Below are 71,932 nucleotides of genomic sequence, written 5' to 3'. Positions count from 1 at the left end.
CCACCCCCAGGCCATGAAACGACGTAGTTTAACACCAAAGCTACGTCGTTTCGATGCCAACCCATCACAACCGTTTAAACCAAGCCGATCCAACGGTCCAAGATCAATCCCCATAACCCATCAACAAACCCGACCCGTTTACACCCGGACCAAACCCAAACCCTCAACACTTGAAACGACACCGTTTCACTTAAGACCATCAGATCCAAACCGTAGATCTAGATTGATCTAACGGTTGAGATCAACCCACCCACTAACTATATAAGCCCAAATCCTTACCCTACCCCCCCTATCCAATACCCCAGCCTCATCGTCTTCACCCAAACCCCCGAACCCTAGAGCCGCCCCTGCACACTCTCACCAGAAACCCGGCGGCCTGAACGCCGGTGACCTTCCCCTTAACACCCTAGAACCCCCTTGCCATCCTGAACATGGATCTGCTAACCATGTAGTCCGAACCATCCCCTAGGTCCTCGAATCTTCATTTGAAGATTCGAGTTAAAACTCGTTTTACACCAACCAACCCCAGCTTCACACCAGACACTCCCCAGACCCCCCTCGTGACCGAACCATACTTGGTTTGGTCCGAATCTGACCAGGGAAGCATGAATCCCAGATCTGAGTTCTGAGAACTTTGTAGTTCTTCATCGCTGGCCCATGCCAGTCCGAGCCAAAGAGATTAAGGTCTAATGGACCTTAATCGAAGTGTTTCTCATCTGAGAAACACTTCGATTAAAGTTCGTTCAGCCTTAAGAAAGGTCTGTCCAAATCCGGGTTCAAACTTTTTAACTTTTCAAGTTTAAGGTGAGTCTGCTTTCTTTCCTTTATTTGTTTTAGTCCGTGTGATTTGTTTTAAAAGACTGTTCATATTTGTTTTAATTTTATCAACTTTTGTTTGTCCACTTTGTTTGAACCTCTGTGTTTGTCTGAATCCCTCCCCTCCTATTCTGATAAGGCATGTGTATTGGTTGTATTCCAAATTTGTACTGACTAACTGATTCCTCAAAGTACAATTCTGTTTTAATCAGTATAAGTTGAGTCATGTGTCCCATACTTCTGAATGTCTGATTTTTGGCTACGATTGTGTATGTTAATGCTAATATAGTCGAGTCGACATGAGTCGTCAATTAGTTTCAACTGTCTGAGCATAGTAAATCGATTTGCTTCTGTTAAACATTTTTTGAATCAATTAAGAACCAATTTTGTTTATTTATAGCTGTTGAATTGATCAGTAATGCAAAAGGGATGTTTGTTTTAAATTCTGAATTGGAGTGCCCTGTGCACTCGTGCACAGCATGTGCATTGGTGCACCTCATGTGCTTTGTGCACAGCCTGTTTTCCTGCATAAAAGTGATTTTGAGTTAAAAATGGTTTGACAGCATATGCTGTCAGATATATTCTACTGCCCATACTTGCTTTTAGTTAATAAAATAGGAAAGATAAGTCTGCCAGGGAATATTGATGGGTTTAATACTTAATTAGCTAAAGTTGGAATTGAAAATGGAAGGCACATGGGAGGGGACTGGGGTATTCTGAAAAGAGGCTGTTAAAAGAGATAGTTTTGAGGTTTATAAAAGGAGGGGGGGGAGATATACAGAATAGATAATAGATAGAGACTGGACCTTGAGGGCTGTAAAAGAAAATAAACACACACAGTGAGGAATTTCTGGGGAAAGAGAGCTGAATAGATAAGGGAAAAGAATATAGACATACTGTGAGGAGTTTGAAAAGGAGAGCTGAAATACATACAAAATAGATACACATAGATAGAGGGAGATTAAGGGATAGAAGGGATACAACCAATAATCAGAAACTTTCTTCCTCCTATTGTTATTGGGTTTTCAGTTGTTTCAATTTGTTCAAACCAATTCTGATCCTCTGAAATCCCAGTTGTGTCTATTAGTTGAGTGCTTTCATTGGTTTACTACTGTTTTGATCTATCTGGAATTCTGATTCTACTCCACTGGGTGCTGTTGTTATTTGGCCATTTGTTCTCTATTGGCCATAGTTGCATCACTGCATTCGAGCTTGTTTCTTGCTGTATTGCTTTGTCTGCTGCTATTCTGCCCTGCTGCTACTGATAGTGCTGTGATTGCTGCTGCATTTTGTTGTCATCATACTCTGCTGACTTCCCCCTTTCCTCCAATTGTCAAATATTTCCAGGTACACAACCTCTGAAACTTTGTATGGTTGAAAGTTTGAAGTTGAAGCAGAAATAAAGAAAAGAACAGTTGTTCATGTTATAACATTGGTGTTAAAAAATAGGTCGAATGTTATTTGGGATTGTATATTTTACTGCAAACTGCAAACACTTTGTATAAACTAGCATACATTCTGTTTGAGATGGACTGTCAGATAGCATTGTTCAATAGTAATGACAGTATGACATAGACAACATGTTTTGATTTAGTATACATTCAGTTCAGTATAACACTTGTTTGGTTTAGTTATGACTGTATAACATAGAGTCATAGGCACTTGTATGTATTTTGCCTAGACCACTGAATCAACAAAATTGTGGTACTGGGTCCGGGATAAATGTATCCCAAACAAACTCCCATGCAGTCACATTAAGAGTCTGGCTATGAATGCCAGTTCTCCTGTCAGTTCATTCGCCCAATGCAGGTTCGATACTGAGTTTCGGTATAGATTGTTTGTCTCGAAATAATGTGATGATTGTTGAGAAAAACTAATAACCATTTTTTGAGTTCACTTAGTAGTAATTCCCCTGGTAAAACAGTCGATTTCGTTTATCAATTTCAAATAGGTTAAAGTGTTAAAAAATAGAACTTGGAGGTCATTAAACATAACTCAATATATGTTGTTAGTTTGTTTGCAATCTCATTTAACGAATTAATAAGTTATCCACTCGATGAAGACAAAGCATGCGGTAACCCCCACCTTATGAACAATCAATCAGGTAATCAAACAAGTTTAGTTTCGGCAAACATAATAAGGATTCAGTCCGTATTTGTCCAAACCCGCAAAATTCGGCATCATCCTTCTCTTTAAAGATAAATGTAGTAGAAATGTAGTCATTGTAGGGTACCCTTCTTAAATAATGAGACGAGCCTCGCCGAATAAAAATGCAAACTGCGGGGCCCTCAATAATTGATCACGATAAATACTTAGAATTTGGGAGGGACTGTTTAGAGAATTCCACTACCTTCCCCAAAGATAATAACGCGTTTAGACTCTTTAGGCGCGACTTTAAGTTAAAATATATTCTTAAATTCGGGTGCACATTGATGTGACCCAAATCCAAATCTCAGCGAAGTCAAAATGTGTTGACGATCACGGGTGCATTGATTGTGACGTGGTTCGAGACGCATCTTCACGACGTTGCAATTCTATAAAAATAAATGATAATGATAAAAGCGGTTTAAACTTAATGGGAGCACGCAAGTCATAACATGTATTTAAATCAGATATTTAGCCATTATAACAATTTAAGCGACCGTGCTAGAACCACGGGATTCGAGGGTGCCTAACACCTTCCCTCGGGTCAACAGAATTCCTTACTTAGAATTTCTGGTTCGCAGACTTCATTTGGAAAAGTCGAATATTTTCCTCGATTTGGGATTCAAGATAAACCGGTGACTTGGGACACCAAAAGCCAAACTTTTCCCAAGTGGCGACTCTGAATTAAATAAATAATCCCATTTCGAATATTGTCACTTAAATTGGAAAAACTCCACCCGCGCATCTAACCCCTCGGGGCGGGGCGCGCAAAAAGGAGGTGTGACACATAAGAACACAAACTATATTGTAAAGACCACAATGAAAATGATATGATACATCCTTACCTATATCATTCAAGCTGCTTTCTACAAGGTGAAACAAAATGCACAGTGAAGGGAAGAATGGTAACCATTTATCTATTAAGCTTTAATTAGCAAATCAGTTTCCAAGGTCAGTCATATTGTTTCTTTGGGTTGTAAATATTGAATTTACCTACGCACAAACATCAAATTTCTTGACCATAACACAGGAAGATGGCTATAAGATTTAACGAAATTGGCTGAAACATCAGCCAGCATAAAACAGAGCATTTTCTGCCTCTAGAAGCGAAGCAAAAAGATTGTCAACCTCTTCTTTGGAAAAAAACATCATCGTCTCATACCAATTCCTTTTCTTACCTTTACATTAGCAGCAACCAGACCATGGGCTTTGACAGCCAGCTCGATACATCCTCCCTTTCAACCACCATCAGGGGGAAATTAAAGAGGGAAAGAAGGAATGCAAAACCTATAGATGAAATCACCGTTTCTTTGAGCCTTTTCCTTTTTGCCGTTCAGACAATCTATTGTTGTCATTATCCTCCGTAGGAACTGTTTCAGCGACTGAGATATCCTTGGAGTACTTTTTCACCCTCAAAGATATGAGGATACTCGCTAAGATCCCAAGAAGAGGAAAGATGTATGACCGTAAATTGGATGCCTTAGATCCAGAGCCAGAGGATACAGCAGCACCAGCAAGACTGCCGATAGAAGTATTCTGCAAGATCATGGGAAGGCAGCCAATTGCTGTTGGAAGCAGGAAATCCAAGAAGAACCTAACTTTGGTGGCTGCCAAGGCATAGTTGATGACATAAGAAGGTATAGGTGAGAAACGGGCAAGAAGAACAAATTTCCATCCATCTCGTTCAACACCCCTTGAGAGTATATGAAAGTATTTGTTATTTTGCGCCCACCCAATAGCAGAGCTGGAACTCCGAAACACGAACCTGGGAAAGTACAATATCAGAACTGCAATCGAAAAAATCCAGAGAGGGAGAGAAATATCTACACCATTTAATAAATTAACATTCATAAACCGAACCAAAGGCTGCTTTGGATGAACAGCTTAAACATACACCTCCTGAGATACAATACACTTATTTCGCTTAAAAGAAGGGAAAGGGAACAGATAGACAATCTCGTCACCTGAATTTCTGAAATACAACCACTATAGTATATTTTCCTTTGTCCATAGGAGTGAGAGATGAAAGAAAAGGCTGAGCCTTCCAGTTTAAATTTGTACGTTGTGGTTTCAGTTAATGGAAACAAAGTAGTCAAATCAGAAATAAACTCTTCTCATACCAATACCACCTCCAACTCCTCCACGTCAGGTTGTTTATCTGCTTAAGAACAAATTAAGTTGTTATTGAGCTGATCCCACTTCTTGATTTAACACCCCCCACCCCCACCCCCCAAAAAAAATGATCGCACTTAAAACACCCCTCCCCACCTTTTTTTCTACAAGTCCCCCTCCCTACATCTTTTTTGATTAGTAAGTTAGTCTTTTCTTAACACAAACAGCCAAACACTTAGTAAGGTCCCCCTCCCCCATTTTTATTTGCTCTGTCCCATTGTTTACATCCTTACACGAATGTAGTTCATTTTCCGTCAGCAACATTTTTGCCTTCTTCACTTTCTTATTCCATGGTTTAATCTAGCATGCCAGTTAGAAGAATCTAGAGGATCACTCCTTTAGAGACCTATGAATAAGTTTTTCACCAACTATAAGAGCACTTTATGCAGACCTCTAGCATGTCACTGTGGCTCATCCTTGTATACCATGAGATACCTGAAAACACAGTAAGTTTAAAGCAACACATGGTCAAGCTACAGATCTGCCACTGCCACCAAATGAACTAGCTGAATACTTCTGAGGGCAAAACACTATAAAGGCACTTAATCCTATAGGAAATTGACATTTAAGTCCTTGAATATTCTTTTGTGATCACTTAAGCACTTGAATTCTTTTAAACTCGCGATCATTACGATCTTTTTCCCCCTCTCTTCTCACTAATCTTTCTTTTCTTGCTCTGTTACTTCTTTTTCTCTTTTTCTAGCCCCTACCCACTCTTCTTTTATTCCCTTATATTTCCTTTCCTCATCAAAAGCTACCTATTTACCCTAAGTTCTAGCAATCTCGAATGGAAATACCAAATGATGTTTCCAAATGAGTCCACATGAAAATTTTAAATGCTTAACCAATCAAAAGACCACTTGAGGACTTTATCTTATTCCCCTAAAAGTTCTTTTTACCTCCAAGCAGCTTTCTCTCAAATTCTTCCTTTTGATTTACTTATCTAAAGAGTGAAAATAATTGATATCATCACTCTGTTTTTAGTATTGGGTACATCCTTCAGGCTGCAGCTTTAAACAATACCTTCAAAATTTGGGAATTTCAATAAAAAAAAATCTTCCATAAATCAGAATTCGAATATTCCATGATTCAAACAGGAAAACAATTCTACTGTAGCAACTAACATATGTTATAATGACAGTTTACTGCCTTTCCTTCAACAAAAATGCTAAGACTTTTTCCGATTTTGTTTTCAAACAGCATAAATCAATTGGCACTGATGCTTGCATTAAGGTAGGCTGCAATATTACACCTCTTTGGGGTGCTACCCTCCCCACATCTTGCGTGAACGGGGGATGCTTTGTGCACCGGTTGCCTATAATCAACTAAAAAGGTCCAAGGGCGAAGCTAGAAGGCAACTTACAAGTTCAGCCGAATCCAGTATGTTTGTCCTAAACCCTGTAATTGTGTTATGAAGTTCACTAAATAAGTACAGATAGCACTACAAACAACTTTATGATGAAACCCCTTTTCACCATTCTTAACTTTATCTCCTCATTTTGACTCACGAGAAGGAAATGATATAATTTATTGTAGACAAAGCATACAATTCGGCAGTCAAATGAAATTGGGAAACCTAGATGGCTTGATGAATTTCGAAAACCAAGTTCATGAATATCTTGTCTCTTAAATCAATCAACCACCCAAATCACAAATCCCCTATGATTTCTAGTAGACAAAATACACAATTCAACTGGCAAATGGTATTCCAAACCCCAAACAATCTTTCTCAATTAAGCAAACAAATTCACGAGTATCTACTCTCGTTTTTCCTTGTTTTTAATAACAATGGTGTCAGGACCAGCTTGTGCGCCTTAAGGGGTCGTTTGGTATAATGGTGGAATATCTCACGATATCCCACGCCCATGGGATTAGTTAATACCCCACCATTTCAGTGTAATAATTGTCCTGGAATTAGCTAATACCCCAAACCAAACATGGGATAAAGTTAATCCCAAATTCTATCCCGGGATTATTATCCTTATCCATGTACCAAACGATCCCTAACTATTCCACCTGGTAACTTCTACCAGCACAGATACCAGATAACTTAATCCACCAAGGCTTACACATATGGGAAGAAATCACCTAGTATTCTTTACCTCTGCTGCGATTCCTCTATAATCAGTCAACTAAACCCCAACCCCAAATCAGTTAGCTCCACTATTTTAATCCTCTAACCCATTTTCATTCCCAAACCAAAGAATCTTCTTAAGGCAAATCAAGGATTATGTAAATCTCACACCTACCCCTACACATATAACAAGTTCTCAATATAATAGTATTTGTCTCAAGCTGAAAAATGAAAACACATAGGCCAACGAGAGAGAGAGAGTTACCTGCCGATCCAGAAAGAGAGAGAAGCGCCAAGGATTTTAGCACAAAAGACGCACAAAACAGCTGGGAAGAATCCAAATAGAAGAGAAGCGCCAGCTTCAAAGAAAACAGCGTAAGGCAAGCACAGGGCTAATGTAACTGTATGAAGACCCACATATGCAGGGATCGCCCAATTACCTAATCGATCTGACATTTGCTTTAACCATTCGATTGCTGCGTCTTTTTCGAAACCCAGTTGATTGCTTAATGCCTTTGTTATTGCTATTATCGCTACCACCACTGCTATCGTTACCCATTTCCCCTTCCCCATTTTTCACCTTCCTCTTTTATCAATCCTTCTTTCGCTATATATAGTAAGAAGTTGGCCAATTTGAAAGTGAACTCCGTTGAATTTGCCTCTCTCTTTTACAATTCTTACTTCTCCCTCCGTTGCAGCCGATCAGTAGACTTTTCTACTTGTTTTTTGTTGTGCGTTTTTCATATAAGTAGGTCGCTTGTACCAAAGGCGACCTACTTTAAAATATTTTATTACACTTTTTAAAAATATTTTTAATAGTAAGTTGCCTAAAATTATATTTAACTTCTTATTTTACTTTAAAAAGAAGTTTTTGTAGTGACACTAATATTATGACATGTTTAATGTACATAAATTTGAAAAGTATTATAGTCCTATGTTATTAGTACATATTTAAAATCACAAATTTTGAAAATTCTTGTTTCCTTTGTAATAAACTTTGTGCCTCTCTACCCCTTGGGTAGGGGTAAGGTATACGTACACACTACCCTCTCCAGATCTCACTAATAGAATTTCACTGGATTATTATTGTTGTTGTTTTGTAATAAACTTTACGGAAAAGGGTCTAATCTGTCCCTCTACTATCATCAATAGTTTAAATAGCCCTCCGTTATACTACTAGAGCAACCAAACCCCTGCCGTTATACTATTAAATACAAATACCTTTATTTTAACATATGGGCCACGTGTCAACACCAAATCATCTGGTTAGATTTAGCACAGATCCGGCCTAACCCATTACCCAATCCGACCCTAAAATATTAGACCCTTCACCCTTATTAATGTATGAACCCTAATTTGTTCACTCATATTTGCAGATGTCCCTCCCTCTCTCCCACAACTCAAATGCTATAACTTCTCATTCAAATTTCTTTGTTCTTCTTCGACCAACACATCAGATAGTCTTGGTTCAATGTCTAATTCTAGTGTTACATCGAGAAGAAGGTGCTACTGTGGGGAGATTGCGAACAACTTCACTTCGATGACTACAAACAAATCCGGAAGGAGATTCTACAAGTGTGCTTACCCTGAAGTAAGTGTGAATTTCGTTGTTGATTCATTACTCGTCGATACATTTAAAGTTTTATTTTTTCTGCTCTTTAACATAGTTATTGAATGTATGTGTAAGAACGAGTCATGTGGATATTGGGAATGGCACGACGAAGCCCTCCCGGACAAAGTGTTGATAGTAATCAACAATTTCAAGTCTTAATTAGATGCTGCCAATGTCAAAATCAGGACGCTGAATATGTTGTTGGATGCATGCAAGCTTAAAAGGGACAAATTGATGGAAAAAAGTTGATGTTTTGGAGGCTATAAATGATGTTAAAGTGAATAAAGCAATGGAGAGGGAAGTGAAAGTGATGCACATGAAGATGTTCATTATGGTTGCATTTGCATTGTTAGTCGGATTTATTGTGGCATTGTTGATGAAATGAATTTTGCATTTTCTGTAGTGCGGTAGGGTTTTGATGAAGTTAAATGTTGTAAAATCCAGATTTTCATGAATGCATTTTGTGTAGTGCATATGGCATTTTGTGTAGTGCAGTATACCTTTCATTTTCAGATTTATTGTGTTGGTCAGCTTGATTGTAATCACTAAATATAGTTCTTTATATGGTATGTTACGGTCCAGTTTAATAGAATAATGCAGAGTAAAACTAGGCAGTTCACTAACAGTAAAAATTTAGGCATCCATTTTAATGCAGTTAATTCAGTCTATGATGCAGTAAGTACATAACATGAAGTTCTGCATACAGAACAACTTAAGAACAAAATACTGACCCTAATGCAGTAAAAAAAACTAGGCAATTCACTAACAATAAAAATCTGGGCATCACTCTAATGCAGTAAATTTATTTTACATATCACAATGTAGTAAAATCTGGACAGTTATCACCAACGCAGTAATTACATATCAGAAGTACTGTCAATGCAGTAATTACATATCACCAAAAATAGTAAAGTTAGTAGGTGAAACTGATGATTGGATGTCAAACTATAATCCCAAAAACTAACACAACCTAAATCATACTATGACATCCAATTCAATTACCAATACCAATATTAACAGAATATTAAACAGGAGACTGTCATTAAGTTTGCAGTAATTACATCCCAAAGTAAACACAAAACTACATAGAACAACTTGATCATTTTCCTTTTCTTATCTTCAGCTTCTCAATCTTCTGTTGCCTTTGTATTTCTAACTGATTTGAAGTTATAGCTGCTTTACCCTTCCACATCAAGACTACTGGTGAATATGGAAGATTTGTGGGCTCACTAATACCAGTGTGATCACCAGTAAAGTTGATTGATCTTGTCCCAGCTAGTAAGTTTACTTGCTACCTCAGTTGAAGTCTTGTCTTGACTTCTAATATCACCATTGGCCTAACCACAATATCTTCATCATGTTCCATCTTTGGAAAATTTGGAACCATACTTGATTCAACAACTCTAGGTATAGGCATGAAGCTAAATCCATTTTCCTGACTTGATTGAGTCATTTGCAATGCTGAACAGTGTATTTCATCTTCTATTTCAGAATCTAACAAAGTTCTTGTTCTTTTGAAAGGTTGTTTTCCCTTGCTTAGTTTCTTTCCCTTTGGTTGCTATTAAAAAATAAAGTTATAAAACATAAATAGGTACAAGTTCAGTATATGTGCAAATTGTAGATAATCTGAGCACAAGTTCTTGCATTATGGTTTAATTGTCCACATTTATCATAAGTCGTGACTCTACCTTTTCTGGATTGTGACCACACTCCTTGCCTTTTAACTGCCTCATTCTTCTGTCTATCCCTTTTAACTTTTGGCCTGCCAGCCAACTTCACCAACTCTAGGGACTCCATTGCTTGTGATGGGTCAATTTTCCAAAAAAATTCTCCTCTAAAAGGTTGGAGATTGTGTCTATAAGTAAGTAGAAATGCCTCCTTACTGTACCACTGGTGCATCTCTGTCAAAGGGTCACCCCTGTTGTGAAGTATAGCTCTAATAGCATGGGGGCATGGGATTCATGTAAGGTCTCATGCCCTACAAATGCACTTCTTTATGCTTAAGTTGACACAATGCTTGTCAGACCCTTCACTAACTTCATATCCTCCTTCTCCATTGAAATTAACTTCATACACTTGAGCAATCTCCATGAATTCATTGTATAGTTCTAGGCTTTTTGGACTGAACTCATTGCTCCATATACTAGCTTCAGCTTCATGTTTTGTCATCATGTTCATAACTTTGAGTCTAATGTCTTCCAATATATTAATGATTGGCTTTTGCCTTGCTTCCAAAATTCATGAATTGAATGATTCAGTCAAATTGTTATCAACTGACTGATTCTTGCAAATTGTATCTAGATAATCTCTACACCAAGATGGTGGTGGGTACTTTAATAAACTCTCTGCTGCATCCTTGTTCAACTCTCCTAGCTTGCTTAGTTGGCCTTTGAACTCTTCTTCATAAGTGCACCATGAACACCACCAAAGCAGTTTTTTGCTTTCCCTAGTATTGTATGTCTTGCACCAGTTAGCCTCGATATGTCTAACACAAAACTTATGATGTGCTTGTGGTAGAATAATTTTAATTTTCTTAATTAATCCCTATAACAAATTCAAAAAACATGCAGAAAGAAAAAAAAACGTCAGAAACAAAAACTGGACAGAAGTAGATGACAACAGAAAGAAAACAAAATTCAAAAACAAAAACTGGACAGAAATAGATGACAACAGAAAGGAAAAAATCTAGAAACAAAAATTGGACAGAAGTAGATGATAACAGAAAGAAGAAAAATTCAGAAACATTACCTTTTGCATGTAGGACATGAAGGTGATTCCTTCTCCTTCCTTAAGGCCTATAGATCCCTGAAGCAATTGTAGGAACCAGTTCCAAGAATGCTTTCTCTCTTTATCAACGACATCCCATGCCAAAGGATAAAAGTGGTTTTGTGCATCCTGTCCAACAGCAACTAGCAATTGACCCTTGGCTTTCCCTTTTAAAAATGTGCCATCTACACTAATGAATGATCTTAACCCTAACTTGAAAACCATCTTCATAGCTTTGAATCAAACATGTATCCTCAAGAATCTTCTTTTCCCATTTTCAAGTGCATTTTTTGAAATGTTAATCACTATATCACTGCCTGGATTACTCTCCCTCAATTCAATGGCATAAGCATCAAGTTTGTTGTACTCATCTGCAAAACTCCCATCTAAGGTCTCCAATATCATTCTTTTTGCCCACTTGCACTTCCCATGACTCACATTTAACTCAAAAATCCTTTTCAAATCAAGTACCATCTCCCTTACCTTATACTTAGGATTATCCTGTAACTTTCCCTTAAAGTAATGTGCAATGGTATTGAAATCAACAGTACTATTATCATATGCATTGCCACAATTATGTTCTGACTCTAATGTCTTTACAGTAACCCTGCATTACCATCTTTGAATATTAAACAAACAAAGGGACAACCCACAATGCATCTATACCTAACCCTCATTGGGTCACTCTTCCTCAATTTTAAGACTTTCTTGTTGGCTAGAGCATACAACTTCATAAACTTCCTAGCTTCTGGTATGTCCTTAAAGGCCATGCATTTATATATCTCCTTGTAATCATTCAAATTCTCAATTATGTCTTTTTTGTGTGTGTTTGGAGTAAATGTAATTCTTCAGAATCACATCCCTCAGAATCAGAATTAGAGTCGGTTCTTAATTCACTTAAGCTACAGTCAGTACCAACCTCGTCTAAACAAGGATATGATTCACTATAATCAACAATACTGGGAATACACTCAATAGGGGTGTCACATTCATCCACAACATATAGGTTCACTACATTATATTCATTAGAAAGCAAGGATACCAGCTGTCTAATCCCCACATCCCCTTAAACCTCATACAATTTACCAGAAGGTCCGGCAACTATAAGTTGTTGAACCCCTACAAACCCTAGCTCAACTATAAATTCAGATTCTATATCTATATAAGAAAGCAAGTCTGAAACATACCCTGACAATGTGTGCAATTTATTCGTTGTGTACACAACTTCAGGATGTGTAACTCATTCACCTTCATAATTGAATATTAAATCAACTAAGACCATCTCCAATAATCTAGTAAATATGGCAAATAAGAATGGTTAGCAAATAGTAAATGAACCAATATAAGCTGAAAGTAGAAAAAAAGAGGAACAAATATAGGCAGAAAATGACATGTGAGACAGAGGGTCCCATGAATAAAGAAATACAATATGTACAAAAGAATCCACAAAAAGTTGGTCACCCCTTCATAAAAAATTGACAAAGAGAGCAAAGATGCACTAAAATCCAACCACCAGAATAGTTTAATAAAGCAGTTGCATTCAAGGGTCCTACATTTAGGACCACCTTAGCTAATAAACAAAGAAAAAGCACTAAAACTGTGTCAACATCATAGAAAATTCAGGCATTTTTCCCGGTAAGACAAAAACAAATCATAATACACTTAAGAAACCACCTCTGAGAAAAAATCCTAAACCAGAAGACAATAAATCCACCTTGATATATACCTATACGAATTTATTAGCATAACTGAAGCATGCAACCACTACAAATCGGGACCACCTTAAAACTGAAACATGCAACAACTACAAGAAAATAAATTATAAATTATAATAAAGCTTAGATGTTGTCCAAACCAAAACCTTAGACCACAAAAATGAGAATAATATAACAAGCAATCAGCAAAACCGTTCAACAAATACTAAAATCAAGCAATTTAATGAAGAAAAGACTGATTTTACACCAAGATCATATGAAATCGGCAGTTTGGAGTCACCACTACCGCTGGTCTCTTAGATCTTCGAGAGAGTGAAAAGAAAAAGGGGAAATTGACCAAATGGTCTGTCACAATCCATATTTTAGAGAAGGGTTGGATCGGTTTGGGTAATGGGTTGGGTCGGATCTGTGCTAAATCTAACTGGATGATTTTAGTGTTGCCACGTGGCCCATCTATTAAAATAAGGGTATTTGTGTTTAATAGTATAACGTCAGGGGCTTGGTTGCTCTAATAGTATAACGGAGGGCTTATTTAAACTATCGATGATAGTAGAGGGGCATATCAGACCCTTTGCCGTAAACTTTATTGAATTAAACTACATCATATAAATTGAAATGAATGGAGTGTTTTGTCGATTTAATCAGACATACCTTGCTAATGAAGGTTGCAAGGTTACAACTTACAACTTATATGTTAAATGGGATTTGTTTATGAGAATCTTTTGTTTTACGTTTTGGAATTTTTTTTTTCTTCTTATTTTGGAAAACATGCTTATGCTATTAGGATTTAGGACTGGAGAATTGGATTTGAAGCAAGATCTGGATAATTAAGTGGAGTTGAAATCCATATCTTATGCAGGAAACTGCCTTACCCTCATAATTAACATTCATTATATTACGTTTATTTTTAAAATTTAAGATGACATTGAGTAATTCAACTAGAAATTATAAAGGATCTGTCATACTGCCAAAAAGAACTTCATTTTACCAAATCAAATTGATTTCTCTTGATACAATTGAAACCAAAGAACACATTCTTGTGTAGACAACTGCCCACAAGGCTGCAACTAACTTCCATGTGTTGGGCGTTGTATGGAAAATTAAGTTAAATATCAGAGCTTAGTTTGTATACAATTCGAGAATACAATTAAATTAAACCACAGGATTAACCAGCCATGACTAAATCTGAAACACAGATATATCATGTATCTAATACAAATCTTGAAACACTGCAACATATACCACCATCATCAAGCTTTAAGACGATGCCCTTTTATGCCTTATTATACCTCGTTCCTTGTCCAACTCAAAGTTCGCTTTAGAAAAGTCATTGCTTGTGAAAAATGCTTTGAGATCAGTAATGCCATAATCAAGTGCCTGCGCGGATTTTAGTATGGAAATGGATTAGCAACCAGTTGCGCACTTTGGGAACTAACAGATAAAGATCATGCTTCAGTATCTTGGGAAGATAAGGCATTGCAAGTATAATTACCTTGCTTTGAAGCTCATCCACTTTGATATCAATATGGTCTAGATTGGCAGTAGAACCCGAAACAATTTCCTCAAATTGCATTGCGTCGTTTACAAGCCCACGTAGGAGGTGAAGAATGATAGCATTGAAATCTTTTTTGTATGTCATGTACTTTTTGAAGCTCTGCATGAAAATACAAAGCTATTTCAACTGACTCTACTGAGAACTATTACCAGGGCATATGAATGTATCACCAACACACACATCTAGTATCAGAACAGATGGAAAGTCTGACATGGTCAACTTAGGACAAGTTTCTTTATTTGACATGTAGAAAGTGGGTGTAAATTGTTGTCACTCAAAATTGATCAAATAAACAAAGAAAAAAAAGTGTATTAGTAAAGAACTCTGGGTCCTAAACTATTATATCTCAAATAATGGCCGTGGCAGAAGCTCAAAGTAAACCATTTAGTGGCTACATCTCTAATTGAACAACCACCTGACTAAATTTAGAGAGGAACCTAATTAATTCAGAGAAGCAACTGACTAAGACACCAGACATAAAAGAGGAATTAAAATTGAAAATATATGTAAAGTCTCTGATAAAATGTTGGAACTCAATTTTTTTAATAGCTAGCTCGACTACATTAGTTATTTCCTTTTATTTGGAATACCAAAATTTTGGGAGTTGCATCATTCATTTTTTCCTTACTGTGCAATAGAAAGACATTTTCTTTGTTTATTTTCTTTCATTTGGAACAATTGAGACCCCACCACATGTCCAAAGGTTTTGTGAGATAAAGTGTAAAATCTCTCGAGAACATATAGGTCCATTCTCAGTTATTTTGGTCAAAGAAACGTTCACTACGTTTAGAACACCGATAGTGCTTCAATTAGAGCACTGATACTACTTCAATCAGATGAATCTTTTCATGAAAGCAGGGAAACTTTAAATATTTGGTTCTAGGAGGGTTTTGCTGGAGGAGATTTTGTTATCCCGTCCTCCAAATTAAAATGATCAACAGATATATAAGCATTACCAAAAGTAAGGAATGCAGAAAAAAGAAACCTAAGCTGAACCTTTTGTGGTAAAGGGTAAAGCGATCATGTCTTATGTAGAGGTCTAACATGCGAGACAAGCAGTAAGAGTGCTGATTTATTACCTTTTGCAAAGCTTTTTGCACCCCGAATTTCTGAGTTGATATAAATGAATCTAGGAGGACACGAATTGCCATGTCCACATCTTCTTGAGTAACATGTTGTCTAAGATGCATTCTTGCATGGGCTTCAGACATCCTTATCATGGATTCAATGTGCCTCACTGCTATGGGAACTCCTTGTCCATGCTGTACATGCACATGGAATAATAGAATGCCTCATTAATAAAAAGTTTAAATTAGCATACTTTAAATAGTCCAAGAAAAAAGGTTCAACGAATGACAATCTCACCGAAGATTCTCTCCTTAATTCAGCATAAACCTGTGTGAGCTTGTCCAAGTCCCCATCGTGCAATTTCGGGAATACATTCAACTTTGCATAAGTTATGTACTTCTTTAGCAACTCTTGAGGAATTATCTGCGGGGGGAAAACTTGTACAGGTTTTAAAAAACCATAATGTTCAAACAAATAGTCAAAAAACGAGCTACAAGGACAACCTCAGGGTCAGTTGGGGCCATAGCAGCACGGGCATCATCCCGTGAATCAGTAAAGGATTTCTCATCTAAAGTAGCACCTTTTGCTTGTGACCTGAAATGACTATCAACTACAAATTTTGCAAGCATCTCGTCTATGACTGGATCAACCACATCCTGCACATAATCAATTCCCTTCAGGTCAAAAGTTGCTGATGGAAAAGCTACATCAGATGTGACATGGCTCCAACAGAATGAGGAATATAACCTTGACCACGCAGAGTACATCAAAGCGAGAAATGATTGGATCTGTTAATTCAACATTTTGCGTCAAAGTCTTCGAGGAATCATATCTACAAGAACGAAATTAAGAGAAAAAAGTCACTCAACCAAAACAGGAAAGAAATGTCAGAAAAAGACGAACTTTAGAGCATAAGTTGCTTTATACGATAAATAACGACTTCCAGAAAGCAGAATACTTGATTCTACCTAATTGTATCTGCACATTAGAACTTCAAAAGCATGGGTTGGGATTGGATTATGTGAATGTGAGGTAGCAAGGCTAAAGACAGGAAATGTTATGCACTTGCAGTACAGCAAAAGAAAATGGAAACCTAAAATTAATGCATAGATTAAGCAAATGTTAAGAAGGAAGCCAAGATCTGGCGATCAAAGATGTAGCGAAACCACAGCTATAATGCAGGGAGTAAGCTAGAGTTCCAAGGTGGTGCCTAATAGCTGGTATCTGACAAGTAGTAACATCAACTTAGAAGGAAATGTCTACAGTTAGGACTACACAATCATCCTATTTCTCAATCCATCAATATTCAGTTCTCATATACCTTCCTCCAATAGGATTTGCAGCAGCAATAACAGAACAGCGGGCCTGGAGAGATGTGACAATGCCAGCCTTCGATATGCTTATACTCTGTTGTTCCATTGCTTCATGAATACTCACTCTAAACCAAAAATACATAAATGATGAGAGGAATAAGAGAAGCAGGAGAATGTTATAACCAGAAAATGATGTACGGAAGAGCGGCTAAAAGTGCACAGCTATCAGATTTGCATACCTATCCTGATCATTCATCTTATCAAACTCGTCAATCAAACAGATTCCTCTATCGGCCAGAACTAGTGCTCCTCCTTCAAGGGTCCATTCCCGAGTGACAGGGTCCTTGTGTACTGCTGCCGTAAGCCCTACAGCAGAAGCTCCTTTTCCAGTTGTATAGACAGCCCGCTGTCCTGTCTTCTCTACGTACCTGAAAGGTGTGCATGGTGATTACAGTATTCATAGATTCAAAATCAGGTCATTCTAGATCTCTACTTACTTGAGGAACTGTGATTTTGCAGTGCCCGGATCACCTAGCAGGAGAATATTTATGTCTCCTCTCAGTCTGTGTTTTCCTTCAACATTTTTCTCTTGGCCCCCAAACATCGCAAGAGCTAAGGCGGTCTTTATATCTTCATGACCATAGATTGATGGAGCAATGGACTTAGATATCTGAGAGTGTTAAAGAAAAATACATGAGAAAAGAGATTGCTGGGATAGTCTACAAATTGAAAGGACAAATCAAACTTTCAATTGACACAAAGCACATGTGCGTACTCGTTCTCCAATTCGGGGGTCTTTTGCCAGCTTTTCAATTTCTTCCTTGTCCTCCTGAGTTAGCTTGTAAGCTGAAAAGAGGTCTTGCTTTTTTGTGACATAATTTGCTTCAATCACAGTAGCAAAGACAGGAAACCCATTCTTGGTATTCAAGGACAAGTCAAAGTTATTTGTGTAGACTCCTGTGACTTCCTGACATTAGAAAGAGACACTTCCTGTCTTTAGGAATAAAGTCTGGGAACACTTTTAAAGTACATAAGTTAAGGTAATGCTCAATAATGCACATGCCAAAATATTCGTTTAATTTGGATTAAGTTATCATAAACAAGCCAGAAAAGATGGAGCTTTACTATCTCTTCTCCTGGTCGGGCACAATCAATAAGATCATTCAACAGTATCACTTCCTTGTATCTAGGAAGCCGACCAGCTGGAACAATTCCTGGGCTTTCTTGTAGTGTCAGTTTCTGGTAGTTCCTGTATATTGTCTGCAAAACAATTAGGAAAGGGAATAAGATTACCGACTTTGTAGTTTTCTTTCTATAGGAATATATAAAACAAAGTTTACCTGCTCAACATTGACAGTGAATGGTCCTTTGGATTGGCACTCTGGGCAAGAACCAACCTTGACTTCTGAGTATGAGTTCTGGAAAAAAGGACCCAAAATTGCTCCACACTTGTTGCAATCATATTTCACTTGTTGCAGCTGGGGAAAGACACCAGAACGTCGGGTGACAACTCCACCAATACGAATCATTGTATTCAAATGGATCTGCCTGCGAAGAGTAACAAATTCAAGTACAGCTATGTTTATGCTAGAAGTAGTCAACAAAAGTAGACAAGTAAAGGATTTTACCTTATATTGCGAATCTGATCATAAACAGGTAAGTTGGTAATCCTGACATAGACTTTTTGATGAATTTGCTTGTAGTTGGGATGAAGATCAAAGACAACTTTGTTAGCAATTTCTTCCATCACTTCAAGGACGGATTGAGGTGCATCTGCCAGCCAGATGGCAATATTGGGATGGACATATATGAATTGTTTGTAATCAATCTCAAGGCTACACTTGTTAACTGCATATAAAAGATGAACAATTTAAAGAAGAGCTAAATTTATAAAAGATCTCCGTAGAACTCGTAAATGCTAAATTCAATCTAGACAAGGTCAGCAAATTTAGTCACTAATGACTTGACAAGTTATTAGCATAGTGTTTTTACCTGATACCATCTCATTAATCTGTCTAAGATATTCAAAGTCCCCATGCTCACTTTTCGGATTTACATATGTGAGTAAGAATTCCTTGAACTTCTTTGCAATGAAACGCCGGACTTCATCTCTAGTTACCCACTCCCTAAGTGTTCCCTGAACTCTGTACATCTCAAACTCTCCTTCATCATTTTCATCATCCTACAGGGAAAATCCAAAAAAAGTAACAGATATATTCAGGAAATTCTATTATTATTAGCCTAAGTAGAAAGGTTAAAACAACGAAAGCACAAACCTCATAGGCATCATCATCAGTTTGATCAGTCATTGGCACATCCTGGCTAGAATTTACTCGTTGTGATGCTCCTGGTGAACTCGGCATTGCATCAGTATCATCAAAGTTTCTTTGTGTGTTGGTGGGCCTGAAATCAGCTCTAGTCCTTTTCGATGGCCTATAGTTGTCATCATCAGTATCTGTAGCCAAATACATGAACGTTAGCTGTTGTGCTTTCAATCTGCTCTAAAGTCAAACAGATTAACATAAGGCAGTAATCCCATATAATTGTACCTCTAAACAAGTTAAAACTCACATATATTATCTCCTACCAGAAGCTGGTCAAACCTTAACGATCAGGAGTTCATGAAAATCAACCTCTGTTCAGTAGCAGAGACACCAAAATAATTCGAGGGGCTATGGCATAACACCTATTTCAAAATTTGGAAATAGTATTTGGCCCTTTCGTTTAAAACCCCTTAATTTTGTGCACCAAAACATTCATCAGATGTTAAAGGCTAGGTTACAGCTGCCCCACAATTTTTGTAGTGGGCCAGTATGAACTAACCATTATGTAACTGTACATTGTAACCCTATCATCTGTAAATATATGGATTACATGAGAAGAAAGGGGGCCCTTAATCATAAAATAAGAATCTAAACACACCACAAAGGTTCAAACTGGAGCCTCAGAAATAGAACAATATAGACATAGCAAACAACAAAAACTGGGGAATCTAATCATATCAAAACTCTAAAAAGGAAATCTTGAAGATCCCTTGTGATACCCTTTTCTTTTTAGTCTGTTCTATAAAGAATACTAACATCCCTCTATGGTTAGAAACAATTTAACTCTAAATATCCCATTTATAGCCACAGCAATTTCTACGACTTGTTTTAGACCAAAAGTTTCTTTCTTTCTTAAAGTACTAGTAATAACAAATAAGGAACATACACTAAATGTGATTATTATTTATTGGTAGCTTTGTAACAAGTAATCACTGAGAAAATTCAATAAATCGCATATAACATGCAAGTTACCACAATCCAACCATGAAATACATGTTAATGAGTTTCATAACCAGTGAAAATAAAACTTAAGATAGACAATACTTATAAAAAACACACCTTGATCGTGAAGAAGTTGGGGAAGCTTGCGGTTCGTGACCTGTACATCTCTAGTGTCAAGTTCCACTTCAGCAGCCCGACGATCCGCCATGATTTGATCCAAATCTCTTTCATCCTCCATCGAATCATCCAATCCCAACGATTCATACTGATCATGCTCTTCCATCCTCCGATAATCCCTGCAATTTCGTTGCCAAATCCAAAAAATCAATAACAACATCAACCTTAATAATTCATAATTACACTTTTATTTAATTTAACAGTAGAAGTACTAACTCGAGGTAATTATCGTTGAAAAGGTCCTCTCCGTCTTCTTCCTCTTCGATATCTTCTGGCTCGTCTCGAATGATATCGGGATCGACAGAGGCTTCATCTTCTTCGGAGTAATTTTGGCTAGTGTTGAAAGGGAGCTGATCAGTGTTGAATCCTACGGACGTCGGAGAATCGGGAGTTGACACCGGATTTCCATTTCTGTGATCTGACGATGACGGAGAACCCGCCGGAGGACGAGCACTATCGCCGTTAGAATCTTCGCCAGCCATTTTCTCTCTCTGTTTATCGCTTTCTACTAGGCGTGAAGTTTCTGTAGGGTTTTGGAAATGAAGTGAGATTGAGCGCCGTGAAGTTATATGTCTTGTTCGTTTTGGCGGGAGAAGTTGGCGCCAAAAACACGAATGGGCCCAAGCCCGTTGGGCGAAGGTCGGAAGCTGACCCAGTATTGCAGTAGAAATGATACTACGTGCCGCTCCAAAAGGCTACTATTTAGGAATTAAGCAAAGCGTCCTAAATTTTAGTTTTTCAGTTTAATTATTCGGGACAAAGATATTCCTAATTGTCCTGAAATTAAGATTTTTAGTCTAAAATTTCAGGACAAAATAAGTGTTGGCTAATCATTAAATAATATCCCTGAAAATGGCTATATGTGCACTTGCCCCTAATAACGATGGGGATAATCCATTGATTCAAAACCCATAATCTCAAATGTGTTATAATTGTTGCCTAATTGATTTTCTTTGCTAAACTATACTTACTACTAACATCAATTAAGTACACCTTAATTTCGAATTTGTTTAGTTGAGTATATTACTTATTTATATCGATGTTTTAACATTAAGGTCTATACTATTCAGAAATTTATAATATTGATTGCTTTTATGTTGATCGTTAATTAAACACTCTCCTTTTATATGGGTTTTTGTCACAAACTCAAAAAAATACACTTTCGTTTACTAACTACGCGGAAGAAAGTAAATGCATACTAATAGCTCGTTTGGCCAAGCTGTAAAAATCAGATTATTTTGAGAAGTGTTTTTTTCAAAAGTGTTTTTCTCAAAAGTATTTTTGCTGAGAAACGGTTTGTTTTTGACTAATTAGCTTGGAAAACACTTCTGAGCATCAATTATTGTTTAGCCAAACTTTAAAAAAACTGCTTCTAAATGTATTTTTTTCAAAAGTGCTTCTCAAAAAAATGTTTTTGGAGAGAAACTACATTTTCCTGCTTCTCCAAAACTGCTTCTGTTTCTCCTCAAAAACACTTTTTTTCTTCCAAAAGCTTGGCCAAACACCTCAATTTTTGGCCAAAAGTGTTTTTGGCAAAAAAAAGAAAAAACACTTTTGGCCAAAAAGAAACTTGACCAAACAGGCTATAATACTAGTTTTTCATTCGTCGTTACAAAAAATAAGAGAATGTAGTGTTACTTAAGTCCCGTATGTAATTAAGAAGAAATGAATGGGCAAGTGTTAATACTTTGGGGTCCAACCCATTGTTAAAACAAATATAAAGAATAAGTGAAATAGGCATATGCCTATAGATAGGTTTGCAGAGAGATTTGGAGCCAAAGAACAATTCTCGTGTAGCATTCTTGGAGGCTACGTATTTTCTCCTATAAAAGGAGAGCTCTTTCACTTCTTTCAACACATCAATAAAGAAAGAAAGAAAGAGTGAGGCAAGACATGATATAAGAAAATAGTTTGTGAGGAAAATAGAGAGTGTGAGCGATATTGTAGTGAGGTGGAATATCAAAAGAGGGTTATTTCTTTTGAGTGTTGTAGTGGTCTTTGTAGTATTTTATTCGGGCCTACAAAGTGTAAAATTCCTTACTATAGTGATATTAGTTGCTCCTCTCGGGGTCGTGATTTTTTCTCTTATTCAAAAGAGTTTTTCACGTAAAAATTTTGGTATCATTGTCACTCTTTTATTCTTGTTGATTACTGTATCTGACTGCTATATTATTATTCCGCTTTTAATACCATGAATATTATTATTGTGGGGATTTATTCCCAACAAATACTTATTCGCACTCGTTGTTTAATTCAAATTAATAATTTAACCACAATAACTAAAAATTAAATTAAGAATATATAACACTTAACTATGATTGAGCTATACAAACACCTATTAAGACATTTACCTTATATTTATTGATTTGGAGTAAACACTGAATATGAGTAAATTCGTATCCTAAGGATAGATTCATTCAGCGAGCTACTAAGCTAACATTCCCCCTCGATATCTCGGAAGACTAATTCTTTGGGAGTGGTTTGAGTAGGGGTGACAAATAAGAGGGTTGAGCCTGTCAAAATAAAATAAATTAATAAATCGATCATGATCCAACACTCCCAAAATTTGATTTTATCTGAATGAATTAGGTCAAGATGAATCAAATAATAGGTCATGACCAATCCATTTAATATGATTCAACATTCTCTCTTTTTATTGTAGTTTTTGAAGAAAAAAAGTAAAAATTACTGTATTTTTTAAAATTATTAGCCTAGATTATTTTTAGAAGGGGAGAGAGCAATGGTAAAATTGTTTCTGTGTGACTCATAGGTCATGAGTTCGAGTCATGGAATCAGCCACCGATACTTGTATCAGGGTGCACTGCTTATATCACACACCCTTGGAATACAGCAGTTCCCCTAACCTTGCGTAAACGCGGAATACTTGGTAGGAGGCAATCCTTTCTTTTGTTAGCTTAAATTCTTCCAATTTTACTATCCAAATTTGCATAGGATAACAACCTTGTGTGTATAAGAAAAAAAAGATGGTCAAAAATGTTGTGGTAGAAGAGAATAAGCTTAACGACCCTAGTGAGCGGTGGACCGTTAATTCAGTTAAGACTCTTGTGCTCCTCATATGGTTGGACTGGTTTTGCTTCATTTCTCATCATATTGCATTATCCATCTTCTAATTCTAACGCCCAAATGTAGTCATTTTCCCCCTTCTTTCTTCCTTTTTCTCGCCCTCTCTCTCCTTACAACAAAAAAAATTGAATAATCATAACAAATTCCCAAGTAATATTTACAGAGGGAGAGAGTCATATTACATTACATAACTATTTTCATTCATAAAAGAAAAAAGAGAATTTGGGTATTTAGTTTGATCAAAATATTGTGTGATTTCACAGGGAAAAAAAAAAGGCATTTATGGCAAGGTTGTTGATTGAGGCTGAAGCTATAAAGATTGGATAAAGACAGCAGATGCTTTATATTGAAATTGATTGGGGATCGGTGAGATCTCCGTCAGATTGTAAAGGAAAATGTATTCTCCTCCATTGTCTTCTTCGAGCCACGACCGATGCGATTCGAAAGCGCGAATCAACAACAATACTAATAGCTCACAATTGCGACTTTATCAAATTTGGCAAGGAAGAAATGTAACGTTGGCCCCTTTTTTCTTCTTTGTTCTATGTTCTTTGTGTTTCTCCTTATAATTATGTTTTTGTTTGCAAGCACCATGTTGTTCAATTATCATCTTTAACATTCAGTTTTATTCTACAAAAGTTACAAATTTAACCACCTTAGTGGGCGTTTGGACATAAGAATTGTAAAATTCCAAAAAAGGGTGAAAATAAATTTCAAGTGAAAATTGTATTTGAAATTTAGAGTTGTATTTGCACATGAATATAATTTTGGGTTGTTTTTGAAGTTTTGTGAGTGATTTGAGTGAAAATTTTGAAAAACAGCTTTTTGGAGTTTTTAAAAAATTTTCAAAATGCATCTTCAAGTGAAAATTAGAAATTTTATGAACAAACGCTAATTTCGAAAAAAGTGATTTTTTTTTGGAAAAAGGGGGAAAATTCTTATGTCCAAACAGGCTCTTAGTTTATTCAAAACAAAAAATCAGTTGGAGGGACATGGTCAGTGAGGATTCCTATAGCCAGACTCCAATTTGCTTGGGACTACGCCCTACTTAATTGTTTTTGTTGTTGTTATAGTCATCTAGGCAAAAAATGTGACGCCCATCATGGAGGGTGGGTCGAAGAAAAAGATTAGCAAGCTTCTAGGCTAGTAAACTTCCGAAGAAGGATTGCGTATGACATCTTAGGAAAATCCTACATAAAAAAATTAGAGAGATCATTGAGGTGATAAGTAAGACAGAGCACAAGTTCACATGGCATGCGTGCTTTTGGGCTCAATGATAGCGTAGCCCAAGCGATATATATATCCGTGAGGCTTGTTAGGCCAAAGTGGACAATACGTGCCACGGGTTTGAGTTGTGACCAAAAAAAAAAAAAACAATCATTCAACTATGCATTGTAGACTAATTGATGTAAGGGAAAAAATATGCATTGTAGGCTATCATGTACCAATAAATCCCTACCATCTGATTATAGTCTTTTATATTTTTGCAGAGATTCTACCTCGGAGGCAGACTTGTATTTGGTCCAGATATTAGAGCACTGTTTCTTACCTTGTTCTTAATCCTAGTTCCAGTAGCATTATTTTGTGCTTTTGTTTCAAGAGGACTCATCAATGCATTTCCCCACCGTTTAGGCTATCTTATTGTGGCCATATCTCTTCTCTTCTCAGTCTTTGTGAGTTTTCCTCTTCTTTTACTTGTCTATTACTGATTATCTGCTTCGAATCTATCTTTATCTGCTGTTACTTTTAACACCATCAACGTTACTTTTAGTGAAGGGGAGCCTTGGCGTAATTGGTAAAGTTGTTGTCATGTGACCAGGAGGTCACGGGTTTGAGCCGTAGAAACAGCCTCTAGCAGAAATGTAGGATAAGGCTGTGTACAATAGATCCTTGTGGTCCGGCCCTTCATCGGACCCCGTGCATAGCGGGAGCTTAGTGCACCGGGCTGCCCTAACGTTACTTTTAGTCCCTCGTCCACTTCTAGGTAAATGCCATTCAATCAAAGACATAAACTGGATCAAACTATGTTATAGAGTCTGCGTACACACGTAGATCTTAAACTCGTTACTGTTCTACCAGGATAAGGTATTGGATTGCCATGTTATTAGCACAGTTCATATGTTGCAATTGTCACAATCATTTACAAATCATGGTTCTTGTTGTTCTTTTGTTCAATTCATCCATATTAGCCTACGAATATTCTTCTCATAATCTCCAAGAAAAAAGAATTTACTGTAATTATGCGAAGTTTGGTAGCTACTTTATCACTCGATTTATTCTAAAAAGAGAACAGCAAAAATTTCCACTTCCCGTTTTGGTTCTGTCTTTATCTGTCAAAAATTATTTAGATATTGTGTATAACAGGTAATGTCTAACATATTGATATAAATTATTGCAGATTGTAGTTCTTCTATTGCTAACTTCAGGAACAGATCCTGGAATTGTTCCGCGGAATACCAATCCTCCAGAACCTGATGAAGAATTTGAAACCTCTAGCATCTCCACAAGTTGTTTAGGAAGCCAGATTGGTCCTCTCAGTTTACCGCCTATGAAAAATGTTACTGTCAATGGAATAGTTGTCAAAGTAAAATACTGCAAAACGTGTATGCTATATCGGCCACCACGCTGCTCTCATTGCTCCATATGCGACAATTGCATTGAACGCTTCGACCACCATTGCCCATGGGTGGGACAGTGCATTGGGAAGGTAGGTCTGAGCAATGCCTGCATTTCAAAAGGTTTTGTCATTTGGATAAATTGTGCTTTAGCATCTGCTTAATGTTGTCACTTCTGCCAAACATAGTCTTTCATGTTAACTTTTTACATTATTGGAGCCGATCGTCTACTCAAAACAACCTGTCTATCTTCATAAGATAGAGGTAAGGTTTGCGTGCACATTACCCTTCCAAGACTCCACTTGTGGGATTGCGCTTGGTTTGTTGTTGTTGTTGAAGCTCTTGTTAAAAGTTCTTGTAGATGATTTTATTATTTCTCATCGTTTGAGTTAGCTAAGGTTAAAGGTGTTGCATTTATACTGTGCATTCTTTCAGATTACGAACAGTGAAATCTGTTACTACAGTTTGGAATTTGCCTCTTTTAGACTCTGTTAAGAAATTAACTGAAGATACTTCACATATAGCTTCTTCTTCTTCTTCTTTTTTTTTTTTTTGTTCGCAAGTCGCAACCATCTCATTTGTGTATATGCTTTTTCAATTATCTCTGTTGAAGTGTGTGATCATCTCGTCTAAAAATTTAAGCTGTTAGAGAGAACACAATTTTATTTACTTAATTATGTCTTCAACACGTCCCCTCATGCGCGGGCTTGATTCTTGGTGATGAGCCAAGCACGTGGAAATTCTTTTTGATATTGGGTGGCGGTACGACTGGAATCCAGGACCTTTGTCTGCTCTGATACCATGTTAACTTGTGTGACCATCTTATCTAAAAGCTTAAGTTCTTACCTGGCTCTCTTTTTTACTCCTGGAATGTATTTCTTGTGTTCAATCCAAAGGCCTAATATATTTGCATTATTTCTTGCAGAGGAACTATCGTTACTTTTTCATGTTTGTTTCCTCTACGAACCTCCTGAGCCTCTATGTCTTCGCATTCTGCTGGGTAAATATAAAGAAGATAATGGAAGCGCGTGATTGTAACTTTTGGAGTGCATTTCTCAAGTCACCTGTTTCAGGCATCCTTATAATATATACATTTGTAGTTTCTTGGTTTCTTGGAGGTCTCACAGCATTTCACTTGTACTTGATACTCACAAATCAGGTCCCCCCCCCCCCAAACCCCTCTTCATTTTAGTCACTTTACTCGTTCCGCTTCTCATTATTCAGAATATTGTTTTCCATGCAGACCACATATGAAAATTACAGGTATCGATATGAGAGGAAGATGAATCCTTTTAATCTTGGATGTGCTCGGAATTTTAAGGAGATCTTTTGTACTAGTATGCCAAGTTCCAGGATCAATTTCCGGGCACAGGTGAAAGTTGATCGGTCTTCAAGCCTCAACGCATCATCTTACTTGGGTGGTACTACTAATCCAGATTTGCACAAAATGAATTTTGACGTGGAGGTTGGGAGAAGACAGTCTGTTAATGCCAATGAGTGTAAAGAAATAGACAGCCGGATAAGAAGCATAGGTGCTGGATTAGACCGATGAGGACTGAGACCATAAAGGCCGTTGGGAAATGACATCATCGATAGGGTGTACAGATATTGGCTGTTGAGTTTAGAACAGGACGTGGTATGAAGCACAGCGAGAAGTGGTCATCGTTGTAATCGATCCTTGAAGTTCTAACGTAACGCATTAGCCATATCCATCCTATATGGCTAATGCATTAAGTTCATTATTTCCGTCACAATATTGCCACAGCAATTGAAATTGTAGGATCGTTGTGGCCGGAAAGGTGGGGGCTCAATAGTTATTTTACTTGTGAATGATTAGCAGCTCAAAGAAATAGTAATTCAATTTTATTATTCTTTTGATGACATAACCATTCAATGAATCTTTTGCTGATGAAGTTGTAAGATGCTGCTGCTGCTTGTTTATATTTGTAAGACTGGAGTTTCATATGGCTAGAAATGAAATTGACTTTGCATATACAGGACAGTTGTTAGCTTTGTGCCATGACTCAATGAGTACAGGGGATTACAAGTAAATATGCATGATTTTGTGCCTAAAAAGAAGTTCTTCCTTCTATTTTTCGATTTTGCTTAAACAAATAGTATTATACGTAATTAAGTAGCATCATAGTTTTTAACAAGCACATAAAACACGGTACCTAGAGACTCCTTCGTGACCTGATCCGGTTTCCTAGTACCTTGCCCTTGTATCCCCGTCCTCCTAATTGTTCTTGACACGAGTTAAGATTTGATTCGTCCATGTGGTGAGTCCATTTTTTTACCAATATAGATATAGTACCCAAAAAAATTATAAATCAACAATAATAACGTTCAACAGGAACAGGTAACATCAGAATTAAAAATATGGTGCGATTAAAATTGAAGATAAATTATAAACATGTTATACATCTGTCAGATCACTTCAATACAAGTTATGTGTAAGGATAGTAAGACATATGAATGGAAGAAGAAATTGCTTTAGTAATTAGTAAGACCAAACAATTAAGAAGACAAACAAGCACAAGGAGAGTTAATCATTTAGTATTTTTTTATAACCATCCAGTAGAAATTCACTGGTCCGACCAATTCAAACTCCCGTGGAGTTCACTGGAAAGGAAGCTCTCCATAGCAGAAGACACATTGAAGTAAATGATACAACAACAACAACAATAACATACATAGTGTATTTCCACTGGGGTCTGTGGAGGATAGTGTGTATGTAGATCTTGATAGTAAAACTGTCTCCGGTAGACCCTCGACTCAAGAAACTGTAAGTAAACGATGATGAACAAAAAGAAAATCTTATGAGAACCAATAACCCAAAGTAGTATTGTTGGATTCATCTTGCATAATGTTACTGCTGCAATATTGCAGTGGCTGTAAACAATCATCAAACCCGAAATCGTTATAGCTCTCAGATGTTGTACCACTTGTTGTAGTGATAGTACTTCCTCCTCCTCCTGCTTCTCCACATGTCATGCCATACTGATATTCATTGTTTGTACCAAAACTCATAGCCTTCATTTCGTTCAAAAGGCTAGTACTATTACTACTGCTATATCCCATATGATCTGAAACTGATGATATTGCTGTTGTTGCTGGAAATTGAGTAGTTTGATGATTACTTTCCTCACTATAGTAGTAGCAGTTGCCGCTGCTTGTTATATCCTCTGGCAATGGTGGTAATTCTGTTGATGTTGCATTATTACTTTCGTACCTGTTGCAAAAAACATAATCAAATACTAGTTAAAATTGTACTATTCTTTTTAACAACGTAATTTTGTAGCACGAAGAGGTCTTGAGCTCCAGTTTTACTGTTATGTATCATCATAAAGAATTTTCACGCACTTGACCCCAAAGAAACAGGCTCGAACATGTTAAAAGTGTATCATCATTAAAAGTGTAGTTTTTCAACAACTTTAATTTTTAGATGAAATTGCCACTCAATTCAATACCTGTAATTGTCTTCCATATGCATGCCGTAATTGGAGTTATAGTATTGTTGTAATGCAAAATCTTCACCACCATTACTAGTATTGATGTTGCTGATGGAGAAGTGACTGAAGTCCGCGTAGTTGACAACAGGAACAGGAACATTCTCGGCCTGACCAAAAACCAATAATTGTTGTTGTTGTTGTAGTAGATGGTGTTGATATTCCTCGTCAGGGGAAATAAGACAAGTGACAGAAGAACCATGTGGCATGTCGGAATAGACAAAGTTAGTCCGAATGGGTTTGTTAGATTTGTTGTTGTTGCTGCGCATAGAACGTGCAGCTCTATCATAGGCCAAAGCAGCTTCCTCCGCAGTATCAAATGTTCCCAACCAATGCCTTTCTTTCGTATTCGGATCTCTTATCTCCGCAGCATATCTACCCCACGGCCTTCGCCTCACACCCAAATATCTGCAATTGTTCTGTTGCTCCTCTGCATTTTGTTTGCCATTACTACTCACATTGCTGCCAATATTCTTTCTTGGTTTTGTGCTCTTGTTAGTTGAAGAAGAAGTGGATGATTTGATGATATTCATCGTTAGTGTTCAAATTGTGGATCCGCCTCGTGTTGGCAAAGAGAGATAACAGAGATTTTCTGACCGGAAATTGAGATAGAGATACAGATTCTCTTGATTTAATACTGAGTACTGATGATTAGGATTTAGGATGTTTTTTTCTTGACAGAACAGTGGTTGTTTCATGTGAGTATTTATAGTGTGATGGTCAAAAAAAGATGTCATTATTTTAAAATATAAAGTACTTAGTAGAAATATGTCAATCATGAATAATCATTATCTCAAGTGAGGTTGAAGATATTAGGACTTACTGATGTTAATCATGTTGTGGGCTCAAATCAAGTTATTTTGTGCTCTAGCTTTATGTTAGATTCACTAATGATGCAAAATTTATTTGTATAATCAATTGAACTAAAAGTTAATAGCAAGTTCACATTATGGATCACGATCTGGCAACATAGAAATAGAGCGGGTAACCTGTCGTAATCGGTTAAATTATAGGCTCGTTTGGTATGAGTGATAAGAGATAATTAATATGGGGATTAAATTTGAGATGAGTTTATCCCACATTTGGTAGTGATAAAATCGCGGTATAACTAATATCAAGATTAGTTATTCCGGGATTGTAGGGCTCGTTTGGTATGAGGGATAATTAATCCCGGGATTAAATTTGAGATGAGTTTATCCCATGTATAGTAGGGATAAAATCGTGGTATAACTAATTTCAGGATTAGTTGTCGAGGGATTGAAGTATTTTTTAATCCCTATAGGAGGATGAAATAACTAATTCCGGAATAAAATACAATAGTATATTTATCTTCCCAAAAATTAAGTTGGCTGTCCTAAATCCAAATGGGTTCCACAAACTTTGCTCAAGTACTCATTTGATCATCATGTTTATTACTCATATATATCATACACCTATACTAAGAACTATGATTGTATAATACCTCCACATCATTATATCATGTGCATTCTCGTGTTCTATGCATGCCAACAAATAATTGCCATTCAACTAGCGCCGCCCCTCACAAGAAAAAAAATATTAATTAGAAGGAAAGTTTGAAATAATATTATGTAATCAATGAGAAGCTTCTTTAATAATCCAAACTTTTCTTAATTCACTGCATAGGTGCAAAGCAAAATTAAGAATTAATCTTGTCAAATAATTTTCATTCTGTCACAGCATAACAAATTGCGCAGCTAGGGGTGGCAATTTGAGCCCAAACTCATTTGACCCGTCCAAAGTTAGCTGGTAACTGACCCGCTCATTTGTTGTACTCAATCCATCTTGATCCAACTAACACATCTAAAGTAGGGCCGATTTTTAGCCCAAATTGATCCATGAGTAACTTTGTTAAAATATCATAAAACTCATGTAGTTGTTTGATATATATATATATATATATATATATATATATATATATATATATATATATATATATATATATATATATATATATATATATATATGACCATAACAAAATAAAAAATTCTTATTTGATAATTAAACAATTCATAATTCATAAGATAATAATACACATTAATTAAGCTTGGTAGGAATTGGACGGGTTGCATTATGACCTAAATTTTAGCCTAACTTGACCTAGCTCATCTAAGCCCAAGTTACTTTTGGGCGAGTCATATGACCTGCTCATTTATTGACTCATCCTGTTTTAACCCGTCCCAAATCAACCCAATCCGCCCACTTGAGACCTCTACGCGCAGCCAATGAAGTTATGGTACAATATTTGCAAAGTAATTAGAAAAATAACGGGTAGTCCTCGTGTTTCAATTTATGCGACACTATTTTTTAATAAGTCGCTCGAAAAAGAATGACACGTTTTGTAGAGAAATTTTGATGGTCATACAAATGTTATAACATATTTATGCCGAGTCAAAACTCTATCTTGTTTCCTTAAAATTTATGTCAAGTCAAATTATATCACATAAATTGAACACAGATGGGATAAGTATTTGTAACAGTATAACAAGCCTTTAAGTAAATCGAAATAACTTTATAGCCTGCTTTAAAAAAAAAAAATTATGTACCTTTAGGTATATACAGTCAAATCTCTCTATAACAACTTCCTTATATAATAGCAATTCGCTATAAAAGCCGAGTTTTTCTCTGAACCGAATATTATATTATGTTATAATATATATTTTTTATGACATCACTTCACTATAGCAGCCAAAAAATTTCGGAACAAATAAGATTGTTATAGAAAGGTTTGACTATATATTCAAAGAGTATTCATTGTCATACTTTTCCATTTAAACCAAATAGAGATTTCACAAAACAAATTCTAATCTTTGTTTCTTTCTTTTGCTGATTTTCAAAGATACGGTCAACTAACTTAACTAACAATTGAGCCATGTTGGAATAACATGCACAAGAGATTAATATATACCTTTGTCCACATGAAGCACAAATCAAGCAACCTATCAAGAACATGATTAACTTATAATATTGTTAGAAAAATAAAGTTTGAAAATAAACTTTCTATATCTAAAATTAAGAATCTTGGGTCTACATTAAAAATAAACGACTCCACTGATCATTCATATTATTGAGTATATCAATTACTTCGATTTTGTGTGACATGTGAGTGTAATATAGCTTTTATTAGTAAACTTGACCAAATACTATTAATCATACAAAGTTCTTGAAAACCAAGACCCACTCACTCCATAGAATAAACAAGGAGTCCATCTTTAAAATAATCAATTAAAACACTTTTTATAAATAAAAAAAAAAACTGATTAGATATGATAAATTCCAAGATAGCTAAATGCAACTCATGATTGCTAAATAAAAATGCATACATTTCAGTCATCATTTGGAATATAGAGCTTGATGAGCATACAATCATTAATCTCATTGGCTTACATCTATCATACTTCTATTTTCTATCCCGAATATTTTTGTTAACCATTCGGTATTTGGTATTTACTGGTTCTACTAATTTAAACTAAACTAAGACAATCGAAGTGTTAGGGTAGAATATTTGTTGGGACTCGAGCGTATCCTTTATTATACCAATAAATATTATTCCCATATTTTCTTATCTTTAGATTTTTATTATTACATGTTGTTTCTCTTGCTTCGATTACCTTATTATCTTATTGTTGTTACTGTATATTTTATGGCTTTTTAACTATTGTATTTCTTTTAACCATTGTTGTGATTGTGTTCTCCTTGAGCCGAGAGTCTATCAAAAATAACATCTCCATCTTCGTAAGATAAGGATAAAGCTGCATATCTTCCCAAACTCTACTTGAGGGATTACACTGAGTTTGTTGTTATCGTTGTTAAGACAACCAAAGTACTGATGTTTCTGCTTTTGAAGTGGAGTCAAGAATGCATATGAGTAAATGTCAGTCCCCCACTAGTAGGTGCAGAAATTCTCCATGTTTATTCTGCTCTATTTGAGTTTTATTTAACATTCTTTTTAATTGCAAAGTCAGAAAATTTTCCAAGGGTGTTCAAATTTAAAAGAAGTAAAAAAAACCTTGATAAAAGGTGGTCAATATATATTATATACGTCTAAAATATAATATTTACTTATATACACAGTGTAAATTTTCGTAATATTTTGGCGAAGGGGGGTCAATTGACCACCCTTAGCAAAAGGTGGCTTCGCCCCGACTCTTCTCATATATGAACGTAACTCATACCAAGGTTAGTCATGTCCCTCGAATTCAATGTTGAGAAAATTCATCATATTACGACAATTTTATACTTATTGTCAATCTATTGCGACTCTCCTTATTTACTTTTTTAGTTTCGGGTTAGTTAAGAGATGATATGACCACTTTTAAGCATATGTCTCAAGTTGGAGCACGGAGAATGAAGAAATTCCTAATAGAAAGCGTATTCTCCTTTAATGAACTCTGCGTTATGCAAATCTAAATTAATTAGTGCAATAAATTCTGAATAAAGAAAATGGAGCACAAGATAAGATTTAAGCCCACAACATGATTAACATCAGTAAGTACTAACACTTGCTACCTCATTTGAGGTAATCATTATTCATGATTGACAAGATTTCTTCTAAGTACTTTATAGTTTAACATAATGACATTTTTTTTTACCTTCACACTATATATATTTGCATGAAATAGCCACTGTTCAGTCGAGGAAAAACATCCTAATCATCAATACTCAGTAGTAAATATCTTTGTCTCTTTCTCTGTTTCTGGTCAGAAGATCTCTGTTTTCTCAGTCTGTCAACATCCAGAATTTAATCATTAACGATGAATATCATCAAATCATCCACTTCTTCTTCAACTAACAAGAGCACAAAACCAAGAAAGAATATTGGCAGCAATGTGAGTAGTAATGGCAAACAAAATGCAGAGGAGCAACAGAACAATTGCAGATATTTGGGAGTGAGGAGAAGGCCGTGGGGTCGATATGCTGCAGAAATAAGAGATCCGAATACGAAAGAAAGGCATTGGTTGGGAACATTTGACACTGCGGAGGAAGCTGCTTTGGCCTATGATAGAGCTGCGCGTTCTATGCGTAGAAACAACAACAACAACAAATCTAACAAACCTACTCGTACCAACTTTGTCTACTCCGACATGCCACCTGGCTCTTCTGTCACTTGTGTGATTTCCCCTGACGATGAATATCATCATCATCATCATCTCCAACAACAACAATTACTCGTCTTTGGTCAGGTCGAGAATGTTTCTGTTCCTGCTGTCGACTATGCTGACTTCAGTCAGTTCTCCATTAATAATGGCGGTGGTAGTGGTGGCGGAGAGTTTGCATTGCAACAGTATTATAACCCCAACTACAACGTACATATGGAAGAAAGTTACAGGTATTGAATTTTATTTAAAAGTTTAAGTTGTTTGAGAAAACACAATTTTAATTAAAAAGGGCAGCTCGGCGTATTAAGCTCCTGTTATACGTGGGGTTCGGAAAATTAAGGGTCGGACCACAAAGGTCTATTGTACGTGTAGCCTTACCCTGCAAAAACAGCTCGAACATGTGACCTCTTGATCACATATCAACAACTTTCCCAGTTACGTCATAGCTACACTTCAAAAAAAACACATTTTAATTATTTAATTAAAAATGTCTTAGCACGCTCTGGCTTAGACTTTTTTTTGGGGGGGGGGGGGGGGGGTCAAGTACATGGAATAATAGTACGTAACAGCAAAACTTGAACTCAGGACCTCTACGTGCAGTAAAATTAAGTTGTTCGAAAGAATACAATTTTAATTATTTTATTTATGTTTTTGACAACAGGTGTGATAGTAATAATGCAACATCAACAGAATTGCCGCCATTGCCGGAGGATATAACAAGCAGCGGCAACTTCTACTACTATAGTGAGGAAAGTAATAATGAAGGCGCTCAATTTCCAGCAACAACAGCAATATCATCAGTTTCAGATCATATGGGATATAGCAGTAGTAATAGTACTAGCCTTTTGAACGAAATGATGCCAATGAGTTTTGGTACAAACGACTACGAATATCAATATGGCGTGACATGTGGAGTATTAGGAGGAGGAAGTACTGTCACTACAACATCTGAGAGCTATAACGGTTTCGGGTTTGATGATTGTTTACAGCCACTACAATACTGCAGCAGTAACATTATGCAAGATGAATCAACCAACACTACTTTGGGTTATTGGTTTTCATAATTTTTTTTGTTCATCATCATTTAAATTCGTCTCTGGTTAGGGAGCACTTCGTCTAATCCTCGAATCAGTGAGTTTCAAATACTATATGATAAAAAAAAAATCCGAACATTCCTCGAAGATGAAGGCTCTTTACTACTAAACCATTATATGTTGAAGGTAAAATTGGAGTTTGATTGCAAACTTCGGTTAATTTCTCCTTGTAATTGTTTTTGTCTTCTTAATTTGGTCTACTAATTAGTACTACAGCAATTACCTGTTCCTGTTGAACATTATCATTGTTGATTTATTGCATTGCTTTTAAAAAAAAATTCCCTGCTATATCCATATTTAATATACATAGTATTAGCAAGAGTAAGTGACCCTCAATCGTTCTAACAATAATTTTTTTAATAGAAATTCCTGCTATATCCATATTTAAATACATAGTATTAGCAAGAGTAAGTGACCCTCAATCGTTCTAAAAATAATTTTTTTAATAGAAATGGAATAAGCTCGAAGAAAAGATTCTTGTACTGCAATCCTCAACCTCGAGCTTCTAGAAGAGAAAGTTTTAATAGTACAGACAGACATCTCTATAATAGCACCGCTATATAATAGCCATTCTATTATAAAAGTCAAGGTTTTCTCGGAACAAATTTTTATCTTATGTCATATTATGTCTTCAATAACAACACTTCTCTAAGAGGTCGTTTGGTTACGGGGCAAATTACTCACGTAGTAATATAGTTAATGTACATGTTTCATAACTAATGTTGATGTTTGGTTGTTGTTATGCATTGGGGATATAAGTAATACATAGATAAGTTATACAACAAATCTATATAATATTTATGCAACGTATACTAAATAATCAAATGAACACAAAAAAAACCTCATATTTATTTAAATTACACATTGTATAATTAAAATAAAGTAAACATTTAACAAAAATTAATCTCTACATTACAATCCATAAATTACTAATCCATGCATTATTACTTACCCAACTAATCCCTTCATAATTAAACCATGTATAACTAAACCCTACATTACTAATACCCACATAACTCTAACCATCAACCAAACTACACCTAAATACACAAATTAAAGACAACGCCATATCCTTCATGAAATGACGAATAGGCATTAAAATCGACGGAAACAGAACAGATAGCAGCCTACTCTAATCGTCATGTTCAAGGAAATCTACTGTTGACTATGACGGGCAAACCCATCCACGAGTTTCAACTCTGCTAGAAATTTATGAGCATAAAATGGTAGAGGATGCTGACTAAAAACACAGGTGAATCACCAAATAAAGGTACTAGAGAACAGATGATGCCAACAGCTACATCTCAATCCCAAGAAAGTTAAGTTCTATTACATAAGTTCTAACAGCATTCATCCTCACTCACCATATCACTTCCTTTTTGCAATAGTGCTAGTTCCATTTGTTGTCTACCACATGTTAATAAATTCAGTTTCACAACTTCAAAACCACTAAGAAAAAGTTGCCATGTTCGCAAATGAATCAAAACAGCAGTTCAGTAACAGACAGCAAATCAAACTATACCAAAGCAAGTAGAACTCACCCGACACGGAGACATACAATGACCACATAGGCTAACAGATACATTCAAGTTCTAAAAAAATGTAAGTTCAAGGAAATATCGATCACTACAACATAATTTAACAAAAAGAATAGAAAAGTACTTTCAGGGAACCGCCGCATAGAAATAACATTGCAGTAACATTCCAATTCCAAAAGGGATAACTCAAATTAGAACCATACCATAATCAAGTCATAGTAGACTCAAAAACACTTGTTCTTAATTAAGACTAAATAGTGAAAATGAAAATAGAGTACTGCATCAAAATTCCCATATGAAGATTCATTTCAATATAAATCGAATGCTATCTCTCTAATCTCCCTTTCTCCTGAAAGAACATCCCTCGGTAAGTCTAGCACGACCACCAGTAGGCTGGCACAAAACTGTCTGGCAGTTTCCGCAAACAACCACCGTCTGAGAATGGCTGAACACAGTTGTTCTGCATGATTTAAACATACAATCAAACCAGTGAACTCCTAGAATATACTCCCTATGTTCCATTTTATGTGGCAGGTCAAGTGTACGAGATTCAAACTATTAAATTTTTAGTGTGAATTCAAATATAAACTCTTACAAGTTTATGGAAATAAAATTAACATGTAAGAAACTAAAATTAAAGTACTCCATCTGTCTTATTTTGTGTGGCACGCTTATTTTTAGCGAGTCCCAGCAAGAATGACGCCTTCCTATAGTTAAACATAATTTAACATAAGACTTTCTTTTTTACCTTACACAATGATTAGAGCCAAAAAATGTCTATGATTTGTTTTAGACACAAATATTTCGGAAGTCTTTGTTTATTTCTTAAAGTTTGGCAAATATCATGACATAAATTGGATCAGAGGTTAGTCCCAAAGGGTTATTGATTCAAAACAATTAAAACTATTTTAGAAAAAAAACATGATCAAATGAAATACTTTTAACTCCCAAACAGTAATAGTGCCACATAAAGACTGGAACACAAGGAAATACTAAGCTAAACATAATAAACCAAAGGACAAAGATATTACATGTTAAAGCAGCCTTGGCACTTAACATCCTACAGAGAAAACAAAGCCACACATAAATTATAAAATCCAAAAAGCATACATAAACAGGAAATCATTTTCACATTGGAAAAAAAATGTACCATGAAGAAAGAGTTAGGAGACTGAACAAGACGTTTGAGCTTATGCTTCCTCTTTTCAACATCTGCTGGCGGGTTCAACGAATCGTAATCATTTGAAAGAACCTATAAAATTTAAAATTAGCAGATATAATTAAGCAAATTATAATCGTAATCATTTGAAAGCACATATAAATTTCAAAATAAGCAGATATAATTAAGCAAATTATATAAGCGTTAAGAAAATTGAAATCGAGATCGAGACGGCAAGTCACCATTTTCGCAAGATGAAATGAGAGTGAGGGGAGGCTGTGTGTTGCGCCACAAGCAGCGAAGATGGAGATGGTGTGAGAGAGGGTAAGAATTAGGGTTTTGTGGAATATATAGTGTGTGGCGAATGTTGTGGGCCGTGGATTTGTAGTAGGTGTTAATCTGGGCCCTCATTTAAGGTTTCTTGCTCTTTAAGGGCTTTGAGTTTAGGTTTTTTTCCATCCGCCGACTTCACATATTACTGCTTTCCTCTTTATATTTCCACAATTTTCTCTTTTTACCCCATAATTATTATTTATTTATTTTTGGTCAAAGAGAAAATTTTGTATACGTAGATATGTGATTTTTGACCCTCCCAAATATTTTTTATATTTTAGTATATAAATATTTAATTTAGGCCTAATATAGCTATTTCAACTATTTTTAACTTCTTTACTTTATTTTCGTCTTAAAAATGGAAAATTACGAAAAAATATATTTTTAGCTTACGTATCTTTCATAAATTTAAATAAAAATATATAAAAATAGTACTTATTTTATCTTTATATAATTTTGAAAATAAAAAAATATATAATAGTTTCATGTTAGCCTTTGGCATGAGGTAGTATTTTTATCTTACTTTAAAATGAGTCAATTAAGGTGTTGGATCATAATTTTAAGAGTTTTAGAACCCAATTCTTGGCCCAGTTCGGATTAGTCCATTAAGCCTAGGGACCCTTCTAGACTCTTATTTGGAATAAAAAAACAAATAAAGAAGACCCTAAGGACTTAACAAAAAAGACCTAGGGACTAATGGGTAAAATACACAAAGATACACCTAAACCTAGACTCTACCTATAAATGAGTACTTAAAAAAATCAAAAGAGAAAGAGAAAAAACGCTGAACGAAAAAGCTGAAAAGTTGCGCAAGGAACGACCCCTCCCCCCTCGGATCGTCTTCTCCGACCCCCCCCTCGCCTGTTCATTTTTCTTCAGTGTTTTGAACAGAAACGACCCCGACTCCATCTTCTCCAAACGACCCCCCCCCCCTTGAGTCTTCTTCTTCAGTAGCATAAGCCCAAAACAATAACTCCTCGCCGGAAAACCAGAAACCTACTGCCCTATCCAGGAGTTTTGTGCGTTGCCACTGCTTTGCCATATTTTCCGGCGAGTTTCGAGTTCGTCGAGGTCCCTCTGAAGATCGTCTTCTTCGCAGCCCCTGAAACCAACAACACCCAACAACGAAAAGAGGCAAACAACGCTGACCATGGTTGCTTGAAACTCGTCGGAAAAACGAGCCCCAGCAGCTCGTCGGATTTACGAGCTCCAGACGCAGCCTCTAAAACCAACGACACACAACAACCAACTCCTCCATAGCTACCAAGCTCCATCACCAGCTCAAACAAGAAAACAACCACGACACACGTACACGCTGAAAATAGTGAGGAGTTCACAAGCTCGTTTAACACTTTTCCGGCGAGTCTCGAGTTTTTCTGGTCGAGTTTCAATGACTATTTTGCTGGTTCCTTGTCGAGGTTGAATCCATCTTGGAGTTCGTTTGCGAGATCCGTACAGCACCATATATTGAAGTGTCGGGTTCGTCGAGGTCCCTGGTGCAAGCTTTCCGTTTAGTCGTTGATTCGAGTTTGCCGCTGAGGTCGTCATCGAGTTTTCTGGTCAGTAAAGGTCCTACTAGCATCGCCAACGTATGTTCCGGTTGGGCGCTGGTCAGTTGTTGGCTTGCCGTTCAAGGTCCGTTGGGATCCTTCTCACTATTTTAGATTTCTCTGTACTAGAAGACTTCAGTTTTTTAATTAAAAGGTCAGTTCATTCCTTCACGGCATTACTCCATTTTGGAATAGTTTTGATGGACTTTGCTGGTGCACCACTGCTTCATTTTCATTGATGCTTGTTTTAGAATAACGTATATCATTAGTAGTGTATACCTTAACTGCTGATGTTTGGTTGTCTCTGTGAATTAACTTTCATTGTGTGGAACCAGGATAAGTATACGCCTTAACAATAATTTGAGACGTAGGTTTAATGTTTAAAACATGAAAGAGCGATAAATATACTATAAGAGATAACGACGAGACTGTTCTGTTTGGATTAAATCACATTAGTTTGGATTTGTGTCATAGTTTAATTACATATTGGTCTAATAGGTAGAAATGACCATTTCTGATAAATTGATAGCATAAAAATAAGCGCGTAGTTGCTTTAGGCGCGCTATTTAATAATTTACTTTCCTAAACTCGGATGCGCATTTATGTGACCCAATCCAAATCTCAACAACGTTATATGAAATGTGTTGCGAACTACGGGTGCATTTATGTGATGTGGTTCGAGACATATTTTAAATGACGTTGCAATCTTCCTAAAAATAATTAAAAACGGTTATAAAGTTAAAGTTATACCATAGGCTAAAATATGTATTAAAAATCAGATAATAGGCCAATTATAACAGTTGAGCTCGTGCTAGAACCACGGAACTCAGGAATGCCTAACACCTTCTCCCGGGTTAACAAAATTCCTTACCCGAATTTCTGTGTTCGCGGACTGTAATACAGAGTCAACCTTTCCTCAACTCGGGATTTGAACCGGTGACTTGGGACACCATAAATTATCCCAAGTGGCGACTCTGAATTTTTAATAAATTAATCCCGTTTCGATTGTGACTTTAAGTTGGAAAAAACTCCCCTTATATATACCCTTTCGGGGTGTAGGTGTAAAAAAGAGGTGTGACTGCTCTGGCGATTCTGCTGGGAATCGAACCCAGAATCTCTGGTTCAGGGTTCAGAATTCGAGCTTAGAATAATTGTTGTATTTGGCTTTATTTATTATATGATTTTATTCACATGTTTGGGCCTAATGTGCTAAATGTTGCTTTTACCGCTTTGATATTATCTGAACTGTATATAAACTGCTACGAAACCCTTCTCTTCTCATCTTCGGGGATGTGCTCGCTAGTCGAGACTCCCTATTCTGTTAGTGTCATACCTTGAAATAAGAAAGAGGCTCGGACAAGTTACTAAGTCGGATGACCTTTTGGTTCCCGGTACGTAGCCCCTCCTCGGCTCGAGTTGTCCGCTCGAGTACACAAGTCTAGAACAAATACCCAAGTTTTGAACCTAGAATAACTCAGCTTTATGTCGGATCCCTAGTAGGAACGTTTGTTTGCATCATGTGCACTTGACTTAAGGGACTCAACACAGGGGTTGGGTCCGTCTAGGACAGGTATACCCCAAAAAATAACAGACCATCTTGATGCATCCTATGTGCTACATGTTGCCTTCCTTCAAGGGTAAAAGAGGTCATTTGGCGAACCAATGATAATTGAGGGCGAATGAAGAAAAAAAAAGAAAAAAAGAGAGAAAAAAAGAGAGGATGAAGCGAGCAGGGTCCAATTATATTTCTTGTTACAGCTTATTAAGAAAAAGAGCATGAAAACTTCAAAAAGATTGTACACTTTTATCATTTTTTAAAAATAAAAAAAATAAAAAAAGATTTTATATGTTTCATCATTTTTCTAAAAAAAAGAAAAAAAAATGTGTTTTCTATATGTCAGTTGTTTTTTTGTTATTCTCGTCCGCATCCAATCTGCCCGAACTACGCATACCTGATTCTCGTCTTTCGGGGTGTGATACGTAGGCAACCCACATAGGGTCTGGTCTTCCTAGTAAATCTTAGGTTCTTGGCTTTGTGGGGTCATAGCCAAATTTTGTACTTCTAGCCACCTTTTGGCCAAATAAGTCATTTTGCAAAAATAGTCTCAATCATGTCTTGCATGTGTCTTAGGGAATGTTATTGTCTTACATAGTGCTAGTTTAAGTTTTTTCATACAGGTGTGGATCTACTTACTGGAGTTTGAGCATGACATATACCCCAGGATCACTGCATTCAGGAGCTGCTTGAGGAGCCATTTTATGTTTTTGAGTCAATTGTTTTTGTTTTATTTTCTAGTCTTGTTTAGTAGTATTTAGTCTTTTAGGTGATGTTAGAGTTTGTAATAGTCAGGTTAAATTTGCCGAGTCTTTTTTTATTGTATTTCTTATTTTGTATGTGGAAATGTGTTACAAGTCGAAAATCTAGAAACAAAAAAGAAGAAATTTTGCGTTTTTGTTATAAGAAATAAAAAAATTCTCCTTTGAGATTGTTTTTCCTTTAGGCAATTAATATCTAGGACTTAAAATGAATTGTTTTACATTTCCTCTGTCGACGCCCCCTTTTTCTCTAACTGTGGGGTCAGAAATCGGGTATACGACATTGGGAAGGACAACTCTATTCCCTTTCGAGAATTGGGTTTCGGAATTTGAAGAGTCGCCACCTAATGATTATAGTGCATTAGGACACTTTTTAGAAGAGTTTGAGTTGGAAAACCAGAGTTCGGGTAAGGGCTAGAAATTATCTCGAGGGAAGGTGTTAGGCACCCCTCAAGATCCACTAGTGTGGTTCCCGGCCATGTTACAATTATGACTTTACAAGTAAACAATCAAGGCTCAAATAAGGATTCGCATATAACATTGTAATTAGGGTGGAAACTTTCGAAGGTAAGTAGAGAGGGCAAAAATTTATGAAAGAAAGATTTGAATAGTTTTACAAGAAGAGATGAAAGCACATAAAGGGAGGGGGGTCCTAGGTTTATAATTAATATGGATCACATCAATGCAATATCCAACAATCACTCCTCAGAAGAGGGGTCGCACGTGATATTAGCGCACCGGTCATCATATCCATATTTTATCCTTCCCACCCCGTTAAGGTATTAAAGCGCAGAGAGTTTCGTTACTTATTGCATGCTAGTACCCGTCCCACTCCTATCAGTCCCGTAGGTATTTAGGACTACTAATCCTAAAGGGAAAGGAATTTAGGGCCTTTTGAGAGTTTCAAAGGACAAAATACTAAGGCGTCAATCAAAACACATAATACAAGCAAAAGTGGAGGCAGATAAGCAAGTAAGACTCAAGTAAACCTCCTTAAATCAGATAAGCCATAGAGTTTAGCATGTCTCGCATGTACTGATTTGGTCTTTAAAATTAAAGCAATAAGCGGACTGATTCAACACATATTTTTAGACAGGAAGTCCACATTATGGCTCACTCGAATGTAGTTGTCAAAGACTGAGCCACTTTAATTAGTCAACTTTACCTTAAATGCGGGACAGAACTACTGATTGTAAAGGAGTTGCAGAATAAGATAAGTTTCATAAAAGATTGCAGACTTAATACAAAGAAAATGGTTTAAAACGAGTTTCAGAAAACATACTTATTTAAGAAAAAGAATTGCCGAGTTTTAACAAAAGAACTGAATTGCAGACTGATTGAAAAGGTTTATCAGATAAGTATAAAGAAGTGAATTCAGATTGATTTGAAAAATATTTGTCAAATTATCAGGAAAGCGGTAAGTTTCCAGAAAATATTCACTGATTTGAGAATATTCATCAAGAAGGAAAAAGATGCACTGGTCTGGTTGCAAGAAAAGTTTTAAGGGTTCAGAAAACGTGCAGAAAGTCGCTTGTTTTTGCAAGAAGGGGCAATACTGTTTTAGACGAGTGAAACAATTCCGATTTGAAGTTCCTATAGGTATGATCTCTACAAGTTACTGATTTTAATACCTTTCAAACGTTAACAACCTTACAAACATGATATCTATATGCTGGCTTATCGTTAAACCTAACGGTTTGCCTAACGTCATTATAAATACAAATCCCTATAGGCATGGTATCTATATGCATAGTTGCAGAAATCGGAAAGTTAGATCCTATAAGCATGGATTCTACTTGTGAGATTGCATAGATCAAAAATTAAATCCTATAGGCATGATCTCTACCCTTTGTGCATAAAGTAACCCCTCCCTTTTCACTAAATCCCCATGAGTTTATACAAATTATTACAGGCCAATAAAAACAAGATAGAAATTAAAAGTACATCAGAAATCATCAGCTACATCCAAGCAGCCTAATTCAGACTTAGTGTCTAACAATATGAAATTAAACCATTTCCGAAATCCAGATTTCCCAAGCCCTCTCTCATCTGGGGTGTTTCAGAGATCCAAGGAGTTTCAGGAACTCCAGGCAGTGCTTACACCCCAAATATTGTAGATTTAGATTATAGTGCAGTGTGGAAATGCCAGCTCTCAGATGTCCAAGTTCAGAGGGAACTCAAGGTCCCAAAGCAAGGCTCAAGAGAGGGGCATAACTTAAGATATAGGAATAGGTGTAAGTGCACAAAGGGGGAAAGGGAATCAAAGAGAGACCGGGCAAGCTAGTGGTTATGCCCAGCAATTGGGATGTTGGCACACCCCTGACCATTATGCTAGTCAAGCATTGAGAGTTAGGATCCATTGTGGATCAAGCCAAGGCCTGGACAGTAATTAGGATACTGTCAGGCCAAGGACTTAACTCAGCACATAGAAGGGGATAGGGGTAGAGGATTCATAACAGAAATAGAAGCAAGGAAGGAAAATATTTAACACAAATTACTGAACATAGGCAGTAGAGTAAACAACAGTCTGAAGCACATAAGGGTCAAAGAAAATAAGTAAGCAAAAGTAGCCTTGAGAGAACCAAGTTGTAAACAATAGTTCCAAAAGATCTCAAGCAAAGCCGAATTTAAAACAGTATTGCAAGAAAGTGTTTTTGTTTGTGTGTATTTTAGTATGTGTCTGTGTGTTTCTGATTTTTGAGAATTGATTCATGATAGAAAGAGGGAGGACTAGGTCCTTATATAGTTTTTTTTTTGAAAGCAAGTAAGGCAGGCAAAAAGTGCACAAACATAGAAACCAAATCAATTAGTATCAATTAAGACAACTAGACTCCTTTAATTAAGGGGTCTAGGTCAAACGGCTAATCAAGATGGAATAAGGAGGGAAAAAATCAATTTACTAAGGCTTGATTAAGGTAAGGAAACCATATAGTGCACAAATAAGGTCAAGTGCAGAGTTGGTAATTAAGAAAAGATGGAATAATGGTGTTCTTTATAAAGTAAAAATAAGGTATCAGTTTGAAAATCAGTCAAAAAGATTCCGGATCCAATTGTAATCATAAAGAACCTCAGGTAAATAAGGAAAGAATAATTCAAACGTTGGTACAGAATCACAGAAGAGATACACAAGACCAAGTATTTAAGGAAATCATCTCAAGCCTAGGATTTTACACGCAAAAGGATCAAAATAAACAGCTAGTAGGGTAAAAGGGATTTAGTCGAAAGAAATCAGGGATGAATCACTAGCATGATTAAAGGGATTTCAAAATCAATTCTGGGTGAAATCTTTGAAAGGGAAGTTTTTCCTCATGTATAAAGCATACAGTCCAAACAAAAGAAAAGCTTAACAATGAAAATTTCAGAATCACAGGCAAGTAGGATTCTGAATTCAGTTCCAGACTCACAGCGAGTCTGAAACCTAGGGTTCCAAAGTGAAACCCTAGTGCCATCTACTCGAAGGGAAACCCCCAAATTTTAGGATTTCAAATAGAAACAGAGGTGAAAAATCGTTCAAAGTCATTGAGAGAGGCAGACATACACAAACAGAAGCAAGAGAAACTACGAGTTTTAAGACAAAAGGTAGGCAAGAACATGCTGAGCAGGAATATCAACGAAACTTAGTAAAGTGAAACAAAATCAAAGCATGAACTTAAACATACATAGCAAAGAGTGAGAAGCAATGACCTAAGTTAGCACGTGAACAAAGAACAGAAAAGAATCTTGCAAATCAGTAAGGAAATAAGAGAACAATCTTGAACATAATAAGAAATAAACAGGCGAGCATAAACACACATAGGAGAGAGCAAAAGAGTCAGAAAACCTTTAAAGAAGTTTTTCCAGAAACCCTAAAATTGGATTCGAACAAATTTTGAAAAGAAAATTTGGGGAAAAGCCCTAAAACGTCTATTAAAGACCCAACACGTCACAGGTCTGAGAGAGATAGACGAGTACAGAACCTTAGAAGGCTTAAAATGGCAGAGAAGACCCTAGGATGAGAAGGTCTTAAGGAAAGTCGGATCTTTAGTCGGAGAGACTCATATTGCTTCGAACATGCCGGAAAATAGCCGGAGAGGCCATGGATCTTGCAGATTTGAGATAGATCTAAAGGAGACCATGGAAGTCAGGCCTCCAATCTTCGAATAGCTTTAGTTAGTGGTGAGGGAGAGTGAGCACAGGTCACCTATGACATGGGCTGCCATGGATTCTGGTGGAAATGAGACGGAGATCGGTGGAATAGGGTTGGGGTTTCGGAGGGCCAGAGAGGTTTTGGGAGATGAAGGGAGTTTGGAGGCGACTGTCTTTGGGTAAATGAACTAGGGTTAGGGGGTTAGGGATTAAAAAGGAAATGATACGTTATGGTCGTTGATCAAAAATGATCAACGGCCAAGATTTAAAAGAAAAACTGGACGGGTTTAGCAATTGGGTCAAGGGGTCGGGTAAAAAATGAAATTGGGTCGTTTAATTGGGTGGTATTGGGGTTTAATTTTGGGCTAAAATTGAAATGATAATGGCTATGTGTTAAATAATCAATTTCTCCCCTTTTTAATTTATATAGAATAGTTAAATTAATTTTAAAAACAAATTAAAAGAACTAAACTAATTAATAATATATAAAAATTAATCTAAAAATATTGGGAATGATTTTATAATTGTGAAACGCTATTAATCGTAATATAGGCTATAATTGCAATTTTATGCAATTTAGCTTAAAAATATCAAATAAATTTGTAAAAATATGCAAAAATCACCTTAATTATATTTTGGTGTAAATATGAGTATGGAAATAAATTATTCACCAAAATGATAATTTTGGAAATAATTATTGGATTTTGTACCGTTAAAATAGACAATAAATTGGTTTAAAAATCATTAAAAAATATACCAAACTCTTGGGTGTGCTGATATATGCACATATATGCTATTTTGAAAGTATTTTGAGTGTAAAAAATATGTTGCGACCGAAACACTCACGCAAGTGTACGTGATCGTCAAGTAATAGAGTAGTGAGTAGAGTATCGTTCCCACGAAGACTAATGATTAACTATTGACTGATTCAAACCCAATTTCTTTATCTACCCAAGAAATTGTTTACTAAAGAGAGATGTAATTGTTTTACTATTTAAACTATAAAGAATTAATCTAACTAACGCAAATGCCCAAACGAATAGCATTTACGAGTAACAAATAGTAGGAGAAGATATTCCAGGGTCACGGGCATAGTCAACAATCGTGTTGTGTTCTTGGCTCAAAATGACTAATCAATTTATCTGGGTTATTGATTGACAGGGTTGATATTACTCATAAGAATCTGTCGAGTTCTTACTCGCCTATTCAAGTCAACTCAACGCCTATATGTCTATGGTATTAAAATTAACAAGAACGCATTTACAATGCCTGTATTTCAACCAAGCAAGGCAATTGGGTATATGTCTATCCCAATTGCAAATCTGTTCCCCGAGGCCCAGGTTCAAGAACTTGCTCTATTTAATTCTATATGCAATCTAAAGTTTTCACTTTCGAGTTCAATTAAAGATTCGTAGATAGTATTTCACTGTTAGCTACTTAGCAAAATAATTAACCGCATAATTAAATAAACAACCTAATAAGATAAACCAACTTTATAGAATTAAACTTCAAACAACAACATTCATGTTTCACCCATGACCCCAGAACAATGGGTTTTAGCCACTCATGCTAGTGTTCATCATAAATAAGTTCAGTTTCATCACAAAACAGCAAAAACAAGAGAAGAAAAGAAGAACTTGATGGTCAAAACTCCTCCTTGCCTCTTGCCTCCCTGTTTTTTTACTAAACTCTGAAAAACTTGATACTTTAACCTTGGGCGAGCTTAACTTCATATAGGTTAAGTGGGTTTCCCTCCAGATTTCCAATTTTACCCCTAAACAACGTTTTTCCGGACCAAACACGCGCGAGCTCGCGCATAACTTCGCGTGTTTCTTCGCGCATGATTCTGGCTTGGCCTTTCTTACGCGCGAACTACTGCACGTTTCTTCGCGCACCTGGAGCTTGATTTCGTCCATTTTTTTTGTCTCGTCCTTGCTCGCACTTGACTCCGAGGGGTTGTTCTTGCTCATAAATCATTCCAATATCCTCTTAAAAGCATCATATAAGCTCCTCATCCTGCAATGTATACATATCACAATTAGAGCCTATTTTTCATCAATTAACCATAATATGTCATTGGAATATAATCAAGCGGAAGCATAAACAATAGCTAAATCACCTAGATTTCGCCTATTATCAAAATACTTAGAGAAAATTTGGGTATCAACATCCTCTACTATATTAGGACCCAAATTCAAAAAAAAGAAGAGAATTTTCTTTAGTACTTCTTTAAAATCCTTCTTTAAGGTATTAATTCCAAAATCCAAAAAGATTTTCTTTTGAGGTGTTTCTTGAGGAAATTAGTGAAAAATGAAAAAAAATTCTTTTTATTTTCATTAGAACTTTAGGATATTGTACATAGAAAAAAAACATACTTTATCCTTTGTTTATCATTAGAAAATCTTCTTTAGGCAATCAAAATTGAAATCCAAAAACATTTTGTTTTATCTTTTTCATTGCTTGTTTCGAAACCTTGCATCAGAATATCAAATGAAAATTCTAAATATTTTTCTGTGGTTCACTCTTTAGGTTTTCTTCCTAAAAAAAGGAATCAAAAAATATCTTTCTCTTCTAGAGTTTTTCCTTAATAGAGTATTTGTTTCAAAGAAAAGAAAAATCAGTTAAACTTGAGTTTAAAATAAGTTATAGAACATTAAGTTTAGAAAATTCAAAAAAAAGATTTGCTTCATTTATTTCTCTTTGCTCATTAGAGTAGTCATTAAGGTAAAAAAAAAGTTAGCTCATTTACTCCATTCTCGATCTGCCCGAGCTACGCAAAGATCTGATTCATGCGGCGTCATGATACGTAGGCAACCTACATAGGGTTCGAACGAATCATTTTTTTAATTTATTAAAAGAAAAGGAAAAAGAAAAAAAAAAGAAAAAAATGAGTGAAGTCATGGGATGTGAGAAATGAGAAAGAAGAAAAAGAGAGATAATCAGAAAGAAAAAGGGGAAGAAAAATGAGCGAGCTAAGAAGTGCTAGAAAAACAAAGAAAAAAGAGGTTGAAATGAACAAATTGGGATGATGCCAAATGACCTTCATACCTCGAAGTCATTTTAGAACCAATAATTGCGACTAAGTGCATTGCACGCAATATGATATTATATTATGTTAAATGCCCTAACGCTAACGTGATGGCTTCATTTTGTTATATTCATAGCAGAAGGGTGGTTGATTTGTGGTTTTAAAGTGGTAACTCTGCTCTACAACATAAAGTCAAAGGCAATGTCGGACAACAATAGAACTGAGTTGGTTGATACCGGCGCTCGAAAGCAGTTAGTTGAGCAGGACAATGGGTTAGTTGAAGAGGTAAAGATGTTGAGACAACACATGGCAGACATGTATCAGGCTTGGATGACTGGGATGGTACCACCCCCGCCACCACCTAGATTCCAAGATGTCGCCCTTACCCAAGCTCCGAACATAATGCCAGACGATCCTCCATACTCTCCAGATCTACCCACTTATCACAGCTTTCCCAACCATCTTAGTAGCTCCATCACTCATCCTCCAATTACCTCTCCCTAAAATCGCCCTCCTGTCTTATCCACCATCCCCAACAATGAACACCCACTCAAAGTTCACGATGCCCAATATTACCCCTCAGAGGTTGCCTACAAGGTTCCCGACTCATATAAGCAGGGGGGCGGGATGAGCCTCATGTTGAAAATGAAAAGTTCATAGGAAGAAAGGGGCGAGATGGGATACCAAAGAGGCTGAAAGGCATAAAACAGTCAGCAAGGAATGGGAGACCAGGGTAGCATGTCTTACAAAGAATTGTCTATGTCCCCCGACGTTTGTCTGCCTGCGGGGTTCAAAGTGCCAAAGTTTAACTTGTATGATGGGTGTGGGGATCTGGTAGCTCATTTGAGGGATTATTGCAGTGAAATGAGAAGTGTTATCGAGAAAGATGATTTGTTGATGGCGTACTTCAGTGAGAGCCTGACTAGGGCAGCTTTGGAATGACATAATCGTCAAGATGTTGGTAAGTGGCCTACATTGGGTGACATGACTCAAGATTTTGTTCGATACTTTCAATACAGATCAGGTGTTACCCCATACCGCTCCTCCCTATCTAAAATGGAAAAGAAGTCGGAGGAAAGCTTTAGGGAGTTTGGGCTCAGATGGAGGGAGCAAGCTGCTCGAGTCAATACCCCGATTGGTGAAGAAGAAATGGTTGAGTTTTTCCTACAAGCCCAGGGCCCCACCTATTTCAGTCATTTGATCCCGACCTTGGGAAAGCCTTTCAAAGATGTGTTAAAAATAGGGGAGCTAGTAGAAGAGGTAATCAAGTCAGGCAAAATTATGAGTTGTTCTAAAGACATTTAGAACACCCCAGTAAGCTTGGGTGGAAGAAAGAGAAACAGAAAAGATGATCCGATGGGCTTTCCCGATCAACACTTCCTGCCTCGACATCGTCCCCATGGATATCCTTGTGCGCCAAATGATCCTCCCTAATGCCACTTCTCTCCACAGAACTCCCAAAATTGTATATCACTTTTCCGGTACCCAGCTCCACCCTCACGAGCCTACCGAAACCCCCTGGATCAGGTTTCCGGCCCAATCAAGCATTTAAGAATGAAAGGTTGCTGAAAAAAGAAAAGGCTTTCACCCCTATTGGAGAATCATATGCCAGTTTGTTCCAAAAGTTGAAGCAATTGGACATGTTGAAGCCGATTCATATAAAAATGCCAAACCCTCTGTCAAAGAATTTTGATTTTTCTCAAAGGTGCGCATATTGCTCAGATGCCCCAGGGCATGACATAGAGAATTGTTGGAATCTGAAGAAAGCAATTTAGAAGCTTATTGATGCAGGCGACATTGTCGTACAAAATCTAGATGCAGCAGACACTAGTCAAAGTCCATCGCCTGTGCATAATAAGACACATATGGTGGGTATGGTTTATTTTGAAAAGGAATGTGAAAACTCATCTGGAAGCCTCGGAGGTCCACGTGCTACTAAGCTTTCAGCGCTATCAGGGGTTGATTTTAAGAACGAGCCGGCAAAAGGAACCCAAAAGCAATTTGTTAAGAACAATGAGATGAAGACTTGTGGAGGTCCTAGTATTGCTGATGCAGAATTCAGTGGCTAAGATACCGCGCTTGGTAATTGGAAATACGCTTCATTTCTTGGTCAGTCGGAGATGAGCTTGGTGGTTTAGTTTGTTGTCATTTCTGTTGTCCGGGTTATTGCAGGGTTGTAATCCGGATATCGTTTTGTGACTCAAATCCTTCTATCCTTTATTTTGTCTAGTTCCTTTAGTCGTATTATCTCACTTAGTGTTTTCTAGATCTGTTCTAGGTTTGTAACCCCAGTCTAGTTTGTCTGTTTTGTTGTCCAAATCCCTTTCACCATCTGTCTAATGCAATTTTCTATTTTCTGTTATTTTTGTTTAGTTCTCTTTTCCTTTTATAGTCCTTTTTCTGTTGACTCTAATGACATGACATGCACGCGTAATTCTCAGTCTGGTTTTAAAAGTCAGTTTAGTCACGAAGCAATGAAACAATGTTGAAGATGTAGGGACATTTGAGGTAAATAAGTGAAGGCATTTTGAGATCACTTCAAGCTCGAATTGTGTGAAACTGGGGCAGATAGAACATAAAAATACACTATTAAAATGTATCATACTACATCGAGTGAAGATAACGACAAGTTTGCCGCGAATTTGTAAGGGTCCGTTCGTGGTAGTGAGAGTGGGAGTATTGTCCAATGGTGCTTTGTATGTAACAGATGTAGAAGGCGAATGTGTGGATATGGTCATCAAGTTTGGCGCAATCAAAAGATGTTACGAATGTTTTCCTTAGTTTGTTTAATTGTGTTGTTTGTACTTGGAATGTTTTGAAGATTGGAATGACGAAGGCATTTTGTTCTGCTATCTAAACACCTTATCCTTCGTTACCCCTTTGAGCCTTGTTTATTTTCTTTCGTACCCCTCTTTCGAAATCAGTAGCAAAGATCAAAAACACAACCGTGAAAGATAAGTAAAGGAAAAGGAGAAAAGAAAAGAACGAAAAGGGGAGAGAAGAAAAATGAAAATGAAAAAAAAGGAAAAAAAAAGAGAAAGAAAAGAATGAAAAGGAAAAAAAGAGGAAGAAAAACAACAAAAAGAGAAAAAGAAAGCAAAAAAGAGAAAGAAAAGAAAGAGAAAAGAGAAAATCACAACAACAAAGTAATCCCTATGTCATGAACTACGTTCGACCTGATTCCTTTTAAGGATACGTCGGCAGCCTCACGGTTCGGTCTCATCAAAATAAAAATCCAAAAGTCACCAAGCAAGAAACTGGGGTAGAAGTTGTGGTTGTTGCAAGAAATCTGATTCCAAAGGTTGTAATTTTGAACCCACTTGAATTGTTTTGAGTCGTTTATACCTTTTCTTTCTAATCCTGTACAAAAGCCCACGTTACGGTCCAAAAAAAGACCTTCTGATCAGTCTTCGAGAAATGCCGAGTCAAGCAGGTAAATGAGAATCATATCAAGGGCAACACTCTGGTCTAAGCAGGAAAAAATGAAAATGAGAGAGTCTTAGTGGTGAAAGCCTTCACGGGCACCGTAAGCCGATGGAAAGCTGAGAGAAATAAAAAATGAGAGAAATAAAAATGAGAGAGTCTTATTGGTGAAAACCCTCGCGGGCACCGTAAGGCGACGGTAAGTTGAGAAAAAGAACAAAATGAGAGAGGCTTGATGGTGAAAACCCTTCGGGCACTACAAGTCGAATAAGAATTGTGAATCAGATTGGATAATCGGAGCATTGAAGCCCAGTTTCACGGTTTAAAGGTACAACAAGAGTTGAACATTAGGCTTACTTGACAGAATATGCCACAGGTGCATGTCATGGTCATTAGAGTTGGTATCCACAATTAGGTTTCTACTTTGTAGTTTTCTCGTTAGGAATCATCTTTTCTATTGTCCTTCACTCTGTTCTTTTTGTCTTATTCACTTCCTCTTCCTGAGTCTGTGCAGTTAGAACAAGTGAGAAATGACTTCAAAATTTGCCACCAGCTGTCCAATTGCACAAAACAGTGTCTGGCTAACACATCAAAATGTCATAAGTCAGAAAAGAACAACAAGCGCATTGTGCTGGTAATAATCAACATGCTTTGGGATCCTTGTGAAATACAAAGGCTTGGTATATATCAATTCATGAACAATGCAACAAGATGGAGGGTGTTAGATGAACGAATCAAAGGTATTTTCGGTGAAACACAAAGGTTTGGTATCAATTCATGGACAATGCAACAGATGGAGGGTGTTAGGCGAATAGATTAATGGTGTTTTCTATGATAAGATTGACAGAGAAAGTGGTTAACCAATAACAAGCAAGGTCTTCCAAGTGGAAATCAAAGTTATCATGGCAAGTGAAGAAGCAATAGACCTCAAGGCCAATGCCAGTAGGTTGAGTCAGGAAAGAACAACATGCACATTGAGTGAATGGTAATTGACGTGCTTTGGGATTCATGGGAGACACAAAGGTTGGTAAATGTTACTTCATGAGTAATGCAACAAATAGAGGGTATTGAGTCTGAACGGAGAAGAGGTATTTTCTGTGATAAGGATGACAGAGAAAGTGATTAGTCAAGGAACAAGCAAGGTCTTCGAGTGAAAATAGGTTATCATGAGAAGTGAAGGAGCAACCGCCCTCAAAGTCAAGGCCACAAACCAACCACCATATTTTTAAACTGACAAGATTTTTCTTTGATTTGAAACAGGGGCAGGAAATCTCGTTTGTTTCGGAGAAACCCACCGCAAGGAAAGGCAAGCACAAGACAGGTTTGACCGTAAACTCTCAGGACCCGCCTGAATAATGGGATTTAATTTAAAGTTTTTAGGACCCTCATAGAAAATAGGATTTAGTTTAAAATTCAAAACAATTATGAGTAGCAAGATCTAGCATAAGTGCGCCCCAAAGGAACATAAGTAGGCTTCAAAGTTTACATGTTTGACATAGGATTCAATTAGGAGTTTTCAGGACCCTCCTGAATAACGGGACCTAGCTTTAGGATTTCCATTGGATAACAAGGTTTAGAGTAAGTTCTGTTATAGGGTAATATAATTTAGCCGTGAAATTGTCACTCTTAAGGTAAAACTTGACTTTTGATTTTCAGGACCCTCCTGGATAATGGGACGTAGTTTAAAGCTGGCTTGCATAACAAGATTTAAAGGAAGTAACACCTTTAGAAGATATAACTTAGATTTAAAATTGTCGTTTAGTTAAGAGTTGTCAGGACCCTCATGGATAATGGGGAGTAGTTTAAGACCTTCTTAGATAACAAGATTTAGCGAAAGTCATGCCTTTAGAAGATATAACTTAGATTTAAAATTGTCGTTTAGTTAAGAGTTGTCAGGACCCCCTGGATAATGGGACCTAGCTTTCAAATTCTTAGTAATATGATTCAGTTTAACATTCGCATATATGCCCAGCTACCAAACTGGGGCAGAAAATTTTTCTTTGTTTTGTCTATTTTTGTTGAAATCAGGTACCCGCTTGGAGAACAGGGAGAAGTAGTTCAAGTTCAGCAATCAGGAGCCTGCCTGGAGAGCAGGGAATACATTCAAGTTTAGCAGTTAGGAGCCCGCCTGGAGAGCAAGGAATACATTTCAAGTTAGAAGTCAGGAGCCCGCTTGGAGAGCAGGGAATACATTTCAAGTCAGCAATCAGGATGCCCACCTGGAGAGCAGGGAATACATTTCAAGTCAGCAATCAAGAGCCCGCCTGGAGAGCAGGGAACACATTTCAAGTTAGCAGACATGAGCCCGCCTGGAGAGCAGGAAATACATTTCAAGTTAGAAATCAGGAGCCCGCCTGGAGAGCATGGAATACATTTCAAGTCAGCAATCAGGAGCTCGTCTGGAGAGTAGAGAATACATTTCAAGTCAGCAATCAAGAGCCCGCCTGGAGAGCAGGGAACACATTTCAAGTTAGCAGACAGGAGCCCGCCTGGAGAGCAGGGAATACATTCAAGTTTAGCAGTCAGGAGCCAGCCTGGAGAGCAGGGAATACATTTCAAGTTCAGCAGTAAGGAGCCCGCCTGGAGAGTAGGGAATACATTTCAAGTTAGCAGTTAGGGGCCCCGCCTGGAGAATAGGGTCAGTTTTTACTTTAGTCAACTTAGTTTATAGTTTTTCTAGTCTATTCTTTAGTTTACTTTCATCATGGAATCAATAGTACAAGTGGTTTACAATTTTGCTAACAACTCACAAATCTTCCTAGTACAAAATGGGGCAGAAAAATTTCTTTGTTTTGTCTGTTTTGTTGTAATCAGGCGCCCAACTAGAGAACAAGGGGAGACAACTCAAGTTTCTAGAAAAAGCAGTGTCGAAGGAAGATAACTCGAGTTTCAAGGGAAAACAGTTTCGAAGGAAGACAGTTCAAGTTTCAGGGTAAAATGGTTCAAGGTGCAAGGGAAAATAGTGTCAAGTAACAAGAGAAGACGGTTCAAGTTCAGCAATCAGGCGCCCACCTAGAAAAAAGGGAATTCAATTCAGAATGCAATTCAGCTCAGTAACAAAAGAAGCTCGCGTCAAGAATGCGAGTCAGCAGTCCTGGATGATCAACAGAAGTTAGTCACAACAAAGGAAAAAGAGAGAAAGGCAGCAAGTTAACCCAAATGCAGAAGTTGATGAAGGATGTGAGCTCCTCAAGACATGGCCGAGGTCACAAGCACTACATGTCCGGTCTTGGTCCGAAAATCTGAAGAAGAACGAACTAACACCTGCAACTAGCAAGCGTTAAGGTTCAAATCTAAAGTCTGCATAAAGAACCACTCAAGACTCAAGACTCAAGCTTCAACAGACTTATAGATAGGAATCTCGTAACTCATAGTTGATAAGGCTTAGCTAGTCTTTTTCATGTTTTGATTTTTTATGTAATAATAGGACTGCGGACCGGAACCTCGGCGGAACGACACCTCGACCGGATCTCCACCTCGGCATACTCCATCATCTCACTCACCTCTGAACTACACGTGGCATGATTACTTTATAGTCAAGGATATGTAGGCAGCTCAGATACCAAGGCTCGGTCACATTCCCACTTTCTCTTAGCTTTAGTCTCTCCCAAATAAGGGTCGGGTCAAAAACCTGTCTAGTCATTCTCTGTCCGACAACGCTTCGCGTTTCCAGTCAAAGAGGGGAAGCTGTAGAATTGTGATTTTTGACCCTCCCCAAGATTCTTTTATATTTTAGCATGTAAATATTTAATTTAGGTCTAATATAGCTATTTCAACTATTTTTTAACTTCTTTACTTTATTTTCGTCATAAAAATAAAAAAGTACGAAAAAATATATTTTTAACTTACGTATCTTTCATAAATTTAAATAAAAATATACAAAAATAATACTTATTTTTATATTTATATAATTTTGAAAATAAAAAAAATATATAATAGTTTCATGTTAGCCTTTGGCAAGGGGTAGTATTTTTATCTTACTTTAAAATGAGTCAATTAAGGTGTTGGGTCATAATTTTAAGAGTTTTAGAACCCAATTCTTGGCCCAATTCGGATTAGTCCATTAAGCCTAGGGACCCTTCTAGACTCTTTTTTGAAATAAAAAATCAAATAAAGAAGATCCTAAGGACTTAACAAAAAAAGTCCTAGGGACTAATGGGCAAAATACACAAAGATACACCTAAACCTAGACTCTACCTATAAATGAGTGCTTAAAAAAATCAAAAAGAAAGAGAAAAAAGGCTGAACGAAAAAGCTGAAAAGCTGCGCAAGGAACGACGCCTCCCCCCCCCGGATCGTCTTCTCCGACCCCCCTTCGCCTGTTCATATTTCTTCAGTGTTTTGAACAGAAACGACCCCGACTTCATCTTCTCCAAACGACCCCCCTTTGAGTCTTCTTCTTTAGTAGCATAAGCCTAAAACAATAACTCCTCGCCGGAAAACCAGAAACCCACTGCCCTAGCCAGGAGTTTTGTGCGTTGCCACTGCTTTGCCATATTTTTCGGCAAGTTTCGAGTTCGTCGAGGTCCCTCTGAAGATCGTCTTCTTCACAGCCCCTGAAACCAACACACCCAACAACGAAAAGAGGCAAACAACACTGACCACGGTTGCTTGAAACTCGTCGGAAAAACGAGCCCCAGCAGCTCGTCGGATTTACGAGCTCCAGACGCAGCCTCTGAAACTAACGACACACAACAACCAACTCCTCCATAGCTGCCAAGCTCCATCACTATCTCAAACAAGAAAACAACCACGACACACGTACACGTTGAAAATAGTGAGGAGTTCACAAGCTCGTTTAACACTTTTCCGGTGAGTCTCGAGTTTTTCTGGTCGAGTTTCGATGACTATTCTGCTGGTTCCTTGTCGAGGTTGAATCCATCTTGGAGTTCGTTTGCGAAATCCGTACAGCACCATATATTGAAGTGTCGGGTTCGTCGAGGTCCCTGGTGCAAGCTTTCTGTTTAGTCGTTGATTCAAGTTTGCCGCTGAGGTCGTCATTGAGTTTTACGGTCAGTAAAGGTCCTACTAGCATCACCGACGTATGTTCCGGTCGGGCGCTGGTCAGTTGTTGGCTTGCCGTTCAAGGTCCATTAGGATCCTTCTCACTATTTTAGATTCCTCTGTACTAGAAAACTTCAGTTTTTTAATTAAAAGGTCAGTTCCTTCCTTCACGACATTACTCCATTTTCGAATAGTTTTGATGGACTTTGCTGGTGCACCGCTGCTTCATTTTCATTGATGCTTGTTTTAGAATAACGTATATCATTAGTAGTGTGTGCCTTAACTGCTGATGTTTGGTTGTCTCTGTGAATTAACTTTCGTTGTGTGGAACCAGGATAAGTATATGCCTTAACAATAATTTGAGACATAGGTTTAATGTTTAAAACACATAAAAGCGATAAATAGAATATAAGAGATAACGACGAGACTATTCTGTTTGGACTAAATCACATTAGTTTGGATTTATGTCATAGTTTAATTACATATTGGTCTAATAGGTAGAAATGACCATTTCTGATAAATTGATAGCATAAAAAATAAGTTTGTAGTTGCTTTAGGCGTGCTATTTAATAATTTACTTTCCTAAACTCGAGTGCGCATTTATGTGTCCCAAATCCAAATCTCAACAATGTTATATGAAATGTGTTGCGAACTACGGGTGCATTTATGTGACGTGGTTCGAGACATATTTTAAATGACGTTGCAATCTTCCTAAAAATAATTAAAAGCGGTTATAAAGTTAAAGTTATACCATAGGCTAAAATATGTATTAAAAATCAGATAATAGGCCAATTATAATAGTTGAGCGACCGTACTAGAACCACAGAACTCGGGAATGCCTAACACCTTCTCCCGGATTAACAGAATTCCTTACTCGGATTTCTGTGTTCGCGGACTGTAATACAGAGTCAACCTTTCCTCGACTCGGGATTTGAACCGGTGACTTGGGACACCATAAATTATCCCAAGTGGCGACTCTGAATTTTTAATAAATTAATCTCATTTCGATTGTCACTTTAAGTTGGAAAAAACTCCCCTTATACCCTTCCGGGAGTGTAGGAAAAAGGAGGTGTGACAGTATATATAACTAGAAATTACATTGCAGATTACTAGCTAACTGGGGTGTTGTAGCACCCCTAAAACGACCATGTTTTGTTCAATTGTATCAATATTACATGCAAAAAAATCCTAACTACTTCAGTTCCTAGAATGCCTGTCCAAAATATATCATTTGCAAACACTAGAGGAACTACTAGCATGGTAGTTCTACCCAAAAAATTAGAATCTGCTGCCTCATTTGCCAGTGCGTCAGCCACTCTATTTTGCTCCATGTAGTTGTGTCTCGACACCACCTTGTCCATCTTTTGCATCAATAACCTGCATTTACAAATTATAGGATCATAAGTTATATTGCATTTGAGTAGCATTTTTATTAATTCAACCAATCTGTAGCTATGTCTAAAGGAGCCCATCCATTTAGTTCTGCTATTTGGAGATCATTTAGCAGTGGTTTAGTTCTGTCATAGTGTTGGTGGTGTGTGGTATGTTTTCCATATAACCCATAATCCAGTCCCCATTATAATTCCGGAATACCCCACCAATTCCCCCAATGCTTGGGTTGTCCTTAGCTGCCCCATCCATATTGAGTTTATAGTACCCCCTCATGGGGGGGGGGGTCCCATTTAACTATGTTATGGAATGGCTTCTTGATAACACCTAGCATATAGTAATTAGTTGATTTGGAGATGGTGTTTTTAGCCGAGATGTTATATTTCTTATTATTGAAAAGGTTGTGGTTTCTTGCTAGCCAGATGTGCCATAAGCAAAAGGGAAGGATGTTTTCCAAGGGATAACATTGTTAAATGACAGAGTCTTTGGCTTGTTCCAGGTGGTTGGCCAAAGCTGTGCTGAGAAGATGGGATTCTATTACTGGATTTTAGTAGTTCCTTTGGCTATTAGTTCTTGCCAAAATTGGGTTGCAATAAGGCATTCAAAGAAGATGCGGTCACTAGTTCAGGCATTGTTGAGCAAAAACAACATTCAGGGTTGCAATTAATCCCAATTTTGTGCAGGAAAACTCCAGTAGGTAGCCTATTGATGATAGACTATAATTATGTATTATAGTCGATTATTACACTCTAATTTACTGTACTTTAGTTGAGCTTGCGCTTTAATCGCTAGTGTTTTGCCCTAATTGTGTGTTTTATGCCTTGTAGGACTGATTCCGAGCTATGTAGATTTTATGGAATGAATTCAAGTAATTTGGAGCTTTGAAGTCTGAGTAAAAGCCCAAGAAATTAAGCCGGGATCATATTCGGAGATCAACAGATAGAGCAACGAAACGAAGAATCGAGTAGGCATATTGCGCATTGTCTAGTAAAATACACATAACTTTTCGCTCAGAACTTCATTTGGGCTCTACAATATATGTTTGGAAAGCCAACTCAAAGGGGTACAACTTTAATGTTTTACATTTTTCCAAATTCCAAATATAATAGGATGAAAAATGCCTGACAATTGCTCCGCGGTCAGATCTGTGGCCGCGGACAGAACACTGGTCAAAATCCGCGGCCGATCCGCGGCTGTGCACGTCCTATCGAGGAAAAATGTCCTTTTTCGCATAGGAAAAGGTGTAATTATTTGGGCAAAACCCTACTTAGTATATATATACATGGAAAAATGGTATTTTAAGGACCTTTGACATAATTTAGACCTACGGAGGCCAAGGAGACCGGAGATTCGACCTAAGAAGGCAAGAACATACCAGGATCAAGGCGGAGAATTCTTCTACAAGTTTCTCACTTCTTTCTTCCTATTTCTATTATTGGTTATGAATTCTAGTATTGTATTTTTGCATACTATTATGAATAGTTAATTTATTATCTAGGGTTTTGATGGAACCTTTTATAGGATGAATACTTGTTATATTTTTATATAATTGAGCCGTTGAATTTCTCTACTTATTCAACTACATGTTTGTTGTTGTTGATTAAATGACCATCAATTGACTGTGCCTATTTAGTGTGTACTGCTCGAGAAAGAGTACATATTTAGGTAGTTGTTGAATAACATCACTCCTAACATATGTGAGAAATCAATACAGTGAGTTTAAATGCAGGTTTAGAAATAACAAAGCCTTGACGTGGTTATAATGACCGGTTAGATAAAGTCAACTAGCGTATTTCGAGAGAATATGTCTAGTAAATTGTTATAATTGCTCGAGAGAGAGAATTATGTCACCTAAAGTGCTCACGATCAGTAGAGAATACATTGGCAAAATTGTAAGGAACATAGCTAGAAGGATTCCGACAATTGGGGAAATCATAACTCTAGACCTCCTTAATTTAGTCTCCAACCCTTTGTCTCGTTAGTTGATAATTTTACCTCTTTCTAGTAGTTGCTAGTTAATTAGTTAGAAATATAAATCTCAATCTTTATAATTTAGAAAATTATTCAAACTTGTCTTCTTAGTGATATTAAACAGTTATAACTAAGTCTTAGTTCTCTGTGGGATTCGACTCCGGACTTTTAGACCGAATTGTATTTACAGCAACCGCTTATCCTTTTTAGGACTAGAGTTGAGTGTGATCACATATCATGTGCAAGCAACCAGATGAAGTTTTTTTATTTTGTTAGGAACTTTTAACCTCCAAATCCAACTGAAGTTACCTTCCTCTTCTTTCAATAGATTCTTATTGTTGTTTCCAAGTAAGATATAGGCTGATTTGATGGTGAAAGACCCGTTTGGAGTCAACCCCAATATTAGCCTGTCTTCCTTGGCATAGTTAGTAGGGATGAAGGTTGATTTGATTAAGTTAGTAATGTTCTCAGGGATGTCTATGGAGATGGATTAGGTATCTTAGTTCCTGAATGGTAGATAGTGTCCACTTTGGTAGTCATGTCATTTGGGGTTAATAGACCCTTAATCATGTCCCTAATTTCTGGTTGGTTTGGGATCCAGGCATCATTGATGAAGCTAACCCTGTTTCCCTTGTGTACAACCCATATACTAGCCTTGTTGTATGTGCCCCAGCCTTTGAGAATACTTTGCCAGGTTGGAGATTTGAGCTTCTTGGGGGTATGGTTCCAGTTACAGTGCTTTGAGAGAAAGACTCTAGCCCATAAACTGGAGGTGTTATGATAAATCCTCCAGGTCTGCCTAGTGAATTTGTCCCAGCTAACCAGATGCATTTTTTTTCTTGTTTGGAGTAGTGCCTTGGATAAAATTCCTCTGGATTCTATTAACTTGGTTGGTAGTCTTGGTGGGCAATTTGATGTATTGCATAGCATGACTTCGGATGCTACTGAGGGAGGCTTTGGAAAGGATGATTCTTCCAGTCATATTTAGATAATTTATTTTTCAGTCAACTAGTTTGGATTGCATATTGTCTAGTATGAAATGGAAATCACTACTGGTGGGTCTCTTATGGAACATAGGAACCCGATGTATTTACCAAATGATGTAGTAGCTTGGATTGAAAGGGTATTTGTGAGGCTTTTCATTGTGTCAGGCTTTGTGTTAGAGGAAAAAAGAACCCTGGACTTGGTGAGATTAATTTTTTGCCCAGAAGCATCATTGAAGGACTGTAGGATAGAGTAGATTGTGTTGCAGTTTCTAATGTTTGCTTTTGCAAATAATGTAAGGTCATCAGCAAAGAAGAGATGAGAATTTTTTGGGCCAGACCTACTGATACTGATAAAGAGCCATTGTTTATCCTGAACGGCTTTATCAATTGACCTGAAAAGCCTCTCCATGCACATAATGAACAGGTAATGGGAGATTGGGTCCCCTTGCTTGATACCCCTAGAAGGCTTGAAGGTGTCAGTCCACCATTAACTATGATGGAGATGTTTGACGAGCTAATGCAGGATAGGATTAACTTAGTTAGCCAGGTGGGAAGTTGAAGGCATGTAGTGTATCTCTAATGAAGGAACACTCCAACCTATCACATGCTTTCTCTAAGTCAAATTTGAGAATCATATGAGCCTAGTTCCCTTTTATTTTTCCAAAATGGGTAATGTATTATTGGACAATGATGGCATTGTCTGAGGCCCTTCTATTAGATAGAAACTGCCCTGGCCAGGGCCAATTATAGTAGGGAGAAAGGAGAGTTTGAATCATGGTCTTATCAATGGAGTATGTGTCAAAACATGACTTGCAAAAATCGACTACTGAATTTCCCATAAGCTCTAGTGCCTTTGGTAAAAGAATGGGTGAAGCTCATCAGGGCCAACGGTCTTGAAAGGTCTAAAGGAAAAGATGGTCATTTAGATTTCTCTATCCTCTAGGGACCTATCCAAGTTGTCTCTTTGGAAGTTTGAGAGAATATGGGTCATGTCCAGATGACAGGTAGTGAAAATGGGTGCTTGAGTGTGGGAGGAAGTGTAAAGGCTCTTGAAGAAGTGCATTATAGAAGCCTTAATGTCCCCTTAGTCATAGAGCCAATTCCCACTATCATCTTTGAGCGACAGGATCCTGTTCTTTCTTCTCTTGTAAAGGGTGAAGGTGTGAAAAAACCTGGTGTTGGCATCGCCTTTAGTTAGTCAACTAACCTCTGACTTGAGTTTCCATAAGTCTTACTAATTCTTGAGGATGGAGTCAAATTCTTTGGTCAGGTTACTTTCCAGATTCAGTAGGTAATTGCTAAATTGGTAACTGGGTGATTTTTGGATCTCAACAATTCTAGCCAGGATCCTTCTCTTTTGGTGAAAGATATTACTAAAGGTATGTCTATTCCACTGGGTCATAAGGTTTTTGAAGGTGTTTGATGATTGGATTAGGGGTGGGTTATTAGTGAAGGCCTCATTAATGATACTAGGAAATGAGAGGTGGCTAGTCCACATTGATTCAAACCTGAAGGGCCTATTAGAGTTATCGATAGAATCCCCTTTTAGCATTATTTAAACAGGGTAGTGGTCTGAGTGGATCCTAGGAAGTTGGTTAACACTAGCCTCAGGGTACTGAGAATCCAGCAGTCGTTAGCAAAGCACTTATCTATCCTTTCTAAGATTAGACTACTTCTATTTTGTAACTTTTATTAGTCCAGGTGTACTTATTGCCTTTGTATCCTAAGTCAACTAGCCGGCATTCATGAGGCAGATCCAAAAGAGGTTGCTACGACTTGAGTTAATGGGGTTACCCCCAAACTTATTCCTGGCTTTTAAGACTTCATTGAAGTCTCTACCTATGAACTAGTTCCTAGTATTGCTTTTAAAGATAGTAACAAGACTATCCCATAACAATTTCCTATTAGCTAATATAGTGCTAGCATAAATGGCTGAAAATAACCGAGGAGTATGGGATGAGAGTACATCCACCATGGAATGGATGCCCTGAGGGGTAGTATATACCTCATCAACAATGTAGCAATCCTCTTTCCATATTATAACAATCCCACCTGACAACCCTACTGCGGGAGACTAGATAAGCATATCGAAATATAGCTCTTCAGTTAGTTTTTTATGGTCAGCCATCTTAGTTCTAACAGAACCAGCAGTGCTGGTTTGTGAAACTATACCATATTAAGGCAGTGCCTCCTGAACTCTGCGCTGTTTTTGCCCCTAACATTCCATATGATGTAATTCATCAGGGGTGGTTGGCGGTTGGGGGACCGGTTTCTGTGAGCCTTTTCCATCCCCTAGGGAGACCTCACCGATTTCTTCTGGTTCCTATTCTTCATGCTCAGTACTGGGGTCAGATTAAGGAGTGGTTTGGTCACATCCTGATTGTAATGAGAGACTAGGCTCGGACTACACTTGGTCACGGCCTTGAGACACAGAAGCACAAGAACCTCACTGCTCTCCACGCTGAACTCGATTGCTCTGACTGAGTCCAGTATAAGAGAGGGGCCGTAGGCTGTTCCCTCAATTTCCAGCGGGATTTTCCTTTTCAAAAGCTTTAGGGCTTTGTTGATCTCCCTTGTAATGTTTCTTAGTGGTAGCGACTGGTTCTTCTCTCTGGAGCAGAAGATGATTGAGTTTGATGGGATTGGGACTCAATAGTCACAAATACTAGAGACGTTGTTGAGTCCTACATTTTCGGGTCTGGGAAAAAGGGGATTGATTGGAAAGATTGGGAGATGAGGGTGTCGATCATTGGTGGGTCTAGATTGGGTTGCATATTGTTGTTGCTTGTCATCGCCCGTAACAGGCTTGGGCCAAAGGCTGCAAAAACCCTGTTTAGGGCCTCCACTATTACCCTCGCTATATGTGTAGGGTTTTGAACAATCAAGGTGTCTGGTTGATTTTCTAGGGTGAAATTATAGGCCAAGCCTTGGCCTTGAAGTGCCACTTCCATCCACGATGCTAGTAAATGGTTTGGCAGCAGTGGAAGAGCCATCACAATGGTGGGTGTTTGATGTTTTTTTTTTCCATTTTTGTATTTTTTTTCTCGTTGGGTAAGGGTGGGGGTTATGTTAACGAGCCGGCTCATAATGGCGTTGTTTGGTGTCGAATCTTGATCATTGGAAAGGTCATCGATTATTTCATCTAGTAAATTTAATTTGAAATTAATGTGGTATCTGTTGGAGTGGACAGAAGGTGTCATGTCATATGAGATTGGGTTAATTCTCATATGAGGTACTTGAGTGTCCATGGAGTGTGGTGAGTTTTTCCCATTAGAGCACTCCGCTAGGAAGGGAATAGGGCGCACGTAGGTATTTGGGCTGGGTGGGTCCAATTGTGTATGGACCCCATTGGGTGATTGTGTAGTGGCGTGGTGGCCCAAGACCATATCCCTAGTTGCGTATAAGTTTGGGGTTGGGCTAGTGATATGGGCCTCCTGATATGCATCATTATCGGGCCCAGCTGATTTTTAGATATCAGTTCCATTAGGCCCCGTTCCTTCTTTGCTTGGGCTGGGCCCTCATGGGTTGGGATGCTGGGGAATAGGGGGAGGGGGTGGGTGGGTGTTTATTCATAGGGTCACTGGGCTTGTTGTAATTCTTGGGATGCATTTTACCGGATTTTAAATTATATTGAAAAGTTTTGGTTTTCAGAAACTACGAGAGTTTGCATCGAACATCTTTACCTAAATCTTTTGTGTTTTTGTGCATGATGTTGATCACTTTCATTTCCGTTATTCCTTCCCTTCATAGGTTGTTGGCTGGGTTTCTTTCGTCTAGGGAAAGTGACTGTCTTCCATCTATCATTCTCACCCTCTTTGGTGTGTATTTCCGATTTTCCAGAGGCTTCTTGTGATGGTGATAGTTGAAATTTTTTGAATTTGTATTTTTTTTGTTGTGTGGCCAATTCTTCCACATGTTGTACATAAAGTACCTTCGCCTTCATAAATCATTGCTTGCTTGTGATCATCTATGACGACTGATGTTTCCACTAGAGTTTCAAATGGGACTTGGATACAGATGCGTGCATACCTTCCTCTCAATGTGGAAGATGTGCATGAGTCAATTTTAAGTAGTTTACCAAGTTTTCTACCAACTTTTTCCAGTATTTCTTTATCGTAAAATTTTGTTGGTAGTTGAGGTAGGCGAATCTAGATAGCTGTGGAAGATAGTGTAGCTTCTTGTGGGACGAATTTTGGTTCCCATTTACACACGGATAGGAAATTTTCAAAGACGAACCATGGTCCTAGGTGTAATGCCTTAGCCATATTTTCCTCTAGACCAAATTTGATAATGAAGAAGTCCCATCCTAAGTCAATCAGGATTAATTGTTCGGATGGTTTCTATAGGTCAAGCAGTTTAGATCGAGGGTAATGGTAAGACATTCTACGACCAAATACCTTTATGATTACTGAGAAGCGCCATGGTTGGTATATGCGTTTATTGTCTTTTTGTGAGAGAGCAATTGAGCCTTCAATACTTTTTCCTTTATTATCTTTGATGATTTGTGAGATATCCTCATCGTAATACTCTGTTTGGCTTACTGCCTACTTGTCGAGTAACATTTCCTTGTAGGAATGTATTGTTGTTTCTTTCACATCCATTTGGTTATATTTATCCGGTGGTTCCGGTGATATAATTGACGGTGTAGTGATTGCGTCCATGTAGGTATTCTTAGAGAGAAGGGAGAGTTTTTCTTTCTAGGAAGTCTATGAATTGTAATTTTTTTCTTTTAAATCTCCTTCTTTCCAGACAAAAAAAGTCGAATATTTCAATTTTTGTTGTGAATTCAAATAAACTTTTTAAAAAGAGAATGAACATTAATTAAAATTATACAATATGCTATGAAATATACAAGTTATAATATTATCTTTTATGACAAATATGTGTTATGTACTTGTGTACTAAATACTAATCAAGATACAAGTTTAATACGATTGCATTTACACCTATCAATTTCTTATTCTTAAGTAATTTAACTCATCACAAAATTTTAAAAATAAAAAAGACTTTTGAACTCGTTATCTTAAACATGACACAATTTTTGCGTGGCTATAAAAAATATAATATTTGTTATTATAAGCATAATATTAAGCGTTGGCGTTTGGGCAATCTAGATTGGATATGAAAATTTTGATTTGAATTTTCTACTTTCGCCTCCTTCTATCCCTGAGCCAAGCCTGGCACCCCTGATTGTGTTACAGATTTAGTTTCCCAAGAACAATCAAACGGTTCGTAACTTTAATTGCGTGACGTGATTGAAGAAATGATAATCCAAAGCCAATTCAAATAAGCTTGGAATGGATCGAATTTTTGAATTTCGATTTCAAATGAATTGATTTAGATATTTTCGATTTTCGATTTTGAGTTTATTAGTTGAGCTTCTTCTTATTCACCTTACAAATATGAATTCCAAATGATTGCTTAATAGTTCATCATTCTCACCACAATCATCCAAATAAAGTATTTATGCAAGTAATAAAATCATTATCGAGGAAATGCAACAAGGACATAAATAAAGCCGATAAGAATTAACAATAGTAAAATCAAGTCCAAATAAAAAGAATTATACCAGTGACTTAGTAAGTAATATTGAAAATATGAGCTAATGTCTAATGAGTAGGGCATTAGACAACTATTATCGGGCATATAGATAATAGACTAATATCTAACAGATATCACCAATTATAAGGCATAAATTTTTTGAATTTTTGGATATTACTAAATCCATCATCCAATTCGAAAATCCAAAAAGTTTGGATTTCAATTTCAATTTCGGATGTGCCCAAATTATGCCCACCCCTACATAGTACAATATTTGTGTTGCTTGAAACTTGTATTGTTAAACATGTCATCATATTTGTGTGGCTATAAAATTTTCTCACTAAGGTTAAACAAAAAGTTTAAAATTGAGTTGTTATGAAATACAAAAATGTATCATTTTTTTTTTAAAACGAACTAATATATAACGGATTATCATATAAAAAAGAAGAAGCTATTTCTAGATTCAATAATAGTGTCTTTACAAACAAATCCTTCAACATCTTATTTCCAAATACTTTCCTCGTTGCCACGAGATCACAATGTTGCACTAGAAATGGTCATAAGTGAAAAAATTCGAACAAAAGCATTTCTCACTTTTAAATAAAATTGTTTTTTATGATTAAAACATGATAGCCATACCAAACACATAATTTATCAGTTAATTTGTCGCGCTGCACATGAACTAATTAATTTATTTTAATTAAATCACAAATATCATTTTTAATTTTAATAAACAACTTGGTCGAAAGTTCGAAACCATACTTTCCCAACAACATAATATCATCCTCAACAATTATATTATCATTTACAAGTATCACTTCAATTACTTATCCCAGCCTAAATTTAACCACATTGCATCACAACTTATAATCATATCCTATCACCAGTAGTACTCTAATCATACAATATCGTCCTTATGAAATACTTTAAAAATTTATTTATCCATCAAATTGATTGTCAAGACAATCAATATAAAGTCGGTCAATATAAATTACTTATGTATTGGATGATTTTAAAAATTAAAAAAGATTACCACTCACCACTTTTTTTAAAAAAAACATAAAGAAGTTAAGGACTACTTATGTCTTGAATGATTTTAAATAATTAAAATTTGTGATTTAAAATATTAAAGTACAGGTTGACTTCTCTTTAATCTTTTTCCCTCATTCCCATTGGTCCAAAGTACTTTATCGATTTACTAAGCAATCTAACCTATCTTATTTTTCTTTTCTTTTCTTTAATCACAATGCATAATCTCTTTTATTTATTTTATCATCCATTAATAATACAAACGAAATGAATTTCAAAGGGTGAGAATGGCTGCAATTGTTTAATTTGAACTAGAAAGCAAGCTTTTTATTAGGACGAATTAGATCTTTTTTATTTTAGAAAATAAATTTGACAGTTCGACTCATTCACTAATTCATTATAGGAAAAAATCTAATTATTCTCATTTTTTCTTTTGTTTAATCACATGTTCTCCACTGTTTTAAGTTGGTAACTAACAATGTTATAATCTCTTTAGTTTGCCTTGTTATCCCTCTAATTGAAATTGATTATGCAAATACAAAAGAAAAGAATGTTCTAAGGGCAAGAGAGGCTGCAAATTAAGGGTGTTCAAATCGAACCGGAAAATCGTACCAAACCGAAAAATCAAACCAAATCGATTAAAAAACCCGACTAGGTTTGGTTTGACTTGGTTTGATATTGAGTAAAAAAAACCCGAACCAAACCGACATATAAATATATAAATTATATTTATTTTTTAAGACTTTATAGTGAATTTTCTTTAGAAAATGTAAAAATATTTGAGATCCTCTCATGTATTAACCTTGAAAGCGTAAATTAAAGAAAAATTATTGTTAGACGACTAAGAAAATAACTATCATGTGTTACTAAAAAAATTCTCCCATTAGAATATTTTAATAGATCATATGTTTGCCAATTTTTTTCCATATTTACTAAACATATATTCACTTATTAAAGCTTTACCTATAATTTTAACAAAGTAAGATCGAAATAATATTCATGTAATAAAAAAACCCGGAAAACCCGACAAAACCGAACAAATCTAAACCGATATAGTTGTTTGGTTTGGTTTTGATAAAAACCGAACCAACCCGGTCCATGTACACCCCTACTGCAAATATTTAATTATTTGAATTATAGACTAGTAACTTTATATTAGGGTTATCACTCCGCGATATATATATATATACAGGGGGATGTTGTCTCTTTCGCTACCATTATCTTATTATCTAATGGAGCATAAGCATGTCAAATTAGGGATGTTGTCTCTTTCACTCCGATTATCTTATTATCTTGCCTTTGCTATTGTTTTTTTTTTTTTTTTGCGTCTTTCCTCCGAGGGTCTATTGGATTCTCTACCTTCAGAAAGTAAAGATAAGATCTATGTGTTCATTATCCTTCTTAGAATCTACCTATAGAATAATACAGTGTTTGTTGTTGTTGTTTAAAATGGAGCATAAGAAGGTCTCCTTATGATCCTTAAGATGAATGTTGCCTTTAGAAATGAAAGCACCAAGCCACCACTCTACGAATTAGGTACATTTTAAGGTGGATGACTTCAAGAGATTATCATAATTTTCGTGTGATATTTCTTTTAGGTTTATGATGCAGTACTTGTTATAACTGGTGTAAACAATCATAAATATTATGATTTGCTGTAATATTTCTCTAGTAAAATCTTGCATCCTTCAATGCCATGACCTTATAATGATGTAGTTTAATTTGCCATGAGATTTAAAAAGTAAATACAGATGAAATTATTATTCTTTTATATGCTGTTGCGCTTTCAACATTCTATATAGAGCCAACAATTATAGAGTATCATTACTCGTAACCTATTTAATTATATTTGTTTAAATGCTAACAAAACAAGTTCAAATGCAAGAACATATTTACTGAAAGAAATATGATCACTGCAATAAGATATTCGGTTCATCATCCCCTCGTTATCATAAACGTACTATGACACTCGCGTGATTATATAACTTTTTGAAATTTGTGATATTAGATAAACCATAGCATTTATATAATTATAAAATTCTTTTTAAGGTTAAATAAATTCAAATTTTGAATTATTTTAAATATAAACTATATTTTTTTATATCGAAATTAAGTACTATTCCCTCCGGTCCACAATAAGTGATCAATTTGCTTTTTTATTTTGGTTCAAAATACATGTCCATTTATATAATCAAGAAAGAATTCAATTTATTTTTATAAAATTACCATTATGTACATATCCATAAAAAGTTTTCTTACACCTCACATTAAATATTTAATTAAGGGTAGTTTAGTCATACTAGATATTTTTATATAAAATTTAATATTTTCTTAATGGACGTGCCAAAAATAAATTAATCACTTATTGTGGACCAGAGCATAAATCAAAAAATGAGAGGGAGAGAATAGTGAATACCATAGCTCGAGTGAAATTTGATAAAG

At 36.7% G+C, this 71,932-nt stretch overlaps 5 protein-coding genes across 6 annotated transcripts; 1 reads left to right on the top strand and 4 right to left on the bottom strand.

Moving 5' to 3' along the window:
• Positions 1-3,847: 3,847 nt before the first annotated feature.
• LOC104223757 (uncharacterized) lies at positions 3,848-7,928 on the bottom strand. 2 transcript variants are annotated; one of them, XM_070171809.1, is made up of 3 exons: positions 7,648-7,911; positions 7,473-7,566; positions 3,848-4,726 (listed from the first exon to the last, which is right to left on the bottom strand). In XM_070171809.1, exons 1-3 carry the CDS (start codon positions 7,778-7,780, stop codon positions 4,261-4,263), a joined length of 693 nt encoding a protein of 230 aa, XP_070027910.1. In that variant the 5' UTR covers positions 7,781-7,911; the 3' UTR covers positions 3,848-4,260. The 2 variants fall into 2 exon arrangements, with proteins under 2 accessions (XP_070027910.1, XP_009773558.1); XM_009775256.2 differs by having other exon boundaries at positions 7,473-7,928.
• A 6,388-nt stretch (positions 7,929-14,316) lies between these two features.
• LOC104223758 (DNA replication licensing factor MCM2) lies at positions 14,317-21,222 on the bottom strand. The gene is made up of 17 exons (XM_009775257.2): positions 20,896-21,222; positions 20,620-20,798; positions 19,513-19,691; positions 19,229-19,418; positions 18,865-19,084; positions 18,577-18,784; positions 18,362-18,496; positions 18,012-18,203; positions 17,734-17,906; positions 17,476-17,664; positions 17,245-17,361; positions 16,671-16,755; positions 16,427-16,579; positions 16,221-16,346; positions 15,935-16,117; positions 14,793-14,954; positions 14,317-14,677 (listed from the first exon to the last, which is right to left on the bottom strand). Exons 1-17 carry the CDS (start codon positions 21,159-21,161, stop codon positions 14,558-14,560), a joined length of 2,877 nt encoding a protein of 958 aa, XP_009773559.1. The 5' UTR covers positions 21,162-21,222; the 3' UTR covers positions 14,317-14,557.
• Positions 21,223-23,761: 2,539 nt separating this feature from the next.
• LOC104223759 (probable protein S-acyltransferase 7) lies at positions 23,762-28,373 on the top strand. The gene is made up of 5 exons (XM_009775258.2): positions 23,762-24,275; positions 25,254-25,436; positions 26,162-26,470; positions 27,304-27,537; positions 27,622-28,373. The coding sequence occupies exons 1-5, from the start codon at positions 24,159-24,161 to the stop codon at positions 27,928-27,930; spliced, it is 1,152 nt and encodes a 383-aa protein (XP_009773560.1). The 5' UTR covers positions 23,762-24,158; the 3' UTR covers positions 27,931-28,373.
• A 531-nt stretch (positions 28,374-28,904) lies between these two features.
• On the bottom strand, positions 28,905-29,908 carry LOC104223760 (uncharacterized). Its single transcript, XM_009775259.2, has 2 exons — positions 29,849-29,908; positions 28,905-29,610 (listed from the first exon to the last, which is right to left on the bottom strand). Exons 1-2 carry the CDS (start codon positions 29,869-29,871, stop codon positions 29,196-29,198), a joined length of 438 nt encoding a protein of 145 aa, XP_009773561.1. The 5' UTR covers positions 29,872-29,908; the 3' UTR covers positions 28,905-29,195.
• Positions 29,909-37,760: 7,852 nt separating this feature from the next.
• LOC104223761 (small ribosomal subunit protein eS27y-like) lies at positions 37,761-39,191 on the bottom strand. Its single transcript, XM_009775260.2, has 4 exons — positions 39,038-39,191; positions 38,787-38,888; positions 38,668-38,696; positions 37,761-38,096 (listed from the first exon to the last, which is right to left on the bottom strand). Exons 1-4 carry the CDS (start codon positions 39,038-39,040, stop codon positions 37,970-37,972), a joined length of 261 nt encoding a protein of 86 aa, XP_009773562.1. The 5' UTR covers positions 39,041-39,191; the 3' UTR covers positions 37,761-37,969.
• Positions 39,192-71,932: the final 32,741 nt, after the last annotated feature.

This window comes from Nicotiana sylvestris, chromosome 4, assembly GCF_000393655.2.
Source record: "Nicotiana sylvestris chromosome 4, ASM39365v2, whole genome shotgun sequence".
Lineage (NCBI taxonomy): Eukaryota > Viridiplantae > Streptophyta > Magnoliopsida > Solanales > Solanaceae > Nicotiana > Nicotiana sylvestris.
This window is presented reverse-complemented; position numbering and strand designations above follow the sequence as displayed.

Coding starts and splice junctions, on each gene's coding strand:
- LOC104223761 (XM_009775260.2), bottom strand. Junction 38,697..38,786: donor CTCCTAACTCTTTCTTCATG/GTACATTTTTTT, acceptor TTTTCTCTGTAG/GATGTTAAGTGCCAAGGCTG. Junction 38,097..38,667: donor TGCCAAGGCTGCTTTAACAT/GTAATATCTTTG, acceptor TAAATCATGCAG/AACAACTGTGTTCAGCCATT.
- LOC104223759 (XM_009775258.2), top strand. CDS start 24,159: ATGTATTCTCCTCCATTGTCTTCTTCGAGCCACGACCGATGCGATTCG. Junction 26,471..27,303: donor TGGGACAGTGCATTGGGAAG/GTAGGTCTGAGC, acceptor TATTTCTTGCAG/AGGAACTATCGTTACTTTTT. Junction 27,538..27,621: donor ACTTGATACTCACAAATCAG/GTCCCCCCCCCC, acceptor TTTTCCATGCAG/ACCACATATGAAAATTACAG.
- LOC104223758 (XM_009775257.2), bottom strand. CDS start 21,161: ATGGCTGGCGAAGATTCTAACGGCGATAGTGCTCGTCCTCCGGCGGGT. Junction 19,085..19,228: donor GATTAATGAGATGGTATCAG/GTAAAAACACTA, acceptor TTTTATATGCAG/TTAACAAGTGTAGCCTTGAG. Junction 17,665..17,733: donor GCAAAATCACAGTTCCTCAA/GTAAGTAGAGAT, acceptor CACACCTTTCAG/GTACGTAGAGAAGACAGGAC.
- LOC104223760 (XM_009775259.2), bottom strand. CDS start 29,871: ATGCATATGGAAGACAATTACAG. Junction 29,611..29,848: donor CATATGGAAGACAATTACAG/GTATTGAATTGA, acceptor TTTTTGCAACAG/GTACGAAAGTAATAATGCAA.
- LOC104223757 (XM_009775256.2), bottom strand. CDS start 7,780: ATGGGGAAGGGGAAATGGGTAACGATAGCAGTGGTGGTAGCGATAATA. Junction 4,727..7,472: donor CTCTCTTTCTGGATCGGCAG/GTAACTCTCTCT, acceptor GTACTTTCCCAG/GTTCGTGTTTCGGAGTTCCA.